The sequence below is a fragment of the Elaeis guineensis genome, chromosome 13 (assembly GCF_000442705.2).
Source record: "Elaeis guineensis isolate ETL-2024a chromosome 13, EG11, whole genome shotgun sequence".
Lineage (NCBI taxonomy): Eukaryota > Viridiplantae > Streptophyta > Magnoliopsida > Arecales > Arecaceae > Elaeis > Elaeis guineensis.
In genome coordinates, this window is record NC_026005.2 from 78,014,856 (window position 1) to 78,084,999 (window position 70,144).

Here is a 70,144-nt window from a genome sequence, read left to right on the forward strand (position 1 = left end):
TTGGAAATAGTGTCCAAAGTCAATCGTCAGCCTGTTGACGGTTGTGCTCCTTTTGTATTAGTACATGAATTATAAATAAATAAAAATTATTTTGGTATTTTTTCATCACAAATATTTCATCTTCTAATGAACTCCTATGTTGTGGTGAAGTCCTTAGGACTATTTAGACTCGACAAAGGAGGATTTGTCGCTTAGTCCTTAAACATGTTCGCGACCAAATGATACGTTGTTACCAAGGATGACAATATTTATCGAGCATAGGTCGTTGTGTGCCATATGGGTTGGTTGTCCTCATAACCAAAGAGTGTGGAGACACTCCTATGGCATACAGGTGAGATGTAATGGTATATCTGCACTGAACGTGACCAACTCCGGAGCTATTTCTGCTGTCAAGATTTGCTCCGATGGGATATGGGTATAAATGTCCCTCCGACCTGAGACCGCCACGGTGACTTGCAAGCAACTCACTGTACTTAAGCACTGGACTACCTGAATTTCTAATTCAATGACGGAAGGCTGTTGGGTGTAGTCAAGTACTTGACTTGTCGGTGCGTGTGTCAAGATGGGATTGACCACTCTAGTTTAGGAGCTGTGTACAGTCATGTTTCAATTTAGCAAAACCTTGACCAGGGTAGTCCTAGTGAGGAGTCACAGGACTAATTGAGTTGAGCACGATTCGGATGATATCATCAGAGTTGACAGTTTAACCCTGAGTCGTCCTAAACACAGGGGTCAAAAGGGATGAATTATACGGTAACCATATTCACGTAGGTTCTGAATGTTGCGATTGTGATTATTCGATCTATCCGGTCGTCGGGTACCATTGCTAGATGGTCACTTCGATTAGTACAGAAATTGGTTCTTGTGCTACCGGCTTAGATTCGAACCTGCGAGGTCACACACATTAGTGGTTCCTTTCTGATCAGATGGCTGATTATGAGTCTTATGTTTCTGAGACTCTATGATTGAGAATTAGGATTCTCTGATCATGAGTTCCACACATTTTGGGTACCGGGGTCAAAATTTTGAATTTTAAATTTTGAATTTGAAATTTGAACTCTTTGATCAGAGTTTCATATCGATGGTCTCTGATGCCTGATTGCCCATCAGATTTGGACTCAATATTTTTTAGAGGTTTAATTAGTGATTTGATCGTTAATTAACTCAATTTGATTGAGTAATTATTTTTGGATCAAGTCCAATTGAATTGGATTCAGTTTGGATTGACCCGATTAGGTTAAATGTTGACCTAATCGCTAAGGTGGTTTAGTCCCTGATTTGATCAGGGGTTAGGTTTAGTTAATTCCTGATTTGATTAGGATTTTATTGAGCCTAATTAAGCCTAATTAAGTTAAATTTAATTTATTCTAATTGTGCTTAACCTATTTAGATTAGGTTGGCTCAATTAGGTTCAAACCACCTTGACTTTTCTCCCTGCGCTACCTCACTTCTTCTGTGCATATTTAAATTCACGAGAAGCAACTTTTCATGAAGTTTCTCCACGCAGAAGCTATCCCACGCCCACCCTTGTGCGCCAAATATCTGGATGAAAATAAGTTGGTTGGCCATTCAAATTCAAAAGAAAGTTTGAATTTGAATGAGCAACCAACTAATCCATGCGCCATGGTCTTATCTTGTGCGCCCCATATTTACACGAGAAAATATTTCTCGTATAAACTCTCCACGCACAAATCAACTCATGCCCCTTCTCTTCTCACGCACAAGTGGATAGGGATGAGTTGGTTTTGCATTTGAATTCAAATTTGATTTGAATTCAAATGTGCAACCATTTATCTTTATCCTCTCACGCGGATAAGACACGTTCGACGTTGTTTTAAAAAGAGGAGAAAGGTGAGACATGCGAAAAAATTTTAGGAGAGAAACTTTGGGGCGTGAGGAAAGTTTGTGCACAAGGTGAAGGTCCAAAACCTTCCGAGAGAAAAAGAAAGAAAATTGAGCGTAGGGTTTCTAGTGTGTACCCTAGGGTTTCTACCTAGGATTTGAGAAGTGAGATTGGTGTGCCACGTGTATCGTGAGTCCACCAAATTTTAGGGAGAGATCCATCAGCCTCTCAAGCAATTGTGCAAATGATCCAGAGCATCCGAAGAGTTGGCACACATTGATCGATGGAGTTCGATCAACATCTGCCATCAAAAGGGTGAAATCACGAACTAGCATTCGTGAGGAGCTGATCAGACGAGAGCTTCGTGTGGACGATCTGCAGAGACCAAACATTTATGTGGCTATGACGTGTGATTTATGTCACAAATTGACATAAAAAGTATCAATTAATATCTAAATTATCTAACTTTATTAAGAAATTGATACTTGTTATTATATTTTGCAGAAGAAGAGATCATCAATAGAAAGAACAAGGAAAGAGGATTCCAACGGCGCAAATTTTATGCAAAACGGAGTTAAATTGACCCAGGAATTGAAGAATGAAGAAAGAAGACTCAATTGGATCAAACCCGAGTCAAATCAGATCAAAATTGATCAAAAATCAACTGATTGGTGATCTGATTAGCCGCCTGGTCCACAGCAACAGGCGCATGGACCATGGACCCATCGGCGCACCATAAACCCCCCTAACAACTCTCTAAAATCTCTTAGTCCCACATCGAAAGTTTTGAAAACCTTATAACCCCCAAATGCCTATAAAAAGCCCCCTAAGGCCCTTGTTTTAGATATTCTTCCTTCCGATCAAGCTTGTAACCCTAGATAGTGGGGTTTTTAGCTCTCTTTTCAAGCCTCGAGCTTTGAGGCTTTTGTAATAATTTTTTTTTATATATAAAATCTTATTTTTATGCAATTTCATCTCTTTACATTATGCAATTTATTTTTCTTGCAATAAGGATAGTTTAATTTATGCAATTTAATTTTATGCAATTAGGTTAGTTTAAATTATGCAGTTTAAATTTATGCAATTAGGATAGTTTAATTTATGAAATTAGGATAGTTTATTTTTCTGTATTTAAATTTTGCAAGTAGATTTAGATCATGTCTAGCTAAGCATCCCTTCTAAGGTTTGCGATGAAGCTAGATCATGAGTAGGGATTTTACATAGGGTTCTTTCTTTTTCTTAGGGTTTCTTTTTCTTCCTCTTTTGCCAAGAATTTTTGATGAACTACAGTTGGGTCAGAGTCCCTTCATAGTTCATGCTTGATTCAGTGCATAGGAGGAGAAAACCCTAAGGGATCCTAGTTACTACTCCCCTGTAAAGAATCTTGATGGGTTATCGTTGGGCCTTAGTCCCTTCATAATCTATGCTTGGGAAAGACAAGAGGAGTAGTCGTTAGGATCAATAAGAAAAATTCTAGGTAGAATTTCCTAATCTAGATCTAGTGGATTCAAAAACCCTAGATCCTTAGTCTTATTGTCCTTAGCAAACAACTTTCGACTTTCGATTTTTGTTAAAGCTCGCTTGAGCATAGATTTGAAAATCATTTTTAAAACTAAGTCTCTGTGGGATCGACCCGTACTCGCTGGTCGTGCTACTCTGCACACCGTGCGCTTGCGGTTTTATTTACAAATTTTAAGATTTGAACATCAAGTTTTTGGCGCCGTTGCCGGGGATTTGGCGTTTTAAATTGTTTTCAAATATTTGTTCTTCGTGCGTTATAACTCTCTTTCTTTTTTCTTTAGGTTTCTATATTTAGTTGGTGATTGCTGGAAAACTCAGGTACGCTTCTAATTTCTCTTTTATTATTTTTAGTTAATTACTTTTGCTTTTAGACCTAATCATTTGAATTTACTTAATCACAAAAAAAAAAAATATAAAACAAAACAAAAGACATTTCATAATCGTGAAGTAAAATATCAAAATAAAAAAAAAAATTCTAAATTAAAATCTTTTACATTCTTGGTCATCTTGTTTATTTGTATTTGCATTTTCATAATTAATCTAAGGGCATCAACCCATTAACAAGATAAGGTGGGGATTTCATTACCCTTCCTTAGCCCAAAAACCATCTCCATCATATTGCATTACCTAGACTTTTAATCTTAAAATCAATTAGACGTCAACCTTAAGGAATTCGAGCTCAATAGGACAAGGAACCCTAAGAGTTCTACCAAGTTTGAGTTGTTTGATTAGTTGGTGTCTAGGCAAGTCCCTGAGGGTGGTTTGTTAAATTGGTTCAGTTGCTGGCCTGGCCAACTCGTTTGGTGTCTAGAAAGGCAACGATAAGTGAACCTCCCACCTCTTATACTTACCTGGCTAACTAGTTGATCAATCTCCACTTGGAAGGTTTGAAGGGTCATCTTGGAACAGTTAGGAGCTGTCTAGATTTAGGTTAACCCTAGGATAGATTGAGTTTAATTTATTGATTCACTTGTTTGAAAAAAAAAAAATTAAAATTTAAATTAATTTGGTTACTTTTCTTTAGATTTAGGACTCCTTAGGATCTTCTCTTTAGAACTTTTTCTCTTTTCTTTCTTTTCCTTATACATAAAAATTTTATTAAAAAAAAAAAAAATTGTATAAACATCGAGAACCGTACACTTCGTGTGTGGAGAAGAGTGTCGGGTCGTCTAGTTAGAATTGAGTCAATTCCTGTTGTTCCAATGGCTGAACCAATCCAACCCATGACCCTTAAAGATTTGTGTTATCCAGTTGGCTCCATCCAACCATCTTGTATCAGGTTGCCACAACCCACAGCTAACAATTTTGAAATCAAACCTCAAATCATAAATATGCTTCCAAAATTCACAGGATTAGAGGATGCTTATATATTTATTAGAGAATTTGAGGAGGTATGTGCAACCATGAAACTGCAATTAACAGAGGATGAGGTCAAACTTAGATTAATCAACTTTGCCCTTAAGGACAATGCTAAGAAGTGGCTTTATAGTCTGCCAAACTATTCTGTCACTACCTGGGAGGGCTTTGTGAGAACATTTTTAAAAAAGTATTTCCCCATCATAAAACAGCTAGGATTAGGAATGAAATAAATCAATTTTACCAACTAGCTGGTGAATCATTTTGGAAGTACTTTGATCGTTTCAAGAATCTTTTGACCCAATGCCCACACCATGGAATAGAAACTTGGAGACTATGCCAGATCATCTATGAGGGGTTAGATTCAAACTCAAGAACCATGCTAGAGTCCATGTGCCAAGGCCAATTTATGGACAAAGAAACTACTGAAGCTTGGCAATTCTTAGAAGACCTAGCCGAGAAAAATTTACAGTGGGAAACAACTAGGGAACCTGATAAAGCTACACCTTCAAGAGGAGGAATGCATCAAATTCAACCAACCCTAGCATCAGAGGCCAAGATTGCAACCTTAACACGTAGATTGGAAGCCTTAGAATTACAGAGACCAGCCAATGTAAATCAAATATCTGCACCCATGTGTAAAGGGTGCAATGCACCAGACCATGTCTTAGAAGAATGTTCCTACTCGAATGAGTGTGCACAGGTGAATGCCACCTATCAAGGACCATTGAACAATCCTTATGCACCCACATATAACCCAGGTTGGAGGAATCACCCGAATTTCTCATGGTCCCAGAATCCTAATGTAGGCAATCCAAATTTCAATCAGCAAAATCTAAGGTCCAACCCAGTAATGAACAACCCGCCAGGCTTCCATGATAATGACAAGAAAATTACCTCTTTAGAGAAAAGCCTAGAAGCCATGATGAAGACACATACCAGCTTTATGCAAACCACGGGTCAACTCATAAATAATAACACCCAAGCTATAGCCCGTCTGGAAATGCAAGTAAGTCAGCTGGCTTCGACCATTAGTGAACGAGAACATGGTAGGTTACCTAGCCAACCTGAGCCAAATCCTAGGAACCAAAATGGTCCACGACCCCAACAAGGAAACCAAGTTAATGGTGTAAATGCCATTCATACCTTAAGATCAGGAAAACAAATAGACAATAAGGTAGTTGCACTTGATGATATAGATGACTCATCTGCCGAGTCACCTTCTAAAACTACTACCTTTCAACCTCAAGCACCAGAAACTGAAAATTCACCTAGTCCAGTACTTAAAAGTCCTAGAGCTCCTTTTCCAAACAGACTGAAATCCAATAAATCTGAACATTTAGACAAAATTTTAGAGGTATTTAAACAAGTCCAAGTTAATATTCCTCTTTTAGATATAATCCATCAGGTTCCAACTTATGCCAAATTTTTAAAAGATCTTTGCACTAGGAAAAGGACCACTAATGTACCAAAGAAAGCATTTTTGGCTGCAAGTGTCAGTTCATACCTATCTAGCCATGTGCCAATTAAATATAAGGACCCTGGAGCTCCAACAATTTCTTGTGTTATTGGAGAAATCAATATAAAAAAGGCCTTGCTAGATCTAGGAGCTAGTGTGAATATCCTTCCATATTCGGTATATGAACAACTAGGATTAGAAAAACTTCAACCTACTGGGATCACATTACAGTTAGCCGATAGATCTCTCAGGATCCCTAAGGGAATGGTCGAGGATGTTCTGATAAAGGTTGAAAATTTCATTTTCCTGTAGATTTTATTGTTTTAGAGACTGAGCCAGTTGCGAATCCTAAAGGACATATACCTGTCATTTTAGGAAGACCATTCTTAGCTACGGCCAATGCTGAAATCAATTGTCGAAATGGTCTAATGAAGTTATCCTTTGGGAATATGACCATTGAGCTTAATGTTTTTAACTTAGAACAGGAATCCTCTTCTCATGCTTATGTCAATGTAGTCCAAGATGGTATTTATGAATCCATTGACATTAGTGATGATGAAGTCGACCTAGAGTCTAACCCCTGGTTAATCCATGAGTCTGAGGATGTCAATGAAATACTTAAAGAAAATCAGATTAATCAGGAATCGACACTTCCTACTGAACCAATCATTGAGATGGTGAAACCATCACCTAAACCATCGATAGAGGAAGCACCCATTTTAGAACTGAAACCCCTCCCAGAACATCTCAAGTATGCATATCTAGGACCCAAAGAAACTTTGCCTGTAATTATTGCATCAGACCTAGATCCCAAGCAAGAGGAGGAGTTAGTGTCAGTTCTAAAAGCAAATCAGGAAGCAATAGGTTGGACCATAGCAGATATCAAAGGAATAAGCCCTTCTATAGTTCAACATAGAATATACTTAGAGGAAGAGGCTAAACCAACAAGAGAAGCCCAAAGAAGGCTTAATCCAGTTATGAAGGATGTAGTTAAAAAGGAGATTCTGAAACTCCTAGATAGTGGAATAATTTATCCTATTTCTGATAGCTCTTGGGTAAGCCCAGTTCAAGTAGTACCCAAGAAATCTGGGGTAACAGTGGTCCAAAATGATGCAAACGAACTTATCCCAACTAGGACCCAAACGGATGGAGGGTCTGTATAGACTATAGAAAGTTGAATGCTGCGACAAGGAAAGATCACTTTCCTTTGCCATTTATTGATCAAATGTTGGAAAGACTAGCCGGACAAGAGTTTTACTGTTTTCTTGATGGATACTCCGGTTACAACCAGATCCCCATAGCTGCTGAAGATCAAGAAAAGACTACATTCACCTGTCCATTTGGTACTTTTGCCTATAGACAATGCCCTTTGGACTATGTAATGCACCGGCAACCTTTCAGAGATGCATGATCAGCATGTTTTCAGATATGATAGAACGATTTCTAGAAATTTTTATGGATGACTTTTCTGTTTTTGGTCTAACCTTCTCCGAGTGTTTGAATCACCTGCAATTAGTTCTAGAACGATGTAAGGAGAAGCACCTAGTTTCAACTGGGAAAAATGTCAGTTTATGGTCAAACAGGGAATAGTTCTTAGCCATGTCATTTCTAAAAAGGGGATTGAAGTGGACAAGGCCAAAATAGATCTAATTGCAAGTCTTCCACCACCTAAATCTGTGAAAGAAATACGTTCATTTTTAGGTCATGCTGGATTCTATAGAAGGTTTATTGCCAACTTTAGCAAAGTAGCACGTCCACTGACTAATCTTTTGGCAAAGGATACCAAATTTGAATTTACTCATGAGTGCTTGGAATCCTTTGAATTTCTAAAAAATGCACTTGTATCAGCTCCAATCATTCATCCTCCTGTCTGGTCTGAACCATTTGAATTAATGTGTGATGCGTCCGATCATGTTGTGGGTGCAATCTTAGGTCAACGAATAAATAAGCTGCCTAGAGTGATATATTATGCAAGTAAAACCTTAAATGATGCGCAGCTTAACTACACCACAACTGAGAAGGAGTTCCTTGCCGTTGTCTTTGCTTTAGAAAAATTTAGATCTTATTTGGTTGGGACCCACACCATTGTTTACACCGATCACTTAGCCATTAGACATCTCCTAGCAAAGAAGGATGCCAAGGCACGTTTAATCAGATAGATTTTGCTCCTTCAAGAATTTGACCTAGAAATTAGGGACAAGAAAGGCACTGAGAACGTTGTAGCAGATCATTTGTCCCGAATTCCAGTCGCACCATCTAGTGAACCACCCATCAATGAATCTTTCCCAGATGAGCAACTCATGTCTGTGTCTACTGAACCTTGGTTTGCTGATATTGTAAATTATTTAGCCATAGGTAAGATACCTTCTCATTGGACTAAGCAGGATAAATATAAATTCTTTGCCCAAGTGAAGTATTTTATTTGGGATGATCCTTATCTTTTTAAACAATGTCCTGATCAAATTATTAGAAGGTGTATCCCAGATAACGAAGTCATGAATATTTTATCTTTTTGTCATGATCAAGCATGTGGGGGTCACTTCACGTCTAAGAAAACTGCTGCTAAGGTTCTCCAATGTGGTTTTTATTGGCCCAATTTGTTTAAGGATGCTCATGAATATTGTAAAAGTTGTGCTCAATGTCAGAAAATGGGTCGAATCACCAAGCGACACATGATGCCACTCAACCCAATCTTGGTAGTTGAAGTTTTTGATGTTTGGGGAATCGATTTCATGGGACCATTTCCAAATTCCTTTGGAAATAAATATATTCTAGTAGCAGTTGATTATGTTTCAAAGTGGGTAGAAGCAATTGCATGTAGAACACCCGATAGCAAAATGGTCATTAAGTTTCTTAAAGAAAATATTCTCTCCCATTTCGGTATTCCTAGGGCAATCATTAGTGATCGGGGAACCCATTTTTGTAACCGACCTTTTGCAACATTGATGAAAAAGTATAATGTCACCCACAAATTGACCACACCATATCATCCTCAAACTAGTGGACAAGTTGAAGTGTCAAACCGACAAATCAAACAAATTCTGGAAAAAACTGTTAGTGCCAATAGAAAGGATTGGTCTTTGAAATTAATTGATGCACTTTGGGCATACCGAACCGCTTTCAAGACCAATCTAGGAATGTCTCCTTATAGGATTGTGTTTGGTAAACCATGTCACTTGCCTATTGAGATAGAACACAAAGCCATGTGGGCCATCAAACAATTAAATATAAATTTGAACGACGCTGGAAACCATAGAAAGCTTCAGTTGAATGAATTAGAAGAACTTAGAAATGAAGCCTATGAAAATGCAAAGATATACAAGGAACGAACCAAAGCATTTCATGATCAATCAATTATGAGAAAAACTTTCAATATCGGACAAAAGGTACTCTTATATAACTCTAGATTACATCTGTTTCCAGGAAAGCTTAGGTCTAGATGGACAGGACCATTTTTAGTAAAGGAAGTCTTTTCACACGGAGCTGTTGAGATTGAAAACCCAAGTAATGGTGTTATCTTTAAAGTTAATGGTCAACGATTAAAACCATTCTTGGAATTACCTGTCAAGACTATTGAAGATGCCATGGTTCTTTATGAACCAACTTATTCTGATTAAGTTGCTTCGAGGTTTGGTCTGGCTGAAGACATAAAACTTAGCGCTTCTGGGAGGCAACCCAGCTTATTTAATTTCTAATGCTTTCTTTGTTTTCAGTTTGCTTAGGACAATTAAATTAGATAAACTTCATTGGGGACAATGTCGGTCAAGTTAGGGGGAGAGCTTGAACAAAATCAGGTGTTATCATTTCCTTTTCCTTCCACTATGAGTTATTTCTTGCATTTAATATATTATGTAAAAAAAAAATAATAAATAAATAAATAAATAAATATATATATATATATGAAATAAATTAATCTATAAAAGAAATAAGAGTAAGTTAGAAAGTATTTGCTAATGTAGTGAGTCACGGAGAAGATTAGCTGGTTAGACTCTTGGTGGCTTAGGTCATTTAAAGACTATTAGCACTTCCAATTGCACATGCACACTAACAAGGTAAAGTAGGTGTTAATTGTAAGGTCAATTAAGGATTTGAGTATTATTTAAATTAGATAATTTTCTCTACACCCCAATTGAAGAAATTTGAATTTAAGGAAAGAGCTACCTGCCTGAAATAAAATGCAAAACACAGAGTAAATGTGGATTGCCCTAAGCCTAGTAACCGGGTCTCTTCACCTAAGTCAAGTGTTGAGATTCGCGTCAAACGATGGTGGGAAGGCCAGGATGCTCAGCAAAAAAAAAAAAAAAAAAAAAAAAAAAAAAACAGTGTGAAAGCTACCTTAGTTCTTTGTTTAATCTGGGGTGTATAGAAAATTAATCGAACTAAGTTATGAAAAATGATACAATTGGCCTGTACAAGTTAATACTGAAATACTAAGTTAGTTATCACTCACACAAGTGCTATAAAACTTTAAGTGTACTCTAAGAAAGCTTCTAAGTAGACCGACTACCGATTCTAATTCGAAGCTCATTACTTAGTAATACTAGAAAACTTCTTGAATTTCGATCTTAAATTAATTTGCAAAGGAAGGATCTTTTTGAATTATGATCTTATTTTAGTACATTGCTAAGGGACTAGCAATGATTAAGTTGGGGGGTGTGATTTATGTCACAAATTGACATAAAAAGTATCAATTAATATCTAAATTATCTAACTTTATTAAGAAATTGATACTTGTTATTATATTTTGCAGAAGAAGAGATCATCAATAGAAAGAACAAGGAAAGAGGATTCCAACGGCGCAAATTTTATGCAAAACGGAGTTAAATTGACCCAGGAATTGAAGAATGAAGAAAGAAGACTCAATTGGGTCAAACCCGAGTCAAATCAGATCAAAATTGATCAAAAATCAACTGATTTGGTGATCTGATTAGCCGCCTGGTCCACAGCAACAGGCGCGTGGACCATGGACCCATTGGCGCACCATAAACCCCCCTAACAACTCTCTAAAACCTCTTAGTCCCACATCGAAAGTTTTGAAAACCTTATAACCCCCAAATGCCTATAAAAAAGCCCCCAAAGGCCCTTGTTTTATGTATTCTTCCTTCCGATCAAGCTTGTAACCCTAGATAGTGGGGTTTTTAGCTTTCTTTTCAAGCCTCGAGCTTTGAGGTTTTTGTAATAAATTTTTTTTATATATAAAATCTTATTTTTATGCAATTTCATCTCTTTACATTATGCAATTTATTTTTCTTGCAATTAGGATAGTTTAATTTATGCAATTTAATTTTATGCAATTAGGTTAGTTTAAATTATGCAGTTTAAATTTATGCAATTAGGATAGTTTAATTTATGAAATTAGGGTAGTTTATTTTTCTGTATTTAAATTTTGCAAGTAGATTTAGGTCATGTCTAGCTAAGCATCCCTTCTAGGGTTTGCGATGAAGCTAGATCATGAGTAGGGATTTTACATAGGGTTCTTTCTTTTTCTTAGGGTTTCTTTTTCTTCCTCTTTTGCCAAGAATTTTTGATGAACTACAGTTGGGTCAGAGTCCCTTCATAGTTCATGTTTGATTCAGTGCATAGGAGGAGAAAACCCTAAGGGATCCTAGTTATTACTCCCCTGTAAAGAATCTTGATGGGTTATCGTTGGGCCTTAGTCCCTTCATAATCTATGCTTGGGAAAGACAAGAGGAGTAGTCGTTAGGATCATTAAGAAAAATTCTAGGTAGAATTCCCTAATCTAGATCTAGTGGATTCAAAAACCCTAGATCCTTAGTCTTATTGTCTTTAGCAAACAACTTTCGACTTTCGATTTTTGTTAAAGCTCGCTTGAGCATAGATTTGAAAATTATTTTTAAAACCAAGTCTCTGTGGGATCAACCCGTACTCGCTGGTCGTGCTACTCTGCACACCGTGCGCTTGCGGTTTTATTTACAAATTTTAAGATTTGCACATCAGACAACTACCCCCTTCTCAGAATCGATCAACTGGTGGACGCGACCTCGGGCCATGAGCTCCTTACCTTTATGGATGCATTCTCCGGCTATAATCAAATCAGGATGATGCCGGAAGACGAAGAAAAGACCGCTTTCATTACTAACCGTGACCTTTACTGTTACAGGATCATACCTTTCGGTCTAAAAAATGCAGGTGCAACCTACCAACGGTTGGTGAACAAAATCTTCAAGGAGCAGATCGGCCGCAACATGGAGGTCCACGTGGATGATATGCTCGTAAAAAGCAAATCTTCTATGGATCATGTCGCCGACCTCGAAGAGACCTTCGATGCTCTCCGAAAATATAGAATGAAGTTGAACCCGACTAAATGCACTTTCGGAGTAGCCTCGGGAAAGTTCCTGGGCTTCATGGTGTCGGGACGCGGGATTGAGGCCAATCCAGAAAAAATTCGCGCCATCCAGGAGATGGCCGCCCCGAAGTCGATAAAGGAGGTTCAGCACCTTACAGGGAGGGTAGCAGCCCTGAATCGCTTTGTCGCAAGGTCGGCCGAATGGTGCTTACCCTTCTTTCAAATCCTCAAGAAGCCAAAGAACTTCTGTTGGACCTCTGAGTGCCAACAGGCGTTCGAAGAACTGAGGAGCTACCTCGGCTCACCCCCGCTGCTGGCAAGGCCGAAGCCTGGGGAGGAACTGTTTTTATACCTGGCAGTCTCTCCTATGGCCCTCGCGACAGTCCTTGTCAAAGAAGAAGTAAAAGTCCAACGGCCAATCTACTACGTCAGTCGTGTGCTAAGAGACGTCGAGACCAGGTATACTAAATTAGAAAAACTGACTTACGCCCTGTTGATTGCAGCTCGGAAGCTCCGACCCTACTTTCAAGGGCACACCATAACACTGCTCACTGACCGACCGATCAAGGTGATTCTACATCGGACGGATGCCTCCGGGAGAACGGCAAAATAGGCGATCGAGCTCACAGAATTCGACATCAACTATCGATCCAGGCCGACAGTGAAGGCTCAGATATTGGCAGATTTCATAGTGGAGTGTACTATCCCAGAGGAGGCCGAACCTGAACAAGGCGAAATTGACGGCCTGAAACCCCGGCCGAACTCCCCCAAAGAAAAAGCAGATCCCTCTGATTGCTTTTGGGCCCTCTACGTGGACGGTTCTTCCAACATGTCAAGTGCAGGTGCGGGCCTGATCTTGATCAGTCCGGATGGAATTATCGCAGAGTACGCTCTGCGCTTCGAGTTTCCCGCAACGAACAACAGAGCAGAATATGAAGCTCTGATCGCAGGACTGAGGATCGCCAAAGAGCTGGGAATAGATCGGCTCCGGATCTACAGCGACTCTTAACTAATAGTGGGACAAGTCAACAGAAACTACGAAGTACGGGTGGACAGCATGGCTAAATATCTTGAAAAGGTAAAAGAGCTCGTCCCCGTCTTCGGCAGCTTTGACATCAGGCAGATTTCGAGGTTGGAAAATACCAGGGCCGACCTTCTCTCTAAGTTGGCAACGCTGGCTCCGGCCGAATTACCCAAAGGTGTTCTCTTTGAAGTACTCAAGCGCCCGAGTACGGAAGAATCACGACCCGTTATGGAAATTGACCACGAGCCCAGCTGGATCGACCCACTGATAACATATCTCAGAGATGGGGTTCTCCCCCAGGATGCGAAAGAAGCTCGGAAGCTCCGAAATCAAGCCTTCCGATACATCCTTTATGAGGGCAAATTGTACAAGAGATCATACTCTTTGCCCCTCTTAAAATGTCTCCGGCCTTCGGAAGCCGACTACGCCTTGTGGGAAGTGCATGAAGGAATCTGCAGAAACTATTTGGAGGCTAGATCTTTATCCCACAAGTTGCTCCGCTAAGGATATTACTGACCGACAATGCATCATGATTCGATTGAATATATCAGAAAGTGTGATCGATGCCAGAGATATGCCAACATCCAGAGATAGTCCGCCACCGAGCTCACACCCTTGAGTGCCCCATGGCCTTTTGCGCAGTGGGGGATGGACATCCTTGGCCCCTTTCCCATGGTGTTTGGGCAGAGGAAGTTCCTCCTTGTATCGATCGACTATTTCACCAAATGGGTTGAAGCCGAACCACTAGCGAAAATCACAGAAGCAAAAGTGTAAGATTTCGTCTGGAAGTCGATCATGTGCAGGTTCGGTCTGCCTAGGATCCTAATCACTGATAATGGACGGCAATTCGTGGGAGCAAAATTCACCGGATTCTGCGAAGATCTGAACATCTCCCACAACTTCACATCAGTAGCCCATCCTCAGGCGAACGGTGAAGCTGAGGTAACTAACAGAACCCTTCTGCAGGGGATTAAGACAAGGCTCGAAAAGGCGAAGGAAACTTGGGCGGACGAACTTTATCATGTGTTATGGGTGTATCGAACTACCCAGAGGCTGCCCACAGGGGAGATCCCCTTTGCTTTAGCCTTCGGTACGGAGGCCGTCATCCTAATTGAGCTTAAACTTCCGTCGGCACGAGTCGTGGCATTCGACGAACATCAAAATTTACAAGGTCTTAAAGCCAACCTCGACCTGCTGGAAGAAAGACGGGAGATAGCTCAAGTTCGAATGGCAGCCTACAGACAGAAATTGCTCGCTATTACAACTCCCGGGTCAGGAACAAAGTCTTTAGAGCAGGAGATCTAGTGCTTCGACGAGCCGCTATCTCGCAACCTCAGGATCGAAGGAAACTCGCCCCAAACTGGGAAGGCCCGTATGAGGTCAAAGAAGTAGTCCGGCCGAAACTTATTATCTTAAGGAGCTCGGAGGAGCCGACCTCCCGTGACCATGGAGCTCGAGAACTTACGGATGTACTACCAATAACTTTATTTTAATTAAAATTGTATATCCACATGTCTTTGGCACTATCCTACATCTACAGGACAATCCAAACAAATTGTATCAGAAGCAAGAGGGGAACCTCATCTCGACAAAGTCGAAGGCCCGGTTCCCTTTAGACCGGATGGGGGAGAGGCCCTGCAATGCCCATATGCGCCCCACAGCCCTGTTAGGGACAGGAGGAGAACCTCGCCTAACTTGAGCAAAGTCGAAGGCCCGTTTCTTTAGACCGGATGGGGGGAGAGGCCCTGCAACGCCCATATGCGCCCCCACAGCCTGTTAGAGACAGGAGGAGAACCTCGCCCTAACTTGAGCAAAGTCGAAGGCCCGGTTCCCTTTAGACGGATGGGGGGAGAGGCCCTGCAACGTCCATATGCGCCCCCACAGCCTGTTAGGGACAGGAGGAGAACCTCGCCCTAACTTGAGCAAAGTCGAAGGTCCGGTTCTCTTTAGACCGGATAGGGGGGAGGGGCCCAGCGACGCCCATGTGTGCCCCTACAGCCTGTTAGGGACAATAGGCGAACCTCTCCTAATCAGAGTTGAACCTTGTTACGACAGAAACAGGGAAAGAACCTTGCCCCGACATCAATTAAGGTCTGATCATTCAAGACCAGATGAGAAAAAGGGGGACCTTCCCCAGCGGCCCCTTCGTGATAAAATTCCGTCCGGACTCCTGCGGGAGCCGGACTTCGCCCTCGACTCTGATCATAAGAAGACTCCGCCCAGACTCCTACGAGAACCGGACTCCATCTCCGACCTCAACCGCAGGCAAGCTCCGTCCGGACTCTTACGGGAGCCGGACTCCTCCTCCAACTTTGACTGTAGGCAAACTTCATCCGGACTCCTACGGGAGTCGAGCTTCGTCCTCGACTTCGAACACTGGTAAGCTCCGTCCGGACTCCCACGGGAGCCAAATTTTGCCTGACTTCAATTACAGGTAGACCCCGTTCAGACTCCCATGGGAGCCAGATCTCGCCCCGACTTCACCTACGGGAGCCGAACTCCCGCAGCCCCACCAAGAGCGGAGGAAAAAATCTCACTCAAAAAAGAAAAAGGAGAGAGAAGTTAAAAGGAAAAGCAATGAACTATGCCGGCGACGAATGAAAAACAAATAGCGTCTAGGATGCAGAGAACCCCGGCTTTCACGGAAGCTTTCAATGCAAACCCAAGATGAGATGACTTCCTCAAGGTGACGAAAGCTCAGACCTCCGTGCTCGAGCCCTGATGGGGGAACCAAACCCGAGCGGCCCCAGAGAACCTGCGGCCACGGGCGAAAAAGATGGGTCGATACATTGACAATCGGGTACCTCCGAACAACACAAAGGTCGAAAAGAAGTCGGCAAACGATAATTCAATGCATGAGTAAAAGAGGCGAGCCGACGTTACAACCACCGGCAACCTACGGACGACGTCAAAAAAAAAAAAAAAAAGAGAAGGGATATAACAATAACAATGGTAAAGAAAAAAGTTCGGCAGACAACGATTTGATGCAAAGTACGGACGAGGTAACAAAATCACCTTCTCATTTTTTGACTAACCAGATGTACGTTATAAGACCCAGAGGGCCAGAAAAGAATACATTGTTACAAGGCTTGAAAACACGGCTCGGAAGGGATACACCGGAGGCCACTTCAAGCTGCAAACTTCTTTCCCATTTCTGTCCTTCCCAACCGTATTTTCCAGTGCGTGTGACAAGCCTCTCAGCTCTCGCCACTCACCTCATTCCCTCCACCTTCGAAATCCCAACCCTAGGGGAAAAAGATGGAATAGATTCCAAGGGGCAGCAAGGGCAACGACAGCGGCGACGACGACCTGTTTCAAGAAGAACGGAGTTATCCCGGAGGCAGTAATGGCGCCGGAGATATGCGCCATCACCGAATGCTCCATGACAACCACCGTCCTAAGTGTTCCGGCAAGGTCGGCATGCGCTACTTCCACTGTCCCCGCAACAAGTTTTACTGCCCCACCGTCGGCGCCGACCGCTTCTGGTCCCTCGGCCCCGACGACATCAAGGATCCCGCACAGCTTGTGACGACATCTTTGCCTCTTGACCGGTGTCGCCCCGTCCAGCTACTCCAAAATTCTCAGGCAGAACACTTCACCGGTTGTCCCTGTTATTAAACCCCTGTTGTTGAAGGAATTCTTCCTCGAGCCTCCTTTAAAGCGACAGGAACCCTCAGCTGCAGCTCGACAACCGGAGAACTCGCAGGCTGCTGTTCTCCTCCTTGCACTCTTCCAAGTCCGTGGCATCCTCTTGAGGTTGGCCTCCGGGCGGAGGCCCTGGCTGGGGAACCCCTTAGAGAGAATCGGGGACTGGAGACGGAGACGGCAAAGACCGACGCGGAGGATGCTTAGAGTCGGAAGGGGCACCGATGGGGTGGCTGAGTGGCTAAGCTCTCAGGCGAAAGAAAGATGTCGTCCCTTAGGCGAAGTAAAGCCCCTGGAGGAAGGGTGGGGGGTTTAAATAGGCAACGAAGCCTGGCACAATTATGGTGGCAGGTGCCCCTAGGCCAACCAATGCCCACCACGTGTCCCACTCTTCGCGACCTGGGGTTGACTGTTCGCAAACTTTCATGGCACGACGCTTGGGATCACATCCCGATGGGAGTTTCGAAAAGGCTCTTCAGGTCGTCCTAATTGAAAAAGGCTCCAGCATGCGCGCATTAAATGCCAGCACATCAGAGGACGGTCGCGCGCGGACGTCAAGGGGAGAACTTCGGCTGCGACGATCTTTCTGTACTTCCTTCGTTCGAAATTCAAACTCGGAAGTAGGGGGACTAGTGTTGGGTATGAAATATCCTCAGCCGAAGTTCTCAACGGGATTAACCCTCGTGAGTCTCCTCCGACTCCGGCTGCAGACAGACCTCGTCCGGACTCCTACGGGAGCCGGACTCCGCCCACAACTCCGGCCGCAAGCAGACTCCGCCCGGACTCCTACGGGAGCCAGGCTCCGTCCCCAACCTCAATGCTGACACTCCATTCGGACTCCTACGGGAGCGAGCTCCGCCCACGGCTTCACTTACAGGTAAATTTCGTCCGACTCCTACGGGAGCCGGACCCCGCCCCCGACTTCGCTCGCAGGTGAACTTCGTCCGGGCTCCTACGAGAGCCGGACCTCGCCTCTGACTTTAATTGCAGGTAGACTTTGACCGGACTCCTACGGGAGCCTGATCTCGCCAGCTATAGGGAGACTTCGTCCGAATTCCTACGGAGCCGAACTTCGTTCCCAACCTCAGCTGCTGAAAGGCTCCACCCGGACTCCTACGGGAGCCGAGCTCCGCCCACGGCTTCAGGTAAATTTCGTCCGGACTCCCACGAGAGCCGGACTCCGCCTTCTACCCCGACTGCGGGAAGGTCTCGTCCGAGCTCCTACAGGTGTCGGACCTCGCTTCGGACTCCAATCGAACTTCGACCGACAAGCTGGACCTCCTGGCAGGCCACAGTAACAGACAACACTGCTCCACTCCCTGCGGCGGACCCTACGCAGCTCCATTACTCCCTGGCAGGCCATACTAATGGCCACGATTCTGCTCCACCCCCTGCAGCAGATCCGGTGCGATTCCACCACTCCCTGACGAGTCACGACAACGGACGCCGCTCCACTCCCCACAACTGATTCCACATGGTGAGCTACGGCGATAGCCACGATTCCACTCCACTACCCTTCGCAATAAATTTTCCTGACTATGGGCGGCCCACTACCAGACGGTTACGAACGTCGCTATCAGTCTGTTGCACCCTCCGCCTATAAAAAAGGGGACCCAGATACGTTATTCTCTAAGCTCTCATTTTTACCTAAAAACTCTGCTAAAATTTTGTTCGAGCACTCCATTCTTGTTGAGGCAGAGAACTGACTTGAGCGTCGGAGGGTCTTGCCGAAGCAACTCCACCTCCGGTTTAGACTTCTTTTGCAGGTCCCGGCGGCGACCGCGATCCAGCTTCTCTGGCGTAAGCGATTTTTGCACCAACATCTCCTTTGTTGGTAGGGTTGAGCATATATAAAACAATTGAACTGGTTCTATTGGCCTTTTTCTTTTGATTATATATCATGTTTCTAGTAATGAGTTGTAAAAAGAGATCCAAGCCTAAATATTAGTTTTAAAATAGATTAATTCCTTTAAGGACATATATTTTAAGTTTTGAGTTTGGTAGGTTGTCTCCTCTATATAAAAGTTTAACAGGTTGGGCACAACTCCCTCCTTTTCCTCGAAAAGAAAAGAAAAGAAAAATTTAATATATTACTCAGAAATTAGTAAAATGAGTAGTGCAGTTGCAATTGTTATTGTAAGTGATTAACTGTAATGACCCGGCCCAATATTTTTTTCCCCTTTGCATGAATTTTAAAGCATTCAAAAAAAAAGAAGGAAAAGATTTGCACACGCTGTACATGTGAGCTAGGAAAAGGAGTCTTCCTCTTCTTCGATTTCGGTTGAAAAAGGAGGCTTTAGAGTTAACAAAACCCTAGGACCTCATCTATAAAGCCTCACAACTCTCTTATGGACACCATGGAAAATCATGAGATATCACCATCGTTTCTAAATTTTTCTCAATAACTTCATCCTTGCATTTCCATCAAAAAAGATCATTGGATCATCCTTATACCTCATCAGACTTAGCTAAAGGACCTAAGCCCTTGATCCCCTTCTTTTTCGATCTTATGGCTGCTATCCCATCTTGTTTTGAGCCGATGAGTTGCCGGAATCTATGCATGTCGGATAGAGGGTGCCCTATTTTGATTTTTTTTATTATTTTGCCGACCATCGCTGGCCGTCGTTGTTGTCAGGATAGTGTTCAGGACTGCGTCGTCAAGTCCCCACCATCCGACGGTGTGTGGGGTGTCCAGCCATCGATTTTGTGACCATATTTGGGGAGGAAAAGATTGGGGGGGGGTGAATTTTTCCTGTTTTGATTAAGAGAGGAGAGTTTCACCACTCTCTCTCTCTTTCTTCTTTTTTCTTTCTCTTTCTCTCTCCACTACTTATCTCTCTTATTTTCTCTTACTCTTGACTTTTTCTCTCTATATATCTTAGTGGGTTAATGGAGGACCTCTAATTTTTTCTATCTGAACTATGGATTGATTTTGGTAGATCCCAAACTAGAATTGATGTACTCCCAAATATTATTAACTATCTTAAATCTCACATTTGACAATCCCTGATCTACCATCCTTACTTAGATGGGTTATCAATCTCTTGACCTGATGAGTTGGGTCACACCATCCTAACCTATTCGAATCCTAAGTGTTGTCACTCGATTAGTCTTGTTCTTATTCATATACATATCTCTTTTATGTCCGTCTTTGATTTTGTGAACAAATACGGTCATCTAATCAAGAATATATGCTAAATAAGGGGATTGATGCTCTAATCCCTAGATCAAGATCAATCTTGAATTTTCTTATTTAACGAGTCATGTATTAGGTAGGATCGAAAAATTTGGGGATTAAAACATTTAGATATTAGAACTTTAAAAATAAAAATTTAATAATAATTTATTATTTCTTGTGCTAATGTTTGATTGATGATGAGTTGGATATGTTGATTGATTGATTGCTTATGCTATGCATAGACTAATAAACAAGTATGATCGAGTTTGTCATCAATAAAGTTAAGAATCTATATATATGGTCACCATTATATATATTATTTATATTGTTAGATTTGTCTTGTTCATTTTATATCATGCAATTTGTGTTAATAAATTTATCTTTACTTGGAGACACTATTGTTCTTGTATGATTTTTCGATATGAGTATATTATGTGTTGATTATATATGTATACCAATTATTGATGATACGATTATATGGATATGATATGCTTATTTTGATTATACTATAAATTAAAATTGATTTGATAAAATTAATATGTAACAATTGGATGGAAGAGATATGATTTGGAATAATCTTACCATATGAATAGTCAGTCAGGAGCTTATACTTGGGACAGTCTTCATAGACTTATACATTGGATAGTCAGTCAAAAACTTATACCTTGGACAGCCTCCATGTATTTGTATGTGGGATAACCTATAGAGTTTATGCTTGGGATCTTGGCAGAAAGCTTATATCTGAGATAGCCTCTATGGACTTATGTATCGGATAGCGAGTTAGCAGCTTATATCTGAGACAGCTTTTATGAAGTTATACGTAGGATAGCCTTCAGGAGCTTATGCTGGAGATAGCTACCACGGACTTATATCTACAAATTTGATCAGTCATGGATCAAAGAATGATCTGATCCAATTAAAGCCAGAAAGTAAAAGATTATGAAATCAAAATTGTGATAAAGGAATAGATCATATAATATATGAAATTAATATTGAATAAAATAGTTTACTTATTGGCATATGGTGATACATCTTTTTGACAAAATAAATATAGCAGATGCTTGATACATATTTATTTGGATGTTTGAATTATTCTGATTATTTGATAGGGATTTCATATCTTATATTTTTATTTCGATATCACTTATTGTTATTTTCAAATTATATTTTACATTACTATTTTCACAATCCTCCTCCTCTTTTCTTTTTCAAAGTTACAAGATACTTGTACCAGACTAAGGTTTAGATATCGATTTTAAATGATTGATTAGATAGACATCATCAATTTTGGTTCGATGATCGAATTTTATAAATTATACAAAGTTTGATATTTAATTGTTAACATATAATATTTATTGTAAATTGAGATCAATAGTGTTCATGAGATTTTGAAATTATAAAAAATTTTAAAATCTTATATTTTCTTTAGGGTCTTATTATAAGGAGTGTATGACCACTACATGACCAACCCAAATGCTGAATTCGGGCATGACATCAACTACAGTATCTAATTTAACATAGTTAGAAAGGTACATATGGTTGTCTTCTAGATTTTTTTTTTTTTTTCAAGGTAAATATCATAAGACAAGTGGCAAGATTGAAGATTGGAACAATATCACAGAGGTATTTTTTTAAATGGAATAGAGCCACCTATTCTGGTTTGGCACACGAACAAATTGCTATGCAATCAAATAGTTGCAGGTATACATAGCTAATGCAATTAACAAATGCGACATACAATTCTAGTAACACATAGGTGGTAGTGACTCACAAACAAACGGATTCTTAATTGTGCGGGGCATGTGGTTCCATCATTGGATGTTAATTACTGGAACGAAGGCCAGTGAGTGACAGCTTTCTGCATGTTTTTAAATATGTAGTGGAGCTTAACGGGTCAAGGCAGGGACCCAAGGCAGGGATACGGTGCAGAGAGGCAGGAGGGGACCTGGCAAAGCCTGGGGGATTGCAGCAAATATATAATGGCCAAATCAAATGGGTACGGTCGGGCTTGGCAGTGATTAGCTAGTAGCGTGATCACGATGTGACCTGTTCCTTTTTCCAATGCACTACAGTTTCCCAATTGTCATCCCGTACTAGGATCCAGGATGACAGCTTTCGCATCACCACGTACCTTTACCTTCTCATGCCCATACACCCCCTCTCTCGCGTTCCCCACCCTTGCTTCTATGTAAGCGGCTCATGTATTTGGCCCTACTTTGTAGCGCGCCCTAAAAAAATAAATCTCACGGTAGTCAAAGATTCTTCCTTTCCGTAAATCTTTGCATTCTCCCTATGTGTAAGCTTTTATTGGTTCTTTATGTAAGCTTTTTGTGCCACTAAATAGATTAAAGTTTCTGCGAACTTTGAGTTATTATTGCCACTGGAAACCAATTCAAGCAAAGCGCCAAGCTGATGGGGCAATGGAGTGCTTGGCTCATCCACCGTTCACATTTGAAAGATCAAATTAGGATCGCCATACGTCTTTGTAGTGTTGATCTGATGGCCGCTGTGCTCAGACAGCGATGGTTTCAACTTCGTAGATTCGATTGGAACAGCAAAGACATAAAAGTCCATCCACTAAGGGTATATTCGACTAAAGGTGGCAAACGGATCGGATCGGTCATAAACGGATCGGATTATAAACGGATCGGATCAGAAAATGATCAATCCAAACCCAACCTATTTGTTAAATGAATCAAAAATTCAAATCTGAACCCGATCTATTTATTAAACAGGTAACTCGATCCGATCCGTTTAACTTATTTATTAAATAGATTAAATTAGATTAAATGGATTAAAGGGATCAAGTTAAATGGATCAGAAACAGTTAAACAGGTTTTAAATATGTTAAACGAATCTTAAATAGATTAAACAGGTTAAACAGATCGGGTTAAATGATCAGAAATAAGTTAAACAGGTTAAACAGATTAAATGGATTATCTGACTCAATCCAACCTAAATATTAAACGGGTTAAATGGATCAGATATTTAAAATCCATATCCGACCCATTATTAAATGAATTAAACGGATTGATCCGTTTATGATCCGAACCATTTAGCCTAAATCCAAACTTGTTTATAGTGGATCGAATACGGATCGAATTGACGGAACGCGTCATATTTTACTAGCCCTATATTTGACAGGGAATCCTCCAATATTTCAATCAAACACGATTTTTAGGGAACAGAAGGAGATTAGAAAGTGGGAGAGGGCGGTGTAAAGGAGTTAAAAGAAGTTTTAGTACTTGGAGAGCTTTTAAGATCATGCAGTATGTATAGATGAGGATCGGAGTTTGTTGTTGAGTAGCTCGGCACATATATTGGTTGTTATGTTAATGACCCATGTATTTCGCTTGCGAATCATGTCTGCACTCTCTTGACTATATGGATTGCTGGTATATTGCATTTGTTTGAAAATAATTAATAGGGATCATGGCCGTGCTGGTTATTGCCAGTTGAAGGAAGGAGAGCTTCAAATGCAAAGGACTCTTCATGCACCTTCTGAGTCGGTCACATGGTAAGCTTTGAATAGTCAGCTTGCAATTAGATGGTGAGCTCTCATAATTGGTTGGCTCGAGTTATAAGCTAAGATTGGTTCCAACGTGTTTCAGTTATGTTCGGAAAGATGATGAATTTCCGAGTTGAATAGAATATGGACTAAAATTAATTCCATAATGTATATAAACTTGATTGATTAGCTGTGTCTTGGTGGTCTCTTCTGTTGGAAAAATGTTTCTTAAGTCTCTCAACCTCCATTGATATTTTCTCCAATGCTTGTGGCGGTTCTTTTGAGAACAATACATGTTATCTTCAACCATATTCAAAGGCTAGAATTGTACTTAAAACCTTACATCTAATGATTGATAACAAATGGCTTATGCTCCATAGTTTTATTTGGACAAGGCAATGTCGGTAATTATATTCCAGTAGGACCATGGAATAGTTTATCGATTGCTACCTTCTCTTTTCCTGAATGTTTGATCCTTGACCTTGATCATTGTATGGGACAACGATATCTCGTATGGATTCATCTTGCTATCTTAGCTGTGCAGACGTGGGACACCTATATTGTCTCTAATGTATAGCACTTGTTGAAAATTTCTAAGGATGGAATGATTACAAACTACCAGCTTTTGGCTAGCGCCTAAAATTCGAAACACATGCGAAGTTACCGGATCAAATAACTAGACCACTCCAAAGGCATACGAGTCATATATAGAAAACCAGGGTGCTGTTCCACCGGCCCTGAGTCGTATATTGGCTGATGATGCTTGTGGTGTTTGCTACCCTAGATCCCAGTTTTGGCTCTGCCCCTCTGTTGTCCCCCCCACCCCATCCCACACACACACACACACACAAAAAAAAAAAAAAAAAAAAAGAGAGAAAGGTACAAGGCATACGACATGCAGTCGATTGATAGTGATGCCTCTTGCAGGGCAGGTCAGGCCTATTGATGTTAATTTTGTAATTGATCTCAGCTGCATGGTTACGTCCTTGTAGTTGCATGAACAATTTGACGTTATACTGCTGTTACAGAAAGTAACGTACATATTTGCTCCCAAAGGGGGTAGGGGAAAGAAAGAAAGGGTGACGTACCTGAGCAAAACCATTGAAGGTCTGCAACCCATGCAACATGACAAGGTCTAAAGATGCCAAGACAGGGTCAATAGTGCTCTCAATCAGAGACAGCTTTCAGGGCATCGGCCTCTCGCAAAGTCACATGCGCTCTGTCAAAAAGCCAGGAATTGAAAATGAACAGAGAAATAAAATTAGTGCCACCAGCACCAGTAGAGTAATAGAATGAGTTGTACCAGCATCAGTGGGTAGCGCCGGAATCAAGCTCTCTCTTATCATTAAGACTGACGCATAGCTTTGGGGGTCTCCCCTCCTATCATTAGGCACCCTCCTCCGTGTACGGCTGACCATTAGATTTTGTTCCCCCCCAACCCTTTTTTTCCTTTCTTTTAAAGCTTCACATAATATTATTATTTTTTTGGGCTTGAGTCCTAGTTGTCCATTATTCTTTGCCATACGGTCTGGTCTAGACTGCCGAGAAAGTGATGGACCGGGGGAGCGTTGACCCATTCTTGTACGAACCTCTCTCTCTCTCTTTTTTTTTTTTTTTTTTTCTCATGTATATTACTATTTCCGGTCCAATTCCGATAACCCCTATCTTTCTCTTGTGTGTTTATTTTTCTGTTCTATATTCTTTTCTGGTAACAAGTTGCATTCTATATCTTCCGAATGGACTCGATCAGCTTCATATATTTATTTATTTAGCGTCAGGGTGTTGTTGCAGCGTTACTGTTAGAAAGCGTGGTCGTGGTGACATGCGAGAGGGTGAGATGTGGTGCGATTTTGACGCTTCAACCGACGAAAGGTGCGCCCAAAACCTTTGTCTCCACACTCTTTTTATAGCCATCATGGCTTTTTGAAGTGTCAAACTCGCACTGCCCGTTCATCTCATTATATACTCCAACAAACAACAGCAACCATTCTTCTCCTATATATACATATACATATACATATATATATATATATAAACTTCATCATTTACATATGTATCTGTATGTTTGAATAGATATTAAACTAAAAAAGTTTGTAATTAATGGGAAGGATGAGATGTCCTTGTCTCGAATCCTGAAGTGTCGCCTTCTTCTCCAATTGCCAGGCAACCAGTCACCTAATTTCCCTTTCTCATTGGAAAAAAATAAAACTAGTATTACGAATGTAGATATTTTAGTATTGTGAAGTGGATAGCCACAACAAAGACTATGGATGTGTGGCTGAAATCGAGCGTGTCGTTGCTTTATAACCCGAGCTAGCTAACTGTACTGCTATGGATCCATTCGATTCAAAGGAAGAAGGAATGAATCTGAATTAGTCTTGTAGGTCAGAGCACGCAGGCTGTCATTTTCCGGACATGGCCCATCCCAATGTCTAGGTGCGAGCCCAAGTCCCAACTCTTTTTTACGCGGGATGGACCTACCAATACTAAAAGACTGGTGCAATAATGCATCGTTGTTGTTGCCATGCTCGCACGATTTTTATCTCCGGAATATTTATATTGTAGGTAGATGGTGACGAGCAGCTGGCTTCATCTCAGGTTTTGTTCTCCAATTGACCCCACCATTTTTTCACCTTAATCTGGAATTGGTAATGCAAATCCTATTATCAAAATCTATATCGGCATCTCTCTCTCTCTCTGTATATGTATATTGCTTTGGAAGGGATTTTTTATTTTTTAAAGAAAAACAAAAGAAAGGTAAAAAAAAAAAAAAAGGGAAGATAGATGGTCCCGGTTGGTGACAAATGGGTTGGAAAAGGCGGGGCCCGCGGTTTCCGTAACGAGGCGGCAAATGGCATCGCAGTGGGGCCCGCTGCCCCTGCTTGTCCCTTTCTTCTCGGTTTCTTTTCCGGGCCGGACTTCGACGGCATCTTCCCCTCGCCCCCCGTTACCACCTAATTTCGGTTCCGGTTTTCCTTTTTTTCTTTTCTTTTTTTCTTTTCTTTTTCTTTTTCTCTCTTTAAAATTTAATTAACAAGTATGAGATGTTTAGTGGAAGGAAAATACTGGAGCTGGGCCAGCTGCCTCCACCTTCCTGGACTCAAAAGTCGTCGTTCGAAGGTCCCGTTCACGGTCACGGAAGAACAGCCCATGGATCCTTATTGGAGTTTGGATCCACTAATCAATGATGGGGGATTAAACATGATTCGACACACAACAGATTGAGTTGTGAGTGTTGGATCATCGATTTAGGATGTCTTATGCATGAATATATAACGGTGGGTGATGGAATTGGATCTCGGGAAGATCTCCATGCTCTTCTTATGGGGCCTCTCTGGCAAAGTCATATCAGTTCAAATATTTTTCTCCGCCCCAAACTAATCAATAGCGAATCATGGCCCCTTAGCTTTTGAAAATTATATTGGACCAAATAGACTCTCGAGAAAAGGAACCAAAAAAGAAAATCGTTTTGAAGAATGGATAATGTCCATAGGAAAGGATAGAGATTCGCCGAACAAGTTATAGACGTATAAATAAGGCACAAGTTGGACTTATATTAGAATATAATCTGTGTATTAATAACTTGAATTCTTATTTTCATATATATAATAATCATGAGTATTGATCACATAATATACACGAATCCTAATCAAAGTTGATTACGAAAGACTACCTTGATTAAGCAAGCAATCGATCAATTCATCACTGATGGGGGATTTAAGGTCCCATCAAGGGGATTGTTTATGCTACAATATAAAATTAGCCTTTTGCTACATCATGCATTCATTAATGAACATCTTTCCAATATGACGATGCTTTGCAACACACAAGCCAAATAAACAAGTAAATAAATAAATAATCAAGCTATCAAAGCAATATGCGGTACCGATCAGCGTGTTATTGGTGATCGATAAGAAAGAAGGCATACTCTTATTGGTGGTGTATAAATATATATATATATATATATATGCAGCATTTGAGCTTGCTGTCCATGGCGTGTAAATTAATAAGGTTAGGTAAATTTTGTTTTACTTCGTCCTTGACATTTCCTTTTTGCGCCTAATTACGAGGAGTTGATGTGTTGTCGTATGAGCAGTATTAAGCGTTATAAAGCCCAAGCAACGTGATGGGTGAGGAGGCATAGTTGTGGTGATTGGCAGGATCCCAAACACAGTTGATGGTGGGCATCCACCTTGCTCTTGCAACAATTAACTGTGATGGTGATAATGATGGTGATGGTGGTGGGAGGTTGGGTGGTGCTGTGGTGGTCCTTCTTCATGGTGGGGTTGGGACTTGGGATCAAGGTAGAGGAGGAGGAGGGAGGAGGAGCAGTAGGAGGGGAGCCCTACGAGAGGGAGGGTGAGGTTCACGTGACATCAGCCCAAAAGGTGACACGCGAGAAACAGAGGTTGGCCTGTCATCCATCAATCCGTTTTGCAGTTGAGATCCTTCATACGCGCAGTAATCACTCCCACCTCTTTTTTAGCGCAGTTAATAAGCAACAAGTAAGCCCCACCCGAGCTCGTGAAGTACCAAAAGGGTCATAACCTATGAAACAATTAAAACACTCAGATATTATTGATAGATCGGTGAAAAACTTATGGTGCCAATCTCCTGCAGATGCTGCCCGGGCTTCCTTTCTTCTCTCTCTCCCTCTCATGTGTTTGTGGCCATCCCTCCGAGTGACGGAGCCACCTCCCACATCTGGGCAGTTATATGTAACCATCTCCCCCTCCCACGTGCCTAACCTGTCCTGTTTCTCACGTGTCGTGGCCCACCCCTCCACCAAGCGAAAATGTTGCGGCTTCCTACTTCTGTTCCATGCTTCTTGTAACAGCTGTTCTGGTCGGTCGTCCCCTTCTCCTCCAATCAATCTAGTATGAGATTTGTATGTCATTAACGTAGCAACATTGATTGAACCGCTATCGTTGGCTTGAATCATTGACTTACTCGTGTCTCTGAAACATTTTAGTAATCTAACCGTTAATCTTGCTGCTTTCCTAAATTATGGACATCTGGTTGCAATTAACGGGTAACATGCAACCTGCTCCATCATCGTTGCTATCAACTTGATCTTTCTTTGACATTAAGCTAAAATAACGTTCGATCCTTCAATGCCATAACAATTGCACTGGAGTTTTATCCAAACTAAGGGTTGATTGATTGGGTATCTCTTCTAACAAATTTCACATATCTAACAATTAGTTGGATCATATTCGCACGTATAGGACAGTGATTAGGTCGATTGATATTTTTAGATACCACGAGGACAAAATAATCAAAGTATGTGATTGAGACTGGGTCATTGTGATGGTCCAATAATTGAACAAGGTGCTACTAGATCATCGCCTATTATGAAGAACCGACAGGATCAAACGATCATCAGGACCGTCTAACCAAACCATCCGATACGATCGGATGTTGTGATCAAGATCAAGATTGAGATATTGTGAGCCCAAATTTGGAAACCCTTTTTATGGTGGCTGTTTAGGATTCACAACCTTATCATCATCTCCTCTCTCTCTCTCTTTTTTTTTTTTTTTTTTTTTGGGTGGGGGGGGAGGGGAAGATAGGTAGGGGAATGACAAGAACACCCCCCCCCCCCTCCCCTCCTCCTCACCCGCCACTGAGAGAGAGGCGTAGGCATTAACTAATGACCTGCCTAAGTCAACATGCACACCAATAAAAAAAAAAAATGGGAAATGAGGGTTTTCTGCCCTTGGCATGACAGAAGCAGGCCTTCATGTTTTTGGTAGTTTTATTAAAAACAAGCGTGTGTTTCACAAGAGAAAAGAGGAGCCACCCACCGTAGTTTTAATAAAGGAGTGGATGGCTGGCCCTTATCTTTTGGAGCAGCATGGAATGGGGGGATCTCGAGGTCATTTTACCTTCTGGAGTGGGAGTCAATTTGGGGGAAAAGAAAAGGGTGGGTCTCCTCTTTTTGTTTTTTCCCTTTTTCTTCTCGCTCTCCTTGCAGGCATTTCTATTGCCGCAAATTTTTATATAAGGTGGGGAATAATAGAAATACAAGGGCTAGCTACTGTCTTAGGGGGAGGAAGGGAGGAACAGCGACCTTTTTCTTTTGGGGTCTGTCTGTTATCGGCCTCCATTCTATTTTTTTTTTCCATCTTGCTCTTCCCTTTCCGAAGGCGATTGTAGAGGAGGGAGAGTGGAGAAGAAAAAGAGCTGAGAGAGAGAGAGAGAGAGACAAAGATGGAGGTCCGGAAGAGGCTTTCAATCCCACAGGAAGACAACGATGGCTTCAAAGTCTAGAGCCCTCTCCACCCAACAACACAACGAGGTAGGAATCACCACCATGAGGGAGGGAAAGATGAAAAAAAATAAAAAGGGAGATTATAAATAGAAAGATAGATAGATAGATAGAGAGAGAGAGAGAGAGAGAGAGAGAGAGAGAGAGAGTGAGAAGGGAAAAACAAATAGTTCTCCAATTCTTTCATCCCTTTCTTCGTTGCTCTTCTGCATACACACACACACACACACACATATATATATATATACACATATATCGATATCTTGATTTCATATAAATTCGGTGGGAACATGTAGTCCCTGAATTTTATTCTTTTATTTTTTTTCTGAATTAATCACCATGTGCAGCTAAATTAACCTGAATTTGTGGCTTCCACCACGATGATGATTGTCGGCACACCGGCATGGGAATAGCAACGCCACCTTCTCAGCCCGCTTGCCCCTACCTCAGCCCACAGAAGACCGTCTCGAGAACCCCCGGCAGGCCTAATTCCCCGACTTCTATGTCCCAAGGCTTCCACCACGGCATCTTCGGCTTTTCCGATGGCTTCGATCGGTCTACCAGCCAAGGGCAGCAGCAGCACGTCGCCCAGCAAAGCCGGCGGGACAAGCTAAGAGTGCAAGGCTTCGAGACAGGCGACCATCCGCTCGTCCCCATAGAGGAGCAAGGCGCGGAGTCCAGCATCTACGACTCCACCGCCGCAGCCGCCGGGGCCAGTAACATGCTGTCCGAGATGTTCAATTTCCCCACTTCTGACTTGCTCGCCAGCCAGATCTACCGCCAGACACCAAGGACAGGGCCGATGGCCGGCTTCTCCGGGGACTGGTATGGTGCCAACCGACAAGGAGTGGTGCTGGGCGGTACCAACAACTTGAGCTCCCTTGGTGACTCCACAGTGAAGCACCACCATGATGGCAGCCACCAGCAGCAGCATCCCATCTCGGGGCTGAACGCTGACTCCGCAGCTGCCATGCAGCTGTTTCTCATGAACCCCACGCTGCAGCCACCGCCACCGCCGCAGCAGCAGCACCAAAGGTCTCCATCTCCACCTCCGCCAGCTCCTCCTCCCACCCTCCACCACCACCATCACCACCAGCAACAAGCCTTCCAGTCCTTCGGCGATGCATCCTTCAGCGGGGCAGTGGGGGAGAGCCAGCGGCTATCGTTATCACTGTCGTCGTCGCTGCAGCAATTCGAGATGCCCAAAGCCGAGGAGCTGAGGGTTCGAGATGGGGTGCTCTACTTCAACAACCAAACGCAGCAGCAGCAGCAGCAGCACCATCCCCCTTCGCTACACTTGCAAGGTCACGGTCACGGCCAGGCAGTGCACATTGAGTACGGGCCGATGGGAGTGGTGAATGTGCTCAGGAACTCCAAGTATGCGAGGGCGGCTCAGGAGCTCTTGGAAGAGTTCTGCAGTGTTGGGAGGAGCCAATTGAAGGGGAGCAGAATAGGGCGGCACCGTGGCAGCTCTTCAAACCCTAACCTTAACCCTATCCATGGTGGCGGTGGTGGTGCCTCTAGCTCTGCCGCCGCTGCCGGGTCCTCTTCGTCTTCTAAGGACCTCCCTCCTTTGTCTCCTGCTGATAGGTTCGAATACCAGAGGAAGAAGGCCAAGCTCATATCCATGCTTGACGAGGCATGTATTAAACTCCCGCGCCCCCCCCCCCCCCCCCCTCCCTCCTCTCTCCCTCTCTCTCTCTCTCTCTCTCTAATGACACAGCTTTTTCTACTTTACCACTGTCCTCTCTCTCTCTCTCTCTCTCTCTCAAACACACACACACAAACACGCATCTGGAGCCTTACCTCCTATTGTTCCGTTTTATGAGTACAACCGGAAGAGCCTCAAGAATTCCGGCAAGTTGGCCGGATTCTTCATCCTGAATAGAAAGGGAAGGCCGGCGGGCAAATGGGGTTGGAGTCTACAGGTGCAAACGAGGTGGTTGAGTTGATCTTAGGTCTTTTTTAATGAGATTTCTTCGATAGTGTTTGTTGTACTTTGGATTTTATCTATGAGTAATGATATGTATACCAATAGGTGGGGTAGAATACTATTAGGGGTAGTTCCAATGAGAAATGTTGGCCTTTGATCTGGGGAGAGATCGCCACCCAAAGGCCCACTCTAGTCGTCTTCTTCCATGTCCTATACAATAATGCAGCAAGTTTTGTTGTTAGCTCCTAACTCCAAAAGTATCTTATTACCCTTCGTAGTAACACTGCTCATCAAGCCAATTCATTTCAATCTGAGTTGACCTAGCGAGGTGGTTATAATTTTTTATTGGCACACCCACCAGGTAAAGAGATTCACCTACGTATGTGTATTGGCACTATGAGGCTCTTCCACACAACCATCCTACTACTGCGAAAAACCCTTCGCTTCCAGCATTCCTTGGTTCCTTTTTTTGGCGCTGCCATCATGCCACCGTTCCATATATATAACCATCTCCTAAGAGCTAACAGGTTTCACAGCGTTGAGTTCATCTAATTCTCCGCCATCGCCTCATATGTATTATTCTATTTTCCTTTTCTTCGAGGAAACTTAGCTGCGATGTTGCTACGTTTTCATGGTGAGACAGCACCACATGCAGAAGAGGCAAGACGACCGTCCAGTTATGTGGTTTTCATCGACCTTACGCCTTAATTATTAAGCTTCCAAAATAAAAGAGCTCACGACTACTTCAGGGTGGATCTTATTTTGGTCGCTAGCCCTCTCCCTCCACAATTCCATTATTGAAGCAACCGCGCATAAAACAAAGGATAGTTATTGTACTGGATTTGGCTTCATCGACCTCATTTTTGACTTGTCATAATTTTTCGTTGATATAGATCAGCCTGTGATGGTTTCCCTAATTTCCAAAGCAGTTTTGATGGCAATTAATGTTTAATTTCCTGTATCATGCTCCACAGGTGGACAGAAGATACAACCATTACTGTGACCAGATGCAGATGGTGGTGAACTCCTTCGACTCCGTGATGGGCTTTGGGGCTGCGACACCATACACCGCGCTTGCCCAGAAGGCCATGTCGCGGCACTTCCGGTGTCTCAAGGATGCGATCGCTGTACAACTGAAGCAGACATGCGAGCTCCTTGGCGACAAGGAAGCGGGAAGCGGCTCAGGCCTGACCAAGGGGGAGACCCCAAGGCTTCGGTTCATAGACCAAACCCTGCGGCAGCAAAGAGCTTTCCACCAGATGGGTATGATGGAACAGGAGGCTTGGAGGCCTCAGCGCGGCCTTCCCGAACGCTCAGTGAATATTCTGAGAGCTTGGCTTTTTGAGCATTTCCTTCACCCGTACGTGCTCTCTCCCTTCCATATCTGCACATCATATTCTTGTATCGTATGTATTACAGTAGTCGATCGATATAGCATCTCATTTCCTGTCGTCCTGATCCTCTTGATTCACGAGTCGGTACTGATCATGCTCAGCAATGAACATGCTTCCCTTTTATTTCTGCATTTCATCAACTTCTTTTACCAACACACTACTGTGAGATGTGTCAAAAGTTTGGGGGCCTTTTGTTCTCTCCTCTGCCGTTTAGCATACTGCGTTTGGTGTCCTCTCTAAATTGCAACAGTAGCAATGCAGTCGACACTGTTCTTCCTCTCTCATTCACTCGCTAACTTTTGCTCTCGTGCGCACAGCTCTCCAAGAAGTGAACAGTGTGAAGCATTTGGTCCTGTCCGTCTACTTTCTTGGCTGTGATTTAAAAAGAATTACTGCAAGCAGTAAATGATTTACACTTTCTGTAATCTGGGTTTACTTTTATCAAAAGATTCAGCAATGCATTGTCCTGAGGCATTGTCTTTACACCAAAAAAGCTGGGCAAAAGCTTCCTTTTCCTTTTAATATATACATGGATGCCACAACAAGAAGAGCTCTTGGGACGGCATTTAATAACTCATCTCGCTTGCCATTTAATTCACAAAAGTAGGCAGGGATCTATGGTTGCGCATGATTGGTGAATAGAGATGGCCCTAGCTATGGATTTTTGGGCAGGCCTGATGTCATTTTCCTCTCTTTTGCTTTTGTTCTCAGGTACCCAAGTGATGCAGATAAGCATCTGTTGGCAAGGCAGACAGGTTTATCCAGAAATCAGGTCTGTCCTCTTCTCCCTCAATAATAAAAGAGACTCCAGCTTTTTGGAAACCCATGAATAATTGCTGCCCAAAAAATAGTAATTCTCCCAAGGGCTTCAGTTCTTCTTGTTATGTGTGTATATATATATATTTTCTCTCTCTAATTTTCTTCTGAATATATCCCACTCGCTGGCTGCACTTGAATACACAGTCAAAGCAACTAGATAGAACAGTAGATGTAGTGAAATGTTTGTACCGCACGCACTGCTGCATCATCACTTCAGTGAATCGAACTAGAATTTCTCTTCTTCTTTCTGTACCAATATATATATATATATATATATATATATATATATATATTCCTTATCTTTTCTCCACACCAATTAATAGTTGAGACAAAGCTCAAATTTCAAGGACCAATAATATTTCGATCGCTTTTTCCTCTACATCACTCCCGAGAAAAGAACAGAACAAATCGGTAGCATATTTTTCTTGAAGGTATCACTAGTGGATTTTGAGGTCCGGTTTCTTACAAGATTTCTTTTCACCTGCTCTTTCTCCCCTTCCTTCTCCCCACAACAGGTCAAAACGAGTCCACCAATGAAGGGAACAACGTATACTTCCTCACATTCACTCCCACATAATAACAACAGCATTCAATTCCATCCTCCCGGACCAAAGTTTCTACACTGCATGCATGTCACTTTTTACCGTTTGACACGCAAACACATCCACATCCTTCACAGGTATCAGACATCACATATAAATAATTATTCTACTACACCCATTCCAGGTCTCCAATTGGTTCATTAATGCTAGAGTCAGACTATGGAAGCCCATGGTGGAGGAGATGTACCAACAAGAAGCCAAGGAGGACTCAGAGGAGAGAGAGACGAGTGAGGCAGGCCATCAAGAAGCACAGTCACCAGCACAGCAGCAGCAGCAGCAGCAGCATCAGCAGCCACAAGGCCAGAAACCGGACACCAATGCGCCATCCGAAATGGACCCCTCTCTGGCCCCACCTTCCACCAGCCGGCACCACCACCACCTGCTGGCCACCTCCTCCTCCTCCGCGGACAACCCGCCACCAGCGGCGGTGGGTCATCCATCCACTGGTGGTGCAGGAGGAGGAGGTGACAATGCCCCCCTCGTCGGCATCGACGCACCGGAGCTCTGCAGGCCCGACGTGCATATGGGGCCCACCAACGACATGTACCGCTACGGGGCCACCTCCGCCGCCACCTTGGGGCCTGCCGCACAGATGAGGTTCGGGACTGCCGGCGATGTGTCGCTCACTCTCGGGCTGCGGCATGCTGGAGGAAATGCGGCAGAGAAGGGCCGGTTCTCGGTCAGGGACTTCAGTGGCTAATGTTAGGGTGGAGTAGAAGGTTGAAGAAAGAAAGAATTAAAGGAAACGCAAGATTAATGACAGAGAGATGAATCTTCTTGTTTTAACCATTTTAGCCTTTCTTTTTGTTTTTTAGAGAATATATATATATATATATATATATATATATATATATATATATATATATATATATATATATATATATATATATATATATATAGCAAAAGAACATAGAACTGTATGATATAGATTGTTTTGCAGGCCTCCTCTTTTTTCTTCCTTTTTCCTTTGTAAATTTAAGAACACATACATATTGGTATTGGGGGGATGGTCCCAAGAATTAAGGATTAATAGCGTGAACACGTAGAGTGCAATGGTTTTTCATTTCCCCCCAGCCCCTGCCTCGTGGGCGTGGGTCTCGTTGTTACACCAAGGTGGTGGATAAATACTCCCTCGTCTTTCTGGAACCTTGGTGTGCCATGATTGAGTAATTAATGCTAGAAATAGTGGTTGATTGATGCGCGAAAATGACAGAGCGATATGATTGCCGTGTATTGAATGGCAAAACCACTTGGCCGTGCCCCTCTTGCTTTGAGGCTCTGCAGAAGCCGCTGCTACCGGACGCACTGATTAATGGTCGATGAGTTCTTACATCGGTGGCAGAGAAACGAAGAAGCCCACCTCGATGTCCTTTATGATAAGCTCATCAGGCATGCATAAAGTATATATATAAAACCTAATTGTTTTAAACCTTTTAATGAACCATTAGTTTAAATAAAATACAAATGTTTCTAGAGATCATTATTTTTTTTCTGAGAAAGTTATTCAAAACAGCTAATCCTTGTAAAATGAAAGTTAAAAAATAATAATAATAATAATGATGATGATGATGAGGAAATTTAGATGAAATATTATGTTCATGTAAAATTAATTTTTTGTATCGGACGAATATGATGATGTGCAAGTTGTGAATTAATGAAGTAGTTTCAGGCATCTTTTTTATTTTAAAAAATAATTATTGTATTGTGAATACGAGGGATTCGGTAGGCATGTGTTTAGTTCCATCGATTATATATTGGATAGAGCTTAGGTTCTTATGCAGCATATATAAATGAATCTAAATAATATCTTCGAACTAGTTTTTTTGTGTGACATCTTGAGTTGTCATAATGAACATGATAGCTGATAATCTTTGGCGAATATAGAAATCAAGTGCAGAGAAAATGAATTAGCACATGTAATGCATATTTAATTGATTTTTCTTCTTAAGTGCATGGACAGATAGTATTATGGAAGTAGAAGAAACTAATTAGTTGATGATTATTTTGGTCATAATTGAACCTTGGTTTTTGAGTTAGTTTTTAAGCAAGTGAAGAATTAGCTTTTGTTGTTTCTCAAAAAAAAAGTTGGTTTCTACGAGGTCATGTTATATCTCATTAGGTGTGGAAGAAAAGAAATGAAGAGAGATGGTAGTTACAGGGCTACAAATGGGTTAGGTTAGATTGGGTCATGCTTGACTCTAACCTAATTTGAACATGCTTGACTCTAACCTAATTTGACCTTATGTCATGTACGGATCTCTTGGACCCAATCCCATCCAAATGATTGGATCAGGTCAATTTGGATTAGGTCCATAGAAAAAAATTTTAGGACTAATTAGTCACTTGGACCATTTAGGGTTATGTATGAGCTGCATCGAACCCAAAATTATATTTGTTTGCTCATAAGATATCATGAAGAAAATTATATTCTTACTAGTGAGTCAAATTGAATTTTGATTATCATAAAATTGTTTGCTAGCATGGTTAAAATGTATGTCATGAGTTAATATTTGTCTAGAACTGAAATCCGGTTCAAGAGGTTAATAAACTTAGCTCTTGGCCTTTCTTAATGTAGTGAGATTAATTTGAGCACCTTTCTCTTGATTGAAAAAAAGAAAAAAATGACCTGGAATAGACCCATATAGTGTGTAGATTGGGTTGGGTCGGATTAGGTCAAGCTCACAAAATCTAAACTTAACCTGGCACCATGGGTCTTCAGTGATGAGTTGGGTTGGGTCGTTGATGAACCTGACTCATTTGCAACTTTAGGCAGTTATTAGGTTTGAAGGAAACCAAGGCTTTCTTTGGTAATAGATTTTGGCCTAATCGAATGAGAGGACTTATGATATCATCAAGAATGGAAGAGATTGATGTATTACTGCGATTTTAGCTAGACAAGGGATTGGGTGGATTAAAGATTTAATTGCTAACTTGATTCTATATTGATTATGTTGTCACCCATCATTTTTGATTGTGATATGTTGTATTTTCTTAAAAAAATATAGAAACGTGATTATGTTGTAAAGATATGGGATCTGCTCGGGACCCATAACCAGTTGAGACAATAAGCAGCTAGACTAACATGCAAAAGCACTTTGGATATTTAAATATGTGAATTTATATATTATTTCAGAGCTCACTATGGAGGTGTAAATAGAACTAAAAAACTCAGGAGTCAATGCAAGTACTCAACAAAAATCCTGTTCCTTGCTTAGTCACTTCATTGCTTTGAAGTAGAGGTTTGCTAGGATATACAAGAAATATATTCAAGAAAGTAGGTCCATCTTTTAAGGACTTCATGGCACTAAATCACAAAAACAAAAGCCAAGAATTGATGATTTATATGTACGAGTGATCATTAAAAAAATGCTATCTCAATAATTAATCTAGGAAACGTTGTTCTGGAGTATATAGTGAATGGCTTGAAAAATAAAGGTTGAATTGAAGGACACAAGTTCGAAAGATATTTTCAAGTAACACAATGCATCTTCCAAAGGTCAAAACATTCTAATTGGGTGTGACGAAACAGCTGATGTTATTTTTATGAAGGGTTAAATCTAGTATGCGTTTTTGCTTTGACGAGATATATTCATCATGGTATGCACCAGCACAGAAAGCTGTGACCTTCTTAAGTTGCATTGCATAATTGACCATTTTTTATCCTATCACATTTTCAAGTTGTCTGCAACTTGTTGTACAGCATTAAATTAACCCGTAATATATGTTGCATTCCATAGATTAGTACCCCTCCCTGTAAAGATGTCACATTCATTTCAATAAAGAAACCCTTGAGTCATTACTTACCAATTAAAGAAATGGGCCAGGATATGTACGAAATGATCAATTAATTAATTGTTCTCTACGGACCATCAGCTCGTCTATGGTTACTGCTGGAAAAGTAACAAAAACCCAATCCTTCTTAATTTAGTGATTGCTCTTTCTAAAACTCCAACCAGAGTGAACACCACCAGCCTTCATCCAATTCCATTTCATGTGTTCAATAGAAAGAGGCTATTTTTAGAGTTCAGATTTGTACAATAAACATCTAGCGCCCATTCATTGCGGGTTCGATATCTTACCCAGAATTTTTTTTTTTTTTTCTCTTTTTGGATGGTATATCATTCAATTATTCTGGCAAGTATAATTCTTCTATCATTTTCCAGGAAACGATCGCCAGCACCCATTTTATTCTTAAGGAGGAGGAACCAAAGATTTTTTTCTCTTCTTCTTCTTCTTCTTCTTTAAGGATAGTGGAGTTCAGTAAATCAGTCATAGCTACAAGAAAAGAAACTTAATTACGAATTCGTTTTCTTTTCTCTTGACCTCCAAGAAGCAATCCCAAAAAGCTGAAAGTTGATTGCGATAAAATGCTAGACGGCATGAGAGGTTTTCTATGGGCTGCTTGCGGTGGTCCTTTCGTTCAGCCCGCTTATTCGGCGAAGCCCGAGCCCGCTTGTCCCGACCTCCAAGGCCACGAGCTTTGATTTGGGCGCCAGACCTGGTGCATCAACTGGGTTGCTCGACCTTTCCAATGCACAATGAATCGTATATGGGACTAAATGTACGTTTGCACGGATCCTCATGCATTGGGTACTGGGATCACAGGGCAAGCACTCACCAGTTCACGCATTCGGAATTACTGATTTAGCTCAGAGCAGCAATGTTGCATTTTGCGCAGCGTACTTGCAGCCCTTCGTATTAAACTTTTCCTTCCTGTTAATTTGCTGGTTTCTGCGTAATTCTACGGAAGCTGGAGAGCCCTGATTGTGCGAACTTAACCAATCAGTTTAAGTTGCTCATGCTGTTACCCATCAATTTAGAGGGTTAATGTCATTTTGTGAGCAGTGTACCAAATTTTCAGGTCTTAATGATCTTATTTTCATTTGTAGGAAGAATTTTTTAGAATTCATTTGATTCGCGAAAATAATTTTGACATTTATGGTTGAGCATTTATTTTTTTAAAAAAATAATATAAAATATCTATCATATTCTTAATAGATATAAGACATATTTTTTTACTCATAAACTTTATATAAATATTAATATTATATTTTATAAATATAAATATAATATTAATATATTATAATTTATTATGTAAATATAATACTAATATATATTAATATAATATTGATATTTTAATATAATAAATTTATTAATATAGATATAAATATTATATTATATTAATTTAAATATTAATATATTGGGTAAATTATAAAAATTTCTTTAAGATTAGGTTGAAATTACAATTAAGCTCAGTAATTTGAAAAATCTACACTTACGTCCCTGATATTTTCTTTAACCCTATAGTTTAGTCTTGATTGCTAAGCAGTCCATTAATCAAAAATGGAATCAAAGTACCACGTAATTAAAATTTTCAAAAATAACAGAAATGCCCTTCATCAAAGGTCTAATGGGATAAAAATCTTTCTTTCCTTCTTTCCATCTTTCTGGACCCCTCTCTACCACCCTCGACGGCCTCACCGCCCTCGAGCTCACCAGCACCGAATGCCCGGGCCTCCTCTCGGAGGTCTTCGCCATCCTCCCTGACCTCCGCTGCACCGTCGTCGAGGCCAAGGTTTGGACCTACAATGGCCGGATCGCGGCCCTCATTTTCATCTGGGATGAGGATTCCGGCTCCCTGATCGACGATCCCCAGTAGATCCGCCGCATCGAGGCCTACCTCTGCCATGTTCTTAAGGGCAACCATGACATCCGCGATGCTAAGATGGCCATAGTGCCTCTGCCATCGCTCACTCACTCCGATCGCTGCCTCCACCAGCTCATGTTCACCAACCGCGACTACGAGCACATCTCCTCCATCGAGACTACCTTCTCATCCTCTGCATTATTGTCGCAGCCATCTATTTCGATCCAGCACTGGACCGAGCATAGGTACTCGATCGTCAACATCCAGTACAGTCACTACAAGAAAATAATTATTAGCTACGAAAATTTTTATCGTTAATAAGTCAAATTTGTCGCTAATAATAATTAGCGACGAAAATTTCATCGCTACAATTTCGTCACAAAAAATACCATCGTTGATAATATTTTACGACGAAAATAATATTTTTATCGTAAATAACATTAATTTATAATAAAAAATTTTAGTCGTAAAAAATAAAAAATAAAAAAATTATTTATAAAAAAAATAATTTATGAAGAAAATAACAGTCACTAATAATAATTAATAGTGATGAAAATATATTCATCGCTATTATTCACTTTTAGCGACGATAATTTTCCATCGTAAAAAATTTTATTTAATAAAAAGAATAACAATTGAAAAACTTTAGCGACTAATATTTATGTTGTAAATAAATATTTTTTCGATTAAACTTTACGTCGCTAATAACTATTTGCGATGAAAATTTTTCATCGTTGTTAATTATATATTTTTTAAAAAATTAAATTATTTTTATAAATTTTTTATGATAAATATTTTTCGGTAATAATTCCATCACTAATTATTTTTTAAAAATTTTAGATATATTTTTTTAAGTTATATGTATAATATTTTTTATAAATTAAAAAATTTGAATAAAAAATTTATACAATAAAATGATAAATAAATTTTATTATTTTATTATATCAAATTAAAATTACAAGAGTTTTAAAAAAAATACATCAAAGAGCCGTCACATATCGGCATGTGGAGAACGAGGTGGGGATGAAAAATACTCGACAGAGCTCGGACCGACGATGGAGCTCGGATCGATCTACTGCTGTCTCAATATCTGGATCGTCTGCTCCATCTACACCATTCGATCTATCATCTGGATTTAGAACTACTGATACTGATCGATGCATTCAGTCAGCTCCTGAGCTCGCTGCTCAGCCTGCTGTCGATCCTCGACAGCCTGTCTCTACATCTCCATCGATCAAGTCTGAAACATAGAATGGATCTCAGTCCTAGATGATCATGAAGATGAAGGAGCAGTGATCCCATATCCTAAACTCTTAACATAACAGGATCTCGTACCGAGCACTTGATCACAGATCTCATCATCTATGGGTGCGGTGAGCCCTCAGGGGTAGGCTGGGATCTCCTGTCGTCATACGATCTTGAAAATAAAAATTAAAATTATTTTAATTTTTTAATAAAAAATTAATTGAAAAAACTTACAAAGAGCTCTTGGCCCTTCGTCGTCCACTCCTCCAACCGTCGCTGGTGGGTCGCTGATAGATATCGATCCTACCAAGATGCTTGTCACTCTCAGCATCTCTCTATAATTTGAGAATTATTTAAAAAAAATTAAATAATTAGATAAATATATCATAATTAAAAATTTAAAAAATATGTACCATGTGCTTTATGTGGCGAGCAAATGATCTCGAACCTCCATAATACGGCACGGTCTGTCTCGCCCGGTTCGCCACATTCTGGACATATCATCTCTGTAAAATTAGCAGTAAAATTAGTAGATAACAAATATAATTTAAGAATAAATAATTAAGTCATTAAAATCTAAAAAAAATTAGATGTGTAACCTGATATGCCGGATCCTCATAATGCCTGCATATGATAGTCCAATCATTGATGGTGATGCTGTCGTAGGGCTGCAGCCGTGCTGCCTCCTGCCCCTCAGCCTACACCATTCGGTACCAATGCTGATGCATGTGACTGCAATAATCTTTGAAGTGCAAGAATTGATGGATATCGATCGTTGCCTCACACGATCATCCTCGAAATCGATGATATCAAATACATCCTGCCAATAACAAACATTAGAAGAATACTATGCAAATTAAATATTTGTAATATAATTTATTTTACCTGTAAGTAGGTGTAGAAAATCTATCTCTGAGCTGGGCAACATGATGCCAATCGAAGAGTATCACCGGGGCATAGCTGCGGCATATGATGCCCAGCTCGATCTGCCATGGTTCACACCATCCCCTAATGGGTTTGGTATAGCCAGCCGGTATCTCTATCCGGAGATGCTGTCTCGGGTGCTTACATTTCTAACACTCTAAAGCGAGGTTCTTCGATGGACCTCGCCCTCTTCTGACCACCGATGTAGACTGACCTGAAACAACAATAATAAATCATTAGCATGATCCAAATAAAAGAATCAAATTTGATTATATATAAAGTGTAATGATTAATACCACTGGGACCAGCCTCACTGAGACCCGCCTCACTGGGACCCAGCTCAGTCGTAGTCAACTCATTGGGACCTGCCAATGCAAGATCCTCTGACACTGGAGCCGGTGAGGCCATGGAGATCGGTGAAGGCGCCTCAACCTCCAAGCTATCTGCAGGTAACTGTGAACGCGATCGTCGTCGTCTATCTCCTAGTGCCATATCTGCAGTAATTAAATATAAATAAATATAATATTATATAATAATAATAATAATTAAATAATATTTTAATGAATACAATTATATCGCATACCATTATTGTAACATAAAATTGAATGAAGAATAAAGATCTACTCATCAATATCCATATCTTCCTCAATGTGTAAATCCTCGTCCGAATCACAGTAATCAATATATGTATCGTCTTCTATCTCATCATCATTTATGAATGATTGTCGCCCTCTGACTCATCCAGATTAGATACAAAATCAGCTTTAACTTCGTTAGATGGAAGATCAACCCTATTCAAAGGTACCGTTACAAGTTCTTCATCAACCAAAAACTCAGCTGATATTTATTTTTCTTGCTGAAAAGCTTCCTCTTCATGTAAATCCAAAATTTTATCCATCTCTAATCGAGTTGGTATATCATATACACCTCTAGGTGTTATTTTTTGTATGACATACCAATTATCTCGATATTTTAGGTCCTTCAAATATATTATTTGTTTCGCTTGAGTTGTTAATATGTACGGCTCATTGTGGTATCATGTTCGTGCAAAATTTACACAGATAAATTTGAATCGACATGCATCTCAATTTTTTTATTACTAATATCCCATCATTCACACTGAAACAAAAATACAGAATTATTGGACCCATACTTCAGTTTTATGATATCTACCAGTACACCATAATAATTAATCTCTTCTTCTCTTTATATCCTGTTGTAGCAATTTTACTATTCTGGATCCATCGTTGCATCTCAAGCTCCTTGTATAAAATCACATTCCTCTAATGATACAGAATATGCAGTGATTAACCCTTCAATCGAGACCACATGCTAAATCGTGCAACTCATCGGTTGCACCCACTTCTTTATTGAAATACTTATATTTCATCTGCATCATAAGATAAAAAATTATATTAATTGAAATAATATTATTTAAAGTAAATAAATAATATATCACTAATGCAACTTACAAGATCACCAAACTATTTTGCAAATTTTCTCCTATATCGATCATCAGCATCTGTATTATTCTCTCTATATAGTACACTCTTGTGCTCACTGCAAGAAGTCATAATTTTTAATTTTACACCGACATAAAAAATTTTTTGATCATTAAACAGTATCGTAAGATGATACTTACTCAATAAAATTTTTAATTTCTTTATAATTATTTAGAACGTAAAAATATGTCTTGGATAGCTCATTCACGTCCATAAATTCAAATTTTTTTGCACCAATAGGTCGAACTGTTTTTTTAAATATAGACAACGTTAGCTCATTATCACCCCATTCACGATCTGCATTACGATCTACACGATTGAATCTTATTTCGATATCATCAAGATACATCAAGCAGAATATAACAACTCGATAGCTATATATGCTTCTACTATAGACCTTTCAGGCCTTGCTTTATTGCGCACATATTTTTTTAAGGTATACAAGAATCTGTAAATAAAAATAAATTTAAATTTTATAAATATATTTACATCTTATAATTGATATGAAAAATACATATAACTTCTTTATCTTTCAATAGGATACATCCATCGATAATATACCGATCCAACCAAAAGAGCTTCCTTTAGAAGATGGACAGCTAGATGCACTATAACATCAAAAAATAATGGTGAAAAATTTTTTCTAATTTACAAAGAATGAGTACGATATTTTTCTCTGATCTCTCAAGTAAGTTAATCTTCAATTTTCGACAACATAGTTCTCGAAAGAACACTCCCAGCTCAATCAATGCAGTTTGAACATCACCACCTAAATAGCCATGCATGACTACAGGAAGCAAACATTGCATCATCACATGGGAGTCATGACTTTTTATACTAGAGATATTACCGTTGTTGTTCCCAACACACTGTGATATATTTGAAGCGTATGCATCAAGAAATTTTACGATTTTGAACCATCCACAGAAATTTTTTTTTCCTCTCCAAATAACGAATAATATGCGGGTGGCATAAAAAATCTCTCACCTCGACGAACTAAATGAAACTCCAATTGAATTCTCATTTCCTGCAGATCAAGATGAGCTTTTGTACCATCTTTTATTTTTTTTTAAATATTCAATACAGTACCGATGATATTATCAAAATATTCTTTTCAATATGCATTACATCTAGATTATAACGAAGTAGTAGCTGCTTCCAATACGGTAGTTCAAAAAAGATGCTTCACTTCATCCAATTCAGCTTAGCTTCAGTACACTTCCACTTGCGAGTATCCGATTTTTTTCAAATTGGACATTTTAATGATTTCATGTTGTTCTAAAATTTTTGATCCACTTAACTCCTTGGGTGGGGACATCGATCGGACTTACTATCAAAGAATTGATTATAACGGATCCTCCAAGAATGATTAGTAGGAAGAAACCACCGATGATCCATGAAATATATTTTTCATTCGTGCTTTAAATGTAAGGAGGATGCATCCTATTGCATATTGGATATGCCAGATATCTTTTGGTGCTCCATCCAGATAAATTTTTATATGTCGAAAAATTATTTATAGTCCATAAAATCGAAGTATGCAACTAAATTACTTCGATTCACAAAATCATATGTCTGAACCCCATTTTTTCATAACTCCTTCAGATCATCAATCAAAGATTGTAGATATACATCAATTTAATTACCTGATACTTTCGGACCCGAAATTAACAGTGACATAAAAATAAATAGTTTTTTCATACACTTCTAAGGTGACACATTATATACAACTAGCATCACAGGCCACATGCTATAAGAGGTACTCATATTGCCAAAGAGATTAAATCCATCTATCGCTAGACCAAGCCTGATATTGGCGGGTCACTCGCAAAGTGCGGATGCTTTGCATCAAAGTCTTTCCACACTAAAAAATCGACCGGGTGGCTGAGTATGTTCTCCTCCAGCTATCTTTGTAGACATATACAACCTTTAAAGTCTTGGAATCAATAGAAAATATCTCAAAATCTTTTGAGGTATCTTTTTTTCTTTCCTATTATCGATTTTGTATTTAGGCTCACCACAATTCAGACGTTCAGTTACTTGTTCGTTATCCTTATAAAATCATATGTAGTCATTTTTATAGGCATGTATAAAAGTATAGCCAAGTTCAATTTCCTGCATGTATATTTTTGCTTCAGAATATGATTTCGACAGTCTCTCTCCATCAGACAAGCTACTTTAATCAATATTAAAATTTGATCAAATGACTTCTAACTCCATCAGTTCACGATTTTAATATGAAGCAATTTTATCAAAAATCTAACTTGAGAAATTTTGTACAATTTGGATAAAGTGACTCTCGTGCATCTCTTACAAGCTTTGCAAACTGTTCAGAAGTCCTTCTACCTCAAGCTGGATATTATGTTCATGATTAGAATTGCTTTCAGATGCAGCAGTATTCATCCATACATTTGAACAAGAACCTTGATGTAAATTATCTAACAATTCTTCTATACCACTATTTGACAGATCCATCAGCATCACTATCATCTTAGTATCGTCATCGTCATGCACGACCTCATTCAGATCATCCTTCCCATGCCATATCCAACAAGTATACTTCTTATCCATACCATATTGTAGCAAATACTCCTTAATAAGTGTTATGTGACAATATACTATATTGACACATCTCTTACATGGATATTTTATCCGACTAGCACTGTCAGTCTTATGCCGTGCAAAGTCAATGAAATCTCGAACTCCTTTGCGATATTCAGGAAAAAAAATTTCTCTAGCATTCATCCAACTTTTGTTGATATTCATTTAATAATAAACATAAAATCATTAACAACCAAAAAAATTCTATGGTATTCAAGATCCCGATCCGAATTTCGGACTGAATCGTGTTTTGAATTCCAGAAAAAATCTCGATTCGGATCCAAATCCGGATCACTTCATACAAAATAATCTATATTAAAAAAGACATGCAGACTGAACATTAACACAGAAAATATGTGTTCCTATCCCTTTATGAAGTAAAAAGGCATGATCCTATCTTTTTCAAATCATTACTAACAGGTATGGCCCAATCCCTTTCAAAAAAGTAATAATCTCATTATTGTTATTAGTAGATATTTTGTCTCATTTTTATAAAAATTTTGACAGTATCTCCCTATAATTCTCCAAGTATATGATGTGGATATGGTGCCCACGCACCCTATCCACCACATACCCAGAGAACAATGGACAGATAACTACTAAATACTACATAATGAAATAAAATATCAATTATTAACAATAATAATAATATTATTTTTTTAAAAAATCTGAATACGGAACATCCAAGTTTCGATTTCGATGAAGATCGATACTTGAACGAAAATCTACGGCTCAATGTAATTTAATTACCATCTTTAACGTGCATTCGAAGATGGATTTCTAATTTATCAAAAAGGAATAACTTCGTATTGAAATTTCTTGATCAAAAATTTTAATAGAATTCTCTCTAAAATAGAAATATTTTTTTTATTTATAATTTCAGCAACATACAAAACAGCACATAAAATAATTTAATTATAATAAGTAACAGCAATGTGCATTGTGTTAGTGAAAAAATAATCAGTTAATTAATTAACTAACTTCAGCAGTAACACTAAAAATAATATGCAACAATTATAATAATATGCAACAATTATAATAACATGCAATAATTATAATAATTCAGATGCTCTAGTCCGGCTCGGTACTCCCTGGACTCGACCCGACCCGACCCGGCACAGACCGACCCTGACCAGACCCGACCCGTCTCCACCCGACTCACCCCAGGTCGACCCGACCTGGCCCGACCTGCCTCATCCTGGCCCGACATGAAACCGACCCGGTCCGGATCCTACCATCCCCAACCCAGCACGGACCAGACCAGACACGACCCGACCCGCCCTAGCTCCACCCGACCCACCCCGGCCTGACCCGACCCAACCCACCCCGGCTCCACCCGACCCACCCCAGCCCGACCTCATCTACCCCGAATCCACCCGACCCACCCCGACCCGACCCACCGACTCCACCCGACTCGCCCCAGCCCGACTCGATCCGGCCCGACCCGAAATCGACCCGACCCAGACCCTACCATTCCCGACCCGGCACAGACCAGACTCGACCCGCCTAGCTCCACCCGACCCGCCCCAGCCCGACCCGACCCAACCCGACTCCACCCGACTCGCTCCAGCCCGACCCGATCGGACCCGACTCCACCCAACTCGCCCCAGTCCAACCCGACCCACCCCATCCCGGCCTGACTCGGCCCAACCCGATCAGACCCGACTCCACCCGACCAGCCCTAGCCCGACCCGACCGATCCAGCCCGACTCGCCCCACCCCAGCCCTAGGCCCCGGCATGCACGCCCGGGCACCGTGCCCGACATGCCGGTCTGGGCACACAGCCCGCCGTCCCGACCCAGCGGCCGTCCCCAGCATGCCGGCCACAAAACGTCGCCACCGTGTGGCCGTGACCCGCAGGCCCCATGCGGCCAGGGCTGCCATCCCGGCCCAGGCAGCCATCCCTGGCACGCTGACACTATGCCCAGCATGCTGGTCCCGCACGTAGGCCCGCAGGCCCCGGCATGCTGGCACGTAGGCCCGTCGTCCCAGCCCAGGCGGCCGTCAACAGCACGCCGGCCATTGTGTGGCTGCGACCCGCAGGCCCCACGCGGCCGCGAATCGCCATCCCGGCCCAGGCGGCTGTCCCTGGCACACTGGCCCCACGCCATTCCCCATCTCCGTCCCCGACCCGAAAATAACCCAACAAAAAAAAAGCTCAACACGACTCATCTCGATGGCAACGGCAGCGGCGGAAGAGCTCTGGATGGTGGAGGTAGCCGGAGGGGACGTGGGAGGCAGAGAGGCCGAGAGAAGCACGCGGGAGGCTGAATGCCGTGGGAGGAGAAAGGAAGAAAAATAGATTTCTGATGGGACGTGAAGGGACGCGGGGTATTAGCGACGTAATTTTTTATCGTAAATAATTAATTTTCTTCACAAATAAATTGAACCAAAAAAATTTACGATGAAAAATATATTTTCATCTCTAATAACGTTATTAGCGATGGAAAAACTTTTTCGTCGCTAATAATTCTCGCCATAAAAAAAAATTTTACTGAAAAAATTCACGTCTCAAAAAAATATTATTTATGACGAAAATGACTTGTTTCGTCACTATTTATATCATTAGCAATAAAAATTTTATTCCGTCACTAATAATCGTTCAAAAATTTTTTTTTTATTTGAATAATGCAATGATATATGTGATATTTGTGTGTGTGTGTGTGTGTATATATATGTGTGTGTGTGTATATATGTGTGTGTCTATATATATATATGTGTGTGTGTATACACACACACATATTAAGTTGGTAAAGTCTTTGATTGTTGGATTAACTGAAATGGAATCAAATCTTATCTCCGTTTTTAGGGGTTTAGGGGTTTTTGGAGAGGACAACCTCAAAACACAAAATAGACTAATCAAACAAAGATAGAAAAAGATTTTAATCGACATACTCATTTTACTCCAAATTAATATTATATATTGATTTATATATATATAATTATATATTACTTTATATAATATAAATAAATAATATTTTATATCTTGCACTAAATAAATTGATATTTATCTATCTTATTTCTGGATCAAAACTAAAGGTTGAAAACATAATTTTTGAATGTAAACAATTAGAGACTTGAGAAAGGCATATTAGAATGACAAAAACCACAAGAAAAACATCATGATAAAAAGTAGGAATAGAAATAAAAGTAATCACCTCGAGCATGCCTTCATCAACTCCATCCACTTCGATCCTCCCATGCCCCAACATTTACGACAACATATTTTTTATAGACCATGACTTTTCATGTGCCTTTTATATACACATATCTTGATATTTTACATAACTTTATTTTGCACATATTATTTTTTAAAACTATCTTATAATTTTTTATAAATATAGTAATATTTATTGTAATATATATCCTTTAATATGAAAGTTTTTTTTAATTTTTAAATTTTTTTAACCATTACTGATGAAATATTTCGTCGTTAAAACTCATTCTAACGACGAAAAATTTATTACATCGCTAATAGTTTAGTTTTTTAAATTTAAAATTATTTTTTTAAATATTAATAATAAAAATAATTCATCGTTAATAATCAAAGATTTGCGACAATAATATGATTTATCATCATAAATAGTTCATTATTTACGATAAAAATATTCCATCACAAATTATCTTTTATTTTTAAAATTTTAAAATTTAAATATTTGCAATGAAAAATAATTTTTCATCGCTAATATTCATATTAGGGATGAAAATATTTTCATCGTTAAGAAAATGACTGATTTTTCATTTAAAAATTATTTTTATCTAAAAATTGATCGAAAAAAAAAGCTTTTTAGCATCGCAAAGAACTTACTTTTTGAAATTTTATATTTTTTTAATTTTTTAATTATTAGCGATGAAATATTTCATCGTAAATTTCTCATATTTTTCGATGAAAATTTTATTTTTTATCACAAATATTTTGTTATCTACGATGTTATATTTTCATCGTAAATAATTATTCTATTTTAAATTTTAAGTTATCTAACTTTTAAACTATTAACGATGAAATTATCCATCATTAATATTTTTAATTTGTGATAAAAAATCTTTATTGATCGCAAATAGTCAAATTATTTACGACAAAAATTTACATCACAAATAACTAAAAATATCTAATTTTTATTTTTTTTGACTTATTAGTGATGAAAAAATTTAGTCATAAATAACGTTATTGACGACGCAAAACCTAATTTCGTCGAAAAAATTTTAGTGTTTCCGACGAAAATAATTTTATCGATAATATCTCTATATTTTTTATTTACGATGAAAATTTTCGTCACAAATATTCTGATTATTTTGACGCAAGCAATATTTTCGTCGCTAATTATTTTTATTTGCAACAAAAAAATTTATTCATTATAAATATTTTTTTATTATTGATAAAAATTTTTACCATCATTGACATTGTTATTTGGATGAAAATTCTATCCATCGAAATAATTTTATCGCTAAAAATTCTTCCCTCTTAGTGAGGGATCACCCAAGCTACTCTTCGATGTCATGTGTACCCACACCAATATGGACTACGTCATGTCCACGGCACCATCGATGCTAATGGCGATCGAGCCTACTTGATAAATTTTTAGATTTTTTCTCATATTTAGGTTAAATTTTAATTTTATTCAATAATTTTTTTGGAGAATTTATTCAAATTATGGGTTAATTCTTGAATATATCAATTATTTTTTTCAAAAATTTTGCATTAGGCATCTAGATGGGAGCCCAATCAGTTCGAAAGCAACGTGCCAGCGTGTGATCCAATGCTTGCAAGCCACCATCGAGCGCAGAGCATCCGAGGTACCTTCCTCACCGTTCTTTGCAATAAATTAACTTCAATTCCCTCCTAGAAAGAAAGAGTGATAGGCATCTGATTCTCTAAGCCCAACTACAATTAGATTTGATTCCTCTCATGGGTGAATCTCAGGGATTGCGATTGGAGCTGCGCACGATGGACCGACGAGGCCTTCTCGCCGACATGACCCAGACGTTCTGGGAGAATGGCCTCTCGATGATGAGGATCGAGGTCTCCACCAAAGGCCAAATGGTAATGAACGTGTTCTACATCACTGATGCCACCGGCCATCCGACCGACCCCAAGATGATCGATGCGGTGATCGAGAAGATCGACGTTGAGAGCCTCAAGGTGAACGACGACCAGCCACAGCGGGTCTGCGGGACGAGGCTGGCGGGCCATGAGGTGGCAGCTGGTGGTGGGGCTGTGCTTGTCTACCTTGGAGCTTTGTGAAGAGGAATCTCTATAATCTGGGCCTCATCAGATCCTGTTTTTTGGGACAAAAAAGATCAGAAGTTGTAGCCGCATATCAAGGGTGTGGAGGGATGGAATCTATGGACCAATTGGGTGTGTGAAAAGGGATCCGGTAAATTCTATTTACTGAGTATAGTGAAGGATAATTTGATCATTTCAAATTTTTGGAACGGTTTGACTAACGACGTTAAATTTAGAATGTAAATATAGATTTTAAAAAATAATAGATGTAACTGTAATAAATACAAACATCAAAAATTTTTATAATTTATCTTAATATATTAATATAAATATTATATTAATATTAATAAAATATTATATTAATATAAATATTAAAATAATATTAAAATATAATAAATATTATAATATTAATATTAATGTTAATATTGTATCACCATTTAGTATTTCATCCTAACCATCCATTGATATTTTACAAAATTTAGGTCATAGATCTTAAAAAAATATTTTGAAAAAAAAAAATACCATCACTTTTCATCCTATGAGAAATGCCAAAATCCATATTCTCCATGGGATAAAATTTCTATGGTCGAATGACCATAGAAAAATTATGATCGGACCGTCGTCTACTACATTTCGAATCACACTACATGCGTGTTGGGATATACCGACCGACCCTATTGCCGACTCACCAACGCCGACCCTCCTCGACGCCGATTCGATACGAGTCTCGATCCCGACCGTCCATGAGAATGGCCTGACCGACTTCACCCGACCGACTTCGCCCGACCGACTTCGCCCGACCGACGATGGGCAACACTGACAGTGACTACCGGTCGTGTCCGATCGGAGCGAATCGGCCTAACGGGCCAACGTCGCCTCTGATCACCTGAGATCCGATCCTCTGTGATCGACTTCCTATCGGGTGGGACACCACCGACTCACCATCGATTTGGATGCCTGACGTCCCACCTCTACAGGTCCTTCTAGACGCCGAATGAGCGGCATGGGCTGCAGTCCTATCAAGCAAATGCCGTACGAACGCCAGGGGGCATTGCCCTGCCAGGAAGCCTGGGGCGCTGTCCTGCCAAGGACGCAAATTAATTCCTAGGATCTGTCAGCTTTGTCAATGATGTGACAATCTCTGACGATTTGACAACTCTCCAGTTGTCTACATCACCGACGGCGGGGCCATACCACCTCCTACTATAAATCGGGGAAGCAACAGTGCTAAAGAGGCCCCTTCGAAAACTCTCAAGCTCTCCCTCTTTCTTTTCGCTATTGCCTAGTCTCCTCTCTGACTTGACCATCGGAGGGTCCCCACCGGAGCCGCCTCCGGTCAGTGCAGACTTTCTTTTGCAGGCGCTCGTTCCCGACGACCAAGCGACGAGGGGATTGGCCGCAACAGATTGACGCGCCAGGAAGGGGGGCGAATCTACGACTTCCTGCTTCAGTGATTATAGCCCCCACGGAACTCGAGATGACAAAGACAAGAGCTCAGCGATCGAAGGTTACTGGATCGGCGAGGCGCTCTTCCCACCGGAAAGAGGCCTCTCCTCCACCATCTATGGCGGAACCCAGCTCTCCGCATCCCGCGGTAACCACGGAGGCACAGATCGCGGCAATCATGCGGCAGATGACCGTGCTGACGGACGCGGTCAAAAGCCTTCAACAGCAACCGATCCAACTGCCACCCTCGCCGGCGAGCAACCGGTGGCTCGCCCGATACCCTCCAGGAGCAGCCGCCGGCGTCCGCACCAATCCCCGTCGCCTCCTCCGCAACACTTGCCACAGCGCTCCCACCGGGAGGAGGAGGAGGGCGCCCGCGGTGTGACACCCGTCGGTCTCGACGGCCATCTCCTTCCCAGCTGGAACGAGCGAGGAAGGAGAAGCAACCGCGAACACCGTCTGCTTCCCTCTCAGATTCGTTGGGAGACTGCACCCTCGAGGTCTCTCAGCACCGACGGATCGACGACTACGAATGTAGGTTCGAAAAAATCGATCGTCGGCTTGCCCAGCTGCAGGTGGACGGGCAGAAGTCCTCGAACGATATTGACTTTCAGACCGCCCAACCTCTCTCCCGACTCATCCTCGACGAACCGATCCCCAGTCGGTTCAAGATGCCGCACGTGGAGCCTTACGACGGCTCCACCGACCCAATCGACCACCTGGAGAGCTACAAAGCTCTCAGATGATCCAAGGGGCAGCCGATGCTCTCCTTTGCATCGGCTTCCCCGCCACGCTCCGCAAAGCTGTCAGGGCCTGGTATTCCGATCTTTGATCGAAAAGTATCCACTCCTTTGGACAGCTCGAGCACTCCTTCGTGGCCCACTTCAGCACTAGTCGGAAGCCGCCACGAACATCGGATAGCCTTTTCTCTCTCAAACAAGGAGAAAACGAGACGCTCCGACACTTCGTGGCGTGATTCAACGCGGCCACACTTGAGGTTCGGACCTCAATGAAGACATGGCCATCTCGGCCATGAAGCGCAGGCTGAGGGCATCCCGGTTCATCTACTCCCTGGACAAAATCCTCCTCCGAACGTACGCTGAATTGCTGGAGCGCGCATACAAGTATATGCGCACGGATGAAGGAGCTTCCGACCGGCGCCTGGCTGAGCCCAAGGGCCCGAAGGAGAAGCGAAGGAAAGGTCGGGACCCTGCCTTGCCTAGCAAGCCCCCGACCGACAGTCGGATCTCACCCCTACAACGGAACCAGAGGTCCCCCGACGGTGGAGCCCAAGGCCGACACGCCCCAGGTACGACTCCTACACTCCACTCTCTACTCCTCGTGCGCAGATTTTGATGGAGATCTAAGAGAAAGAGTACCTGTGACGGCCTTCGCCTCTGAAGGCAAAGGGCCTCGACCGGCGAAGTACTGTCGATTCCACCGGGGCCATGGCCACAACATCGAGCAATGCATCCAACTTAAGGATAAAATTGAGGCCCTCATATGCCGGGGATACCTCGGCAAGTTTCGAAGGAATCCGCCGATCCGACCCTCGCGACCAACGACCCCAGCCAACTGAAGAAGCGAGAGTAACCGACCTACGGTTGGGGTCATCAATATGATTTCCAAATGGCTGGGCCCGGGATGTCTGCTGGAGGGGAGCCGGCGAAGAAGCTAGCCCGACGATGTAATTACTTTTACAGAAGAAGATATTCGGGCATCCAAACCCCCATGATGATGCTGTTGTTGTCTCGGCAACAATAGCGAATTATGATGTAAAAAGGATCTTTGTAGATAATGGAAGTTCAACGAACGTTCTGTTTTACTCGACCTTCTCCCGATGCGACTATCGGCCGACCGACTCAAGAGAGTCTCTACGCCCTGATAGGCTTTGCTGGAGACACTGTCGCGGTGGAAGGAGAGGTCACCCTGCCTGTGACGGCTGGAGCCGAACCACGACAAAGCACAGTCCACTTGACTTTTGCGGTCGTCCAAGTGTCCTCGGCCTACAACGCCATACTTGGAAGACCCGGACTAAACGCCCTCAAGGTGATAGTTTCGACGTATCATCTCCTGGTTCGATTTTCGACCAAAAATGGAGTCGGAGAGATGCGCGGAGATCAACGCCTCGCCCGACGATGCTTTCAGATCTCTGCTCAAAGCAACGAATCGAAGGGCCCCCTAATGGTCGACAAGCTGGACCAACGGGAAGAAGAAGAGCGGGGCGAGCCGGCCGAACAGCTCATTCCCATCGCGATAGCAGGAAACCCCGACCGAAAGGTGTGGGTCGGGTCTCAATTACCGACCCCGAGCGACGACATTTGGCGAGCTACTGAAGGCAAATACCGACGTATTCTCCTGGTCGGCGGTGGATATGCCGGGAATTCCCCAGAGACGATGACACACCGACTCAACATCGACCCAGCGATGAGGCCGGTAAGCAAAAGAAAAGATCTTTTGCTCCAGAAAGACAGAAGGCCATTGCGAGGAGGTGGATAAGCTACTCGAGGCAGGCTTCATCAGAGAGACCACCTATCCGATTGGCTCGCCAACGTCGTAATGGTGAAAAAAGCCAACGGAAAGTGGAGGATCTGCATCGACTACACCGACTTGAATCGGGCCTGTCCAAAGGACAGCTTCCCACTTTCGAAGATCGACCAGCTGGTGGATGCGACGTCCGATTATCGACTGCTCAGCTTCATGGATGCTTTTCAGGTACAACCAGATCCGGATGGCGCCCGAAGACGAGGAACACACCGCCTTCGTGACCGCCAAGGGCCTCTCCTGCTACAGAGTAATGCCTTTCGGACTGAAGAACGCTGGCGCCACCTACCAACGACTAGTCAACAAGTCTTCAAAGACCAGATCGGGTGCAACATGGAAGTGTATGTCGACGACATGCTGGTGAAGAGTGCGCAAATTTCGGATCATGTGCGGGATCTCGAAGAAACCTTCCGCACTCTACGACGACACCGGATGAAGCTGAACCCGACTAAGTGCACCTTCGGAGTGACCTCGGGGAAGTTCCTTGGGTTCCTCATTTCGCAACGGGAATCGAGGCCAACCCCGAAAAGATCAAGGCCATCGTCAATATGTGACATCCAACATCAAGAAGAAGGTGCAACAACTCAACGGAAGGATCGTCGCGCTCAGCCGATTCATTTCTCGATCGGCTGAGAGATGCCTCCCGTTCTTCAAAACCCTGCGACAAGCCAAGCATTTCTCTTGGCCGGACGAGTGCCGACAAGCCTTCGAGGAACTGAAGAAATACCTGTCTTCTCTCCACTCCTTGTAAGATCGGAGGTCGGGGAGATCCTGTACCTTTACCTGGCTACCTCTCCGAGACGGTTAGTTCGGTGCTCGTCCGAGAGAATGAGAACCGAGTTCACCAACCGATATATTATGTCAGAAAGTGCTTCACGAAGCTGAGACTCGATACTCGAAGGCAGAGAAAATGATTTTCGCTCTGGTCATTTCAGCACAGCACTCCGTCCATACTTCTAGGCACATGCTATCGTGGTCCTCACCGACCAACCCCTGAGAGCAATCCTGCACCCCCTGACACATCGGGATGGCTGGCGAAATGGGCTGTGAGACTGAGCGAATTCGACATCCAATACCGGCCGTGGCCTGCTCTCAAAGCCCAGGTTCTGGCCGACTTCGTCACCGAATGCCGACAACCGACCGACCGTCGGAGGAGGGGAGCCCCGTGGAGGTCGGGACCTCGAGTGTGACCCCGATTCGACCTGGGTGTTGCACATCGACGAAGCTTCCAACGCTCGAGGGAGCGGGGCCGGTTTCCTGCTCACCAACTCGGAAGGAGTGGTTACCGAGCACGCCCTCCGATTCGACTTCAAGGCCTCCAACAATCAGGCCGAATATGAGGCGCTCGTCGCAGGCTTGAGATTGGCACTGGAGCTCGGGGTCGACCGACTCAAAGTCTTCTCCGACTCTCAACTGATCGTTGGACAAATCAAAGGCGAGTTCGAAACGCGGGATCCGACCATGGCCAAATACCACCAAAAAGTAAAAGACCTCGTAGCACCTTCAAGTACTTCGAGATCTTCCACATCCCTAGGACGAAAAATGCTCAGGCCGATGCACTCTCCAGGCTCGCGACGTCCGACTACGGCACCTTGGGCCGACGTTCATGGAAAGTCTTGAAGACCGAGCGTCGACAAGGTCGAAGAGGTGCTGCAATTGACGGCGGAGCCGAGCTGGATGGACCCGATCGCTCAGTACCTGACCGACAGATCTACCCCGAAGACCCTGCGGAAGCCAAACGACTCCGGTGGGCGGCTTCCCAATATGTGATGATCAACGGCCGACTATACAAAAGGTCATTCTCCTTCCCTTGCTAAAGTGCCTAGGGCCGACCGACGCGGACTATGCCCTCAAAGAAGTACATGAAGGAATCTGTGACGATCACTTGGGGGGCAAGTCCTTGGCTTACAAAGTCCTGCGACAGGGCTACTACTGGCCCACTATGAAGAAGGACGCGGCTGAGTTGGTTCGGTGGTGCGAACCGTGCCAAAGGTATGCCAACATACAACACCGACCGCCAGCCAGCTTGCTCCAGTCATCGCCCCGTGGCCCTTCGCCAGTGGGGAATCGACATACTCGACCCTTTCCTCCGGCGTCCGGACAACGGAAGTTCATCGTCGTCGCGATCGACTACTTTACTAAATGGGTGGAAGCGAACCCTTAGCACAAATCACTGAGTGGAAGATGGAGGACTTCGTACAGAAGTCCATCATTTTTTGGTTCAGACTGCCAAACACCATCGTTACCGACAATGGAAGATAGTTCAACAATCAGGACTTCAGAGACTTCTGTGCAAGGTTTCACATCACGCACCGACTAACCTCGGTCGGCATCCACAGTCCAACGGTGAGGTCGAGGTGACCAACCGGACCATACTGCATGGGCTCAAAACCCGACTGAATGAAGCCAAGGGCCTCTAGGTTGAGGAGCTGAACTCCGTCCTGTGGGCATATCGGATGACACCCCGTGTCCCGACGGGAATCACCTTTCAGCTTGGCCTATGGAACGGAAGCCATGATCCTGTGGAGATCGAGTTGCCATCAACTAGGGTTGAGCAGTATCGTGAGCCGGACAACTCGAGTGTCGGAGAGCCGACTTGGACCTCTTACCCGAGCTCCACGCGAGGCACAACTTCGTATGGCTTCCTACCGACAAAAGGTGGCCCGATATTACAACGCCAGGGTGAAGCTGAAGCTTTTCCGACCTGGAGACCTGGTTTTGAGAAAGGCGGAGGTCTCGAAACTCCTGGACCGGGAAAAGTTATCCCTGAACTGGGAGGGACCCTACAAGGTAGTCGACACCTGCGGACCGAGAGCTTACCAGCTGGAGACCCTAGAAGGGACGGCCATCCCACGGACTTGGAATACCGACAATCTGAGATTATACTATCAGTGAACTCTGTATCTCCCCCATTTGGAATGCGAACTCAGTTTAAACTTCAGAGTCTGGAATTTCGACTCTTCGACTGTTGTTCGGCGCTCACCAAGGGATGCGAGCTCCCGACGTCCCAACTCGGACTTAACATTCCACTGCGGGCCGTCGGGCCGACCGCCAACGATGCATCGGACGCTTAAAGGACTGACGCATCTGCGACAATGGGAGTTACACTCCTTCTACATCTAGAACTCTCGGCCAAAATGATCGAGCAGAACTATCGGCCGACTCACCGACCCGACTCCGATCGGGAAAGGCAAAGCGCCAACGCAACCGACGTCATCTTCGTGACTTACCGACCAGGTTGCGATCGATCGAAGGATATTCGGCTTACCACCGTTTACCACACGGTGCGATGCAAGTACCCGACCTAAGTCTGGGTAGTGAGAACTCGACTTACCATCGCTTCTCCGACCAAACACGTCGACGCCGTACGATGATGTACCAGACATGATCCGACTGATCGCATCGGACGACATTCAGGTCATCGGGGTGCGCCCGAAGGTCGGTCGACTTTCATCCCCGCGAACGACCTTCGTCTCCGCTAGCACGACCGCCTCAACGGACTTGTGCCTGGAAGTCGGTCGACCCCCGACTCATGCCGGGACGACGTACGTTCGACTCTGGCCTACGACTTACGACCTAGCGACGGATGTTCGGCTCAGATCTTAGGACGGGCGGTTAATGGTCGAAGTTCGTCTTGCTTACCCTATGGCATACTACGAATATCTCGACTAACAACTTGGGATGTCGTTGAGTGTCCTAATATGGTACGTCGGGACTGCGACTCTCCGACCCTATGACCCCACGACTACAAGTACGTTCTGACAGGCAAGAAAAAGAAGTCGAAAAGGAAATCAAAAATTCTTAAGTTCATTCAGGTCTACAAAATCGGGCCGAAGCCCGGTTACAAGTGCGCAAAGAAAAAACAAAAGAAGATAAGGCCGCGATCATCCTTCGGAGTCAATCTCTTCGACCGATGAAAGCTCAGGGATGACCGGTGTATCCACCATGATCAACACTGGGTCGACGGTCGGCACTGGATCGGAGGTCGGTGCTGAATCGGGGATCGGAGCCGGTCAGAAGTCAAGACCATCCCTCCTTTGGCGATCTGCTCTAGGATGGTCTCTTCCACCGCAGCAGCGTCTTCCGATGATGGGTCGGCCACCTCTTCTGTAGCTTGGTCCTCGGCTCCTGGTGGAATGATACCGCTGAGGTCCAGCTCTGGGTACAAGGCCTGGATTGCATCCCGACCATCTTCGTACCCCACCCGGTACGATGCAAAGCCGTCTCCAGAAGTTCCTCCTGATACCTGTCCGAGCCATGAAAGTCGTCCACCACCCGACTCAGTGACTCCTTTGCCGACCTCGCTTCCGCTTCCACCCGATCGAGGGAGTCCTTCGCTGACTCCGCCTCTGCCTTCGCTATGTCGGCATCAGCTTGGGCAATCGACAAGTCCTCCTCGACCTTGGCGAGATTCTCCAAGCTAACCCGGAGCTGCTCGCGTTCAGCCTCGAGCTCGACGGTGACGTCGTCTCGTTCGCGCCGTAGACGGTGCGCAGTCCGACCCTTGCGTTTGGCTTCCTTTCGGGCCGACTTAAGTTCGGACCCGAGATGAGAGATCTTGTCTTCCAGCCTCACCTCCCGGTCGGTCGACTGCTTTAGATGTTCGACCAGCACCGCCTTGTCGGCTTCGGCGGCCGTCGCCCTATCCTTCCAGGCCGCACGGATGTCCCCGAACCTCCGGTACCCGGCCTCAAGTTCGGACATAGTATAAATCAGCTGCAAATGCGGACTAACCGTCAGGAAGGTGAAATAATGAAAACAGTAAGAAGGAAAGGGATGAAGCGGAACTTACCCCGACCATGGTCGGGTAGAACGAAGACAGCATCTCGGTCACCTGTCGAGCCTTCAGGACCTCCACATCGGCTGGGAGGAGGATTCCCTGGCATAACCTCCTGGCCAGGTTGTGGTCGGCCAGAGCTGACGCTCCTTCGGGGGCCTGAGCGTCGGGTGACACGGTGCGACTCCCCGATCTTGGGTCGTCAGCGGGGGCCATCGGGGCTTTCCCTCGATCGGCCGCCCAGGCCCGTAGGTTGGGTAAGGAGGGGATGCTTGAGCTTGACTGAGCACCCCCCGTTGCAGCAGCAGGCACCGACGGATGACGTTCGGGTTCCCGAACGACGTCCGATGCCTCTCCCATCGGCGAAGCCACCGACGTTCCTTCAGTCGCTTCCTCCGTCGGTTGCTCCTCCGGTTGCACTGTCGGAGTCGAAAGTGCAATCACCGGCTCTGACTGATCGGCCGCTGATGCGGCGACGGTCGGCGTCGCTGTTGAGGGTTTCTTCGACGGTCGTGATGGTCCGGCCCCGGACGCCAGCCTCTTCCTCGCCACATACTGTCTGATTTCGGCATCGGTCGGCCTCATCCTCGGCAGCGTCCCTGCGATTACGTCAAGAGAATCAGTGTATGTTCGGGGCAAATGTGAAAGGGAAAAATAATTGATGGATCGGGCGGTACCTAGACGGGGGACCAAGCTCAGGCCAGCATCATAGAGGACTTGTTCGGTAACAAGCTCCCTCTGCTTCGGGACCGACATATCCTTGAGTCGGTGGAAGTCCTCCCGGTCGTCCGCCTCCACTCGGCTATTCTCGTTTGCCTCAGTTCGAGGCACGCCCCAGTGAGAAGGGAAGCCCCAGGGAGAAGAAGAGGAAACAAAGAAAAACTGGTTCTTTCACCCATGAATGGACGATGGAAGGCCAGTGATGAAGGAAAGATCCTTCCGGAGGTTGAAGAGCCACCACCCTCGAGCCTTAGGGTGGGGTCGGAGGATAAAAAATACCCAGAAGAGAAAGATCCGAGGGTTGGTCGGCAGGAGCTGACACAACAGGACGAAGCTGATTATTAGCCGAACTGAGTTCGACGTCAGTTGCGCCAGACAAAGTCCGTAATAATCTAGCAGATTTCGAACGAACTCCAGAATCGGAAGCCGAAGACCAGCCCGGAGGTCCTCGACGTACAAAGCCACCTGGCCCGCGGGCGGGTTGTTAACCCGACCCCCGGCCCCGGGGCGGAAAGTCGGAACTGCTTCAGGATGCGATACTGATTCCAAAGCCGATCGACATTCGGCCCGAAAGTGAGGAAACCTCAACTTTCAGAGTCGACCGAAGGTCATCGATCGGATTTTCCGACCGAGCCTCCTGAGGAGAGGTTCTGGCCATGACACCGGAACCAAGAAGAAGGAAAGACCAGAGAAGAAGAAGGAGAAGGAAAAGAAAAGGTTTCAAAGAAAGCAAGAGCAAAGCAGAAGAGGGCACGAACCCCGGATGAACCATTGCAAGAATGGGGGTGGGGGCAGCTGCCGGCGACGACGGAGAGACCGTTTGGGCAGAGTCTCCGCAGCAAGACCGTCAGAAATGAAGCTTTGAGTACAAGTGGCCCCATATATATAGGGTTGTCTGACGGTCGGGATGTGGCCGCGCCGACCGAGACCTCTCGGATGGGCGACACGTGGCGGCATCCGGGCCCTCTTCCGGCCCGACGGTTCGGCGCACCCATCCCTGATCGGGCCATGTCGCCTTCATTAATGCGAAGGACGTCGGCCCAACGACCTCCTGACGCATGGCAGAAGGGTCGCGCCCCAGAATTAAATCACCTGCGGCGATTCGCATCCCCGATGGGATGCCTAATAGCGGCCCGCGCTCCCAAAGTCGGTGCCAGATGGCGGTTTGCATTCCCCAGAAGGCACCGGACACCCGATCGTCTGACACCAGATCGTCCGACATCTGATCGTCTGACACCGGATCGTCCGACATCCGATCGTCTGATATCGCATCATCGAATGACGGGACACCTGACATTGATTTGTTCGGATCGTCCGCCGGTGAGATCAGCAAAATCAAGCCAGGATGCAATGAAGAATCCACTCCTTTCGCCCAACGCCCCACCCGCGTGGAGACGCGAGCCAGCGTGACATCAGGCTTAGGAGTAGGGGGCAACTGTTGGGATATACCGACCGACCCTATTGCCGACTCACCAGCGCCGACCCGTCCTCGACGCCGACTCGACTACGAGTCTCGATCCCGATCATCCATGAGAATGGCCTGACCGACTTCACCCGACCAACTTCGTCCGACCGACTTTGCCCGACCGACGGTGGGCAACACTGACAGTGACTACCGATCGTGTCCGATCGGAGCGGATCGGCCTAACGGGCCAACGTCGCCTCTGATCACCTGAGATCCGATCCTCTGTGACCGACTTCCTATCGGATGGGACACCACCGACTCACCATCGATTTGGATGCCTGACGTCCCACCTCTACAGGTCCTTCTTGACACCGAATGAGCGGCATGGGCTGCAGTCCTATCAAGCAAATATCGTACGAACGCCAGGGGGCATTGTCCTGCTAGAAAGTCTGGGGCGCTGTCCTGCCAAGGACGCAAATTAATTCCTAGGACCTGTCAGCTTTGTCAACGACGTGACAACCTCCGGTGATTTGACAACTCTCCAGTTGTCTACATCACCGACGGTGGGGCCATACCACCTCCTACTATAAATCGGAGAAGGCAACAGTGCTAAAGAGGCCCCTTCGAAAACTCTCAAGCTCTCCCTCTTTCCTTTTCGCTGTTGCCTAGTCTCCTCTCTGACTTGACCGTCGAAGGGTCCCCGCCGGAGCCGCCTCCGGTCAGTGCGGACTTTCTTTTGCAGACGCTCGTTCCCGACGACCAGGCGACGAGGGGATTGGCCGCAACAATGCGCTTACGCACGTACATTAAAATACTAAAAAAATAAGAGTGGATAAATCCTAAGGATATTTAAACAGTTTTGATAAACATCACATAACCCTAGGATTTATCCATTCCTATTTTTTTAATATTTTAATGCGTGCATGTAAGCGTGCGCCATGTGTTTTGGAGATGTGGCAGGTGATGACGAGTCAACTATAATTTTTTTCATAGTCGGTCCGATCATAGAAGTTTTATCCTTTCCCATGGATTTTCATTTTTCATGAATTGTGGGAAGTCAAGAAGAGCTTTTTTTTTTTTATTCTCTCTCTTCTTAAAACTCCAAACCAAATAAGAGGTCTCCTCTTCACTTCTCAAAAATTGTTTCTTCCCCCCTCCACTTCCGTCAACCAAACAAGTCCTTGGATATGGCACAGGGCGCATATATTCTTTAGGTTAGGTTTTGAGGTAAAAAATAGGCTAAGTAAGTCGAGAGATGAAGTGGAGGGTAATAAGTTAGCGCGAGAATATGTGCCTTCGAATTATTTACATGCGAGCAAGATAGTATCGAAAAGCAAACATCAATCAACAATTTCAAATACATCACTGAAACCACCTTTTTCCCCTAAATTCCATTAGTGACAATAAATTATATACAGAAAAAGAATCAGTGAGTGATTCACCTCAGGCTGAGGAGTGTGATCGTCCACTCTTCCATACTGCATGAATTGGTTTGAATTCCTGGTTCTGTCCAGGCTCATGACCCTTTTTTTTTTTTTTTGCAAGGCTTTTTTAAATATTCATACATTGTTGAATTTTAGACAAAGATGAGCTTTCACTGGTTTATGGTCAGAGCTTTTAATCTGATCCATAGATTCATAGGAGTGCAATACTGCATCAATTCCAGAATAACCATCCACCTTGAACAAGATTCTGTCTGTCCATGAAGGTACTCGGATCTGAGTAGACGTGTAGGAGACATGTTAGTGTTCGACTAAAGGATGATATAGAAATATTTTTTTCAATACAACTAGAGGAGCATCAGAAACTAGTTAAAGGCAATTACCTTATAGCTTGTGTCATAGGTGCTACTCCCCACATCATATTTGTATGTAGGTTTGAATGATAAGGTCCCCTCACAGTACCCATCGAACACTTGTCCTTTTTCCGCCTCTTGTAGAAGCTGATCTTTGCTAGTAAGCAGCTGCGGTAGTTATGGAGAATACACATATATACTCGTCATTTACATTCAAAAGTTGTTGTTGTTGTTTGCACTATTTGTTCCTAACTTGGTAGTACAAAGATATTAAAGTAGTTTACCATGCACCAACTAGTGAATGATGTTAATTGTCTCGCTCATAACGCTGCACTTTAAATGGTAACCAAAGGCACAGACTTTCTGTAGATAGTTTGAATAATTTATCTCATCGGTTAATTATTCAGTCCTTTGTTTAGTTCTCAAAAAATCTTCAGTCTAGTCTCTCTGTTCATGTCAAGGAGCAGTCCAAAACTGGACGTCAACTAACACAAAGAAGAGTCAGGCTGCAATTTTGATTATGCTAGAAGGCCTTAGAAGATTAATGACTTTCACCAACTCTAGAAATTTGAAGAAAAAGATAAACAACTTGCTGGAGGCTACAACCTCATTTAGTTCTTTTTTGGTCTTTACGGTAGGCACATTCCTTACTTGGGAACTTCGATGTGACCACATTCTCCATGTGGGTTTTGGTCCCTTGGAATGTGAACTCCTTTGCCTTTGTATCCATGCAACATTAGTAGGTATACCCACTTTTTAGGCCAATGATTTTGCCAAATGCTGGCAAGCCCTCACCATCAATGTTGGGACCAAAAACGAGCTCATGACTTGTAAATACTAAATTTATTTTATAATAAATTGCCGGGTGGATCATCCCCCCTTTTTCATCAAAAAAAAAAAAAAAGAAAAAAAGGTTGCCATAGTTGTCGTCCTAGTTAGAATTTTCTTTTCATGTAAAAGATTGCTCTGCCTGTATTCTGAAACATATGGTTTATGTGAAAAACGCTACAGTCATCTGTTCATGAGATTGAAGTATATATATTTCTGATTGCAATAGACCATCATTCAAGAAGGTGATGCCTTGGTTCATGAACATAGTGGCGTTTCTCCCAAAACATGAACTAGATCTTGGTTTATACATCCTCAAAGCCATTGGTTTCTTGTCCCATCATGTCAAGTACGGCTTGAATTTTGGTGTGATCTACTTTATCACCCGACCTGACTATTTTAACATGGTGACTCGAGTAGATTTTTTATAAGGTCGACTATCGTGGTAGCAAACGTTTTGGATTCCCAGGTCCAAATCCAGGGCCCACCAATGACCTCTTATACAGGTGCGGGAGCTGTGCCCGGATCAGATTCTTTTTAATCTTTAGTTGGTCCATTTGGATGCTTTAGTTTTTTCCCGTTATTTTGAGATTTGATGGTTATATATTGTCATCATGTCTTTTATTTTTTAAGCTGCCGCACGTTATAGAGGTTATTGCTTTCTCTTTTGGTACTCCATCTTTTGGTTCAGTGGAATCTCTTTCAATTTTTGCTCCTGAATATAGGTCGAAAGCCGAATCACGTAAATTGCTATACTTTATTTATGTGTGTGATTGCTTATTATTAGTTGAGATTTCATACTAATCGATAGATAATCTTGCAATAAATATTAAGGATATCTATCTAACTGGCTATATAGATGATTAATATTTGTTTATGTAATTTAAATGATGGTGCATCTGACTTCACGTATCTACCAAAAAAGGAAAGGAAAAAGACATGGGGAAAAAGGTGATTTGCTTACACTGAGAAGGTTTTTGCGTATCAGGCTTCTCACTGGCAGTGTACTTAAACCTTGTATTCTATAGTTGAGATCTCCCAGCCACACAGTTAAATGTGAAGGCCTCGCATATGGATTCCAGTCCTTTGAGAAGAGCGAGTGCGAGATGTGCCTGCATTGTGAATTCCTCTCCTCCACATTTCGTGCATGCGCTGCATGAACATTGGTATCTCGACTAGGTAAGTTATCTAAGCTAATTATTGCTGAATTCAGCGCTAGCACTGCATGCATATAATCTAAAAATTTAGTTTCGTGGCCGCTTATATGTGTGGTATTGTCCTTAATCGAGCTTGTCAAGAGTGTGTGCTGGGTACCAACTCACCCGAAAGATGGCAAGAAATGAAGATCATGCGAATCCCATTGAAGTTAATGTATATGCCAACTGCCCCCTTCTTCCGACCTATCAAGCCACCACAGCCTCTAACTGCATGCTGATCTATCCTCATCTCTGCATGGTTGAAATGGACAAAGGTTTCATGCATGCCAAAAAGAAGGGAAGGATTTTGTTAGATTGCTTATTTGCGAACGCTTAATTAACCTCGTCTCACCTTTTGCAGAGGGCTCTGAGTTCTTCGGGCCGAAGACAAATAGCTGTAGAGATTGCATGGTGGCTTCTCCCAAGAGACTGGAAAGAAACGAAAATTTCGCTGTTAACAATGGAACTGAACAATTGCTTGTACGAGTAATTTTGCTAAAACAGAAACTTACATGGGTAATTACAGCAATAACAATGCGATAACAGATTCTATATATATATATCCAAAACAGATGAAATTGTCTATGGAGCAGAACTCTAGAAAAGGCTGACATGCTTATTGGATGAGATAGTTAACTTATTACTTACCAAGTGGCTTGGATCGAAATACTAGGCCAAATTGCCAATTGTATTTATTTATATGTCCGAGTCCCAGTTAGTAGTTATCTTAGTAGGGTGTAGTTCATAAGCCATGCTGACAGAGCCACCTGCGCTCCCAACCAAAGCACTGATTTACTGATGCTAAGCCTAATATGCAGGGTGGGAATGGAAACAAGGGTTCGATGGTGGAGAGGAGCCGGTAAACAATGCCGTCTGGCTGTGCACGGAATGCCTAAAAATTTGGATCCAAATAGATCGATGAGCCCATATCCTAATTTGTTGACACGGCCAAACTTGGAGCTCTGGTTCCAAGTTGACCGGTCACTAATTGCGGCAGGGTAGGTGGTAAGGATGTGCTGCTAATCTTTACGTACGTTGTCTATCTACTAATCCTTCGCAACGATTCCACCCTCGACAGCTCCATGAGAAAATTCTAGACCCAGATCCGTGCCAAAATTAAAATCAGATCCTTAACCCGTGGATTACCATTTGGATTCGAACACAACCCAAGTCATCTTAGACAGTCTGGGTCCTATCGAGGTCGCACTTTCTGGGGTCCTGAACTCTAATTTAATTAAGAAGAAATTTTTTATGTTGCTGGCCGGCAGAACCAACCCCACGTTTGGGTAACCTTGCCTTCCCTGGGAACACATTAGAAGAAAAATAAAACTCTAATAAATAAGAAGCAGTACTCTTTTGATTTATCGGGTCTCCGGCTACATCAACCTGTCAAGCATTGCCGGATTCCGCATGCCACTGTGAGAATGACCAGCGGTCGATCTAATAATAAAAGCTTTCCTAATTAGTTTACTTTAAATAGTTCAAATATATATATATATATATATATATATATATAACATTAGTTGCTAATGATCACTCCGTTGCAGCCTTACCATCTCCAGATATATCGCTAATGATCAACGGCAGGGACGCACAGGAGAATCTGTCGTGTGTTAATTTTGTACCTGTGGGTTTCATCAAGAGCAGCCTGCAATAGCCTCGCAACGTCACGTCTTGGAACTTCCTGCAATCCAACTGCCAAGAGATCGAACCTCCGGTCCCCGCTAACCAGCTCTGCTAAATCCTCAGACGAAGCCTGCATTCCCATGCAATTTTTTTTTAATTTTTTTTTTTTTTTTTAATACGAGTGTTGAATGAATAACGACCCGTTCTTGTTAATCTTGATGTCGTGCATGCTTACCTTCCCATTCATGTTCCAAGTCACCACGCACAAACACAGAACCGAACCAGTTGAGAACTCGCAAACCTTGTGGATCCCCACCGTCTTTATCCCCTCATGAGTCGAGATATCAGTGCTGGTGGAATCTAGTTTCTGATCCTTCCGCATTTTCGATCTTTTCCTGTAGTTATCATGTCATGATCATCATCAGGAGCAAGGACTTCGCGTTGATGTGATGTACGAAGATAATGCCACAAGATGTGATGAACAGAAAAGGATAGCCCAAACAATTAATCGTCATCTTCCTCATCATCAATTCATCATGCTTGTTACGGTAAATTTAATAGCACAATTAGATGTCTAAACCTATATTAAAGGGAGGCCTGACTTGGGGAGGTGTTTGCAGACCGCTAATTACCACCATATATCGAACCCTCTTTCCACCAATATATTTCACTAGTTTCATCGGATATCTGTCTTCTACCGCGGTATACTAATTTGCCATAGTTTAAGAGAAAGAAGAGAAGGAGATTGCAGCATAATCTTTACAGCAAAGAAGATTGGTGATGTTCGATGAAGAGATGGAAATAGAAGAGGAAGACATACCTTCTGCCTTGAAGACCACTGCAGTTGCCCATGCTTCTTTGCTCTCTGCTTCCTATCCTTCAAATGCCATGCCATGACGAGAATCCCTCATTTGTGCGTATTTATTTATATAGACACCACCCCACGCCCACGACCCTCCGATGCTTGGAGAAGGCGAAACAGAACTCAACTAATTGAGATTTGAAGGAAATAAAGGGAGGGAGAACCCACCCATTATTTATTTATATAGACACAACAGTGCGGAAGCCGCATCCCCTCTGACTTTGGGACCTTTTCTTTGACAAATTTGCCATTTGGCGGTGCCCTGACTGAATAAAAGTACCCCCCCTTTCCTCTCCTTTTCTTTTCTCCGGTTATCCAGGTTAGGCTAGGCGTCGGGATGTTGACCTCCAATCATGATTAAGGATGCCTGGTTTCTTATGGGACAAGTGTGTTCGTATGGGTCTCATGCAACCTCCTGATTCGTCCCATCCTCTTTCGTTCACCACATTCAAACTCACAAAAGAGTGGGCGATTCGGCCCGACGAACCATTAGATGGGCATGCACTTGTCGAAAATTGAATGGATACATCTGTCTCTGAATTAATTGCAGATCCAATGAGCCCTGAAGTTATTAAAGAATTATTTCCTTGCTTAAATCATCACGACTTGCATGGCGGACACCGCATTTGCTTAGTGATCTTCTGCTATTAATTAATCTAAATGAGGTGACCATGCAGAGAATAATGTGTCCTGTATTTCTTTTTTCTTTTTTTTTTTTTTTTGAAGTAAACATTCTTGCTCCAGGGTATCTGGGCTCTTCACATCCGTGGCACGACACGATTTTCTCACTACAAGGACCAAGGGCCATTGCAAAAGGTTTATTTTCTTTTTTTTTTTTTTTTTTTTTCAGATGAAAAAATGATCATAAATATCTACTACGTAATCCCTGTCCAAGAGGGCGGCGTGTTAGCTCGATGAAATCACATGCTTTCGGGCGTCAGA

At 42.7% G+C, this 70,144-nt stretch overlaps 2 protein-coding genes, 1 non-coding gene and 1 pseudogene across 3 annotated transcripts; 2 read left to right on the forward strand and 2 right to left on the reverse strand.

The window, feature by feature from the left end:
- Window positions 1-4,934: 4,934 nt before the first annotated feature.
- LOC140853512 (small nucleolar RNA R71) lies at window positions 4,935-5,041 on the reverse strand. Its single transcript, XR_012136582.1, has one exon. It is a non-coding gene; the product is annotated as a small nucleolar RNA R71 (small nucleolar RNA).
- Window positions 5,042-29,998: 24,957 nt separating this feature from the next.
- On the forward strand, window positions 29,999-35,646 carry LOC105055829 (uncharacterized). The gene is made up of 5 exons (XM_073247300.1): window positions 29,999-30,142; window positions 30,460-31,751; window positions 33,020-33,405; window positions 34,151-34,211; window positions 34,985-35,646. The coding sequence occupies exons 2-5, from the start codon at window positions 30,516-30,518 to the stop codon at window positions 35,558-35,560; spliced, it is 2,259 nt and encodes a 752-aa protein (XP_073103401.1). The 5' UTR covers window positions 29,999-30,142; window positions 30,460-30,515; the 3' UTR covers window positions 35,561-35,646.
- Window positions 35,647-40,321: 4,675 nt separating this feature from the next.
- Window positions 40,322-52,143, forward strand: LOC140853188 (ACT domain-containing protein ACR8-like; annotated as a pseudogene).
- Window positions 52,144-64,196: 12,053 nt separating this feature from the next.
- Window positions 64,197-69,349, reverse strand: LOC105055828 (type IV inositol polyphosphate 5-phosphatase 11). The gene is made up of 8 exons (XM_010937819.4): window positions 69,161-69,349; window positions 68,576-68,735; window positions 68,340-68,470; window positions 67,067-67,143; window positions 66,841-66,966; window positions 66,483-66,670; window positions 64,721-64,858; window positions 64,197-64,613 (listed from the first exon to the last, which is right to left on the reverse strand). The coding sequence occupies exons 1-8, from the start codon at window positions 69,190-69,192 to the stop codon at window positions 64,455-64,457; spliced, it is 1,011 nt and encodes a 336-aa protein (XP_010936121.2). The 5' UTR covers window positions 69,193-69,349; the 3' UTR covers window positions 64,197-64,454.
- Window positions 69,350-70,144: the final 795 nt, after the last annotated feature.

What these genes read in the sequence shown, in the direction of transcription:
- LOC105055829 (XM_073247300.1), top strand. Translation starts at nt 30,516, where the DNA reads ATGGGAATAGCAACGCCACCTTCTCAGCCCGCTTGCCCCTACCTCAGC. An exon ending in TTTGAGCATTTCCTTCACCC is followed by an intron (nt 33,406 to 34,150) that starts GTACGTGCTCTC and finishes TTTTGTTCTCAG; the next exon opens with GTACCCAAGTGATGCAGATA. An exon ending in CAGGTTTATCCAGAAATCAG is followed by an intron (nt 34,212 to 34,984) that starts GTCTGTCCTCTT and finishes CACCCATTCCAG; the next exon opens with GTCTCCAATTGGTTCATTAA.
- LOC105055828 (XM_010937819.4), bottom strand. Translation starts at nt 69,192, where the DNA reads ATGGGCAACTGCAGTGGTCTTCAAGGCAGAAG. An exon ending in AGTGGTCTTCAAGGCAGAAG is followed by an intron (nt 68,736 to 69,160) that starts GTATGTCTTCCT and finishes TGATAACTACAG; the next exon opens with GAAAAGATCGAAAATGCGGA. An exon ending in GCTCTTGATGAAACCCACAG is followed by an intron (nt 67,144 to 68,339) that starts GTACAAAATTAA and finishes GTTTCTTTCCAG; the next exon opens with TCTCTTGGGAGAAGCCACCA.